The 71,302-nt window shown below is 40.3% G+C and overlaps 5 protein-coding genes and 1 non-coding gene across 8 annotated transcripts; 2 read left to right on the top strand and 4 right to left on the bottom strand.

Moving 5' to 3' along the window:
* The first annotated feature begins 22,698 nt into the window (after positions 1 to 22,698).
* LOC131026333 (protein CHUP1, chloroplastic-like) lies at positions 22,699 to 26,172 on the top strand. Its single transcript, XM_057956185.1, has 7 exons — positions 22,699 to 23,836; positions 24,077 to 25,018; positions 25,099 to 25,230; positions 25,300 to 25,481; positions 25,556 to 25,667; positions 25,746 to 25,889; positions 25,973 to 26,172. Exons 1-7 carry the CDS (start codon positions 23,054 to 23,056, stop codon positions 26,057 to 26,059), a joined length of 2,382 nt encoding a protein of 793 aa, XP_057812168.1. The 5' UTR covers positions 22,699 to 23,053; the 3' UTR covers positions 26,060 to 26,172.
* Positions 26,173 to 35,243: 9,071 nt separating this feature from the next.
* LOC130987280 (U6 spliceosomal RNA) lies at positions 35,244 to 35,350 on the bottom strand. Its single transcript, XR_009089670.1, has one exon. It is a non-coding gene; the product is annotated as a U6 spliceosomal RNA (small nuclear RNA).
* Positions 35,351 to 36,018: 668 nt separating this feature from the next.
* Positions 36,019 to 39,454, bottom strand: LOC131026332 (pentatricopeptide repeat-containing protein At4g21300). 2 transcript variants are annotated; one of them, XM_057956184.1, is made up of 2 exons: positions 39,101 to 39,454; positions 36,019 to 38,938 (listed from the first exon to the last, which is right to left on the bottom strand). In XM_057956184.1, the coding sequence occupies exon 2, from the start codon at positions 38,645 to 38,647 to the stop codon at positions 36,128 to 36,130; it is 2,520 nt and encodes an 839-aa protein (XP_057812167.1). In that variant the 5' UTR covers positions 38,648 to 38,938; positions 39,101 to 39,454; the 3' UTR covers positions 36,019 to 36,127. The 2 variants fall into 2 exon arrangements, with proteins under 2 accessions (XP_057812167.1, XP_057812166.1); XM_057956183.1 differs by having other exon boundaries at positions 36,019 to 38,935.
* Positions 39,455 to 49,078: 9,624 nt separating this feature from the next.
* Positions 49,079 to 49,678, top strand: LOC131025760 (uncharacterized). The gene has a single exon (XM_057955546.1). It carries the CDS (start codon positions 49,079 to 49,081, stop codon positions 49,676 to 49,678), a length of 600 nt encoding a protein of 199 aa, XP_057811529.1.
* A 1,444-nt stretch (positions 49,679 to 51,122) lies between these two features.
* Positions 51,123 to 52,999, bottom strand: LOC131025759 (uncharacterized). Its single transcript, XM_057955545.1, has 3 exons — positions 52,464 to 52,999; positions 52,301 to 52,370; positions 51,123 to 51,566 (listed from the first exon to the last, which is right to left on the bottom strand). The coding sequence occupies exons 1-3, from the start codon at positions 52,997 to 52,999 to the stop codon at positions 51,123 to 51,125; spliced, it is 1,050 nt and encodes a 349-aa protein (XP_057811528.1).
* Positions 53,000 to 53,620: 621 nt separating this feature from the next.
* On the bottom strand, positions 53,621 to 57,376 carry LOC131026331 (AP2-like ethylene-responsive transcription factor At2g41710). 2 transcript variants are annotated; one of them, XM_057956181.1, is made up of 9 exons: positions 56,891 to 57,376; positions 56,525 to 56,607; positions 56,381 to 56,389; positions 56,214 to 56,302; positions 55,990 to 56,063; positions 55,869 to 55,919; positions 55,613 to 55,677; positions 54,864 to 55,477; positions 53,621 to 54,191 (listed from the first exon to the last, which is right to left on the bottom strand). In XM_057956181.1, the coding sequence occupies exons 1-9, from the start codon at positions 57,100 to 57,102 to the stop codon at positions 54,138 to 54,140; spliced, it is 1,251 nt and encodes a 416-aa protein (XP_057812164.1). In that variant the 5' UTR covers positions 57,103 to 57,376; the 3' UTR covers positions 53,621 to 54,137. The 2 variants fall into 2 exon arrangements, with proteins under 2 accessions (XP_057812164.1, XP_057812165.1); XM_057956182.1 differs by having other exon boundaries at positions 55,613 to 55,674.
* Between the last annotated feature and the right edge of the window lie 13,926 nt (positions 57,377 to 71,302).

Genomic DNA, 71,302 nt, shown 5'->3' with positions numbered 1-71,302 from the left:
TGTGCGCGCGCTGGAGGCGCGCTGGAGGCGTACTGGAGGCGCCAGGCCGACCTGCTGCTGTTGCCGGGTGCTGGCTGCTGCTGGAGGTGTTGCGCGCGCCGGGCCGCGGCGACATCGCCGGGCCGCTGCTGCGCGCCGAGAGGCGGCTGGCATGGGAGGCGGCGGCAGCTAGGGTTTCCAAACCCTAGCTGCGTTTTCTCAAACCCTAGGGGGCCCAAACCCTAATTCCAACGACGGGCTTGAAGTTTTCGGGGCGTTTCAGTTTTTGGGCTTGTTTTTCTATTTTATTTTGTAATAGAATAGATGTTGGGTTTCCACGAATGGATCACGAAGAATTTTAATTCTTTAATTATGTTTCTTTGCATGTCGTGGTTGTTAATCCCTTATGCTCTTTACCTGCTTTTGCACGTCTTTGCTTGTTAATATTTGTTTATTAATTGCGCTTAGACGAGCATGCTAGTAGGTTTGCCGTTTTCTTAAGCATGTTTTAGAATTCTGCGAGCATGATTTACATGTTGCGTTCTAGAGAAGCATGTTTAGGTTTATGTGCTTGAGCATGAACAAACCTTTTGAAAGAAAAATGACTAAGCTGTTTAATAATTTTTATAGTGATTAAAAATTATTTTAGACCTCCACATGCGGTCTTTAGACAAAGTGATTGGCGGTATGGGTAAACGTCCACCCGCGTGGCTTACTTCATATTTGTTTCTCATAAGTTTGTCAGAAGAGGTTTCTATAAAAATATTTAAATTCATTGAAGTAGTGGGAGTTATACAGTAAACGTCCACCCGCGTGGCTTGCTTGTATGTTTTTCACAAGTACTTTGGAGAATGATTTTAAATAAGATAACCAAAGTAATTAAATCGAAAGTGACATGGTCCGAGTGAGTATGTCAATTTTGAGAATTTAATTATTAAGGTTAAATTGTGGTCATTGCTTAGATATCATATCAAGTACAATGTACAACTCCCCGCGGAGTCCCTTCTTGATTATGATATGGTCTAGTTAAGGTCCAACTATTAATTTCTTTTGTCAAAAGGTTAAGTTGACATGGATAGAAATTAAACGACTAGGTAAATAGTCTGGTTAAGGAGTCCGTGTGTAAACGTCCACCCGCGTGGCTTGCATATGGATTCTTTGAGCAGTTGGAGGTTTCACTAATATTGTTTTATCAAAAGGTTACAATATTATTGTTACGAACTATATGTGTTTCATGTTCTTACATGTTTATTTGTTTACTTTCAGATATGTCTATGTCTCCGATTATTAACATTCTAGCAAACAATCCTCTCACCGGTCCAAATTACACCGAATGGAAACGCCATATTATGTATATTCTTGACGCTGATGAGCACAGTTTTGTGCTTACCACTCCACGTCCCGCGGCCTTAACTGATGAGTCGACTGATGCGGAACGTGAGGCGCATAAAAGGTGGCACAAGTCGAATAATATGGCCAAGTGCTATATTATGATGACTATGTCGCAAAATTTGCAACTCCAGCATCAGGTCATGGATGACGCAGCGACCATCATGTTAAACCTCAGCGAGGTTTATGGGGAGTCCGAGAGGTCTGCTCGTTTTAACTTGATGAGAGAAATCTTATCTTGTAAAATGAGCGACGGCAGCTCGGTGCACGATCATGTCATGCATATGACAAATCTGTTTGACAGGCTTGATCTGCTAGGAGGGGGTATCGAAGGCGAAGCCAAGGTCGATATCATCCTCAATACTCTCCCCAAAACTTTTGAGCACTTCCGTCTCAATGTCGTTATGAGCAAGGCCAACTATACTCTCAATGAGTTATTGAATGCTCTAGTTTCGGCAGAGGGAGTCATGGGCACGCGCAATGGGAAAGAGGTCCTTGTTGCTGCCAAGGGATCTGCTTCTTCGTCGAAAGGCGGGAAAAAGAAGTGGAAAGGTCCAAAGGGCAAGCATGACCATGAGGCTAGTGGGAGCGGTAAAGCCAAAGTTGATGGCCCTAGCGGCGGCGTGAACAAGCCGACAGCCAAGGGAAAGTGCTTCAAGTGCGGCAAGGTTGGGCATTGGAAGAAAGATTGTCCAGTGCTCAAGGCAAAGGGACAAGGTACGTCACAAGTTTTAGTAACAGAAACATGTTTAGCTTCGTTTTCTACTCATTCGTGGGTAGTGGATACGGGGGCAACTGACCATGTTTGTTACACCTTGCAGGGGTTCAACCCAACAAGGGAGCTGGCAAGTGATGAGATCACCATCTCCATGGGCAATGCGTCGAAGGTCGCAGCTGTTGCTATTGGAGATTTATCTTTATGTTTTGGTGATGACATTTTAGTTTTGAGAGATATTTTATATGTGCCGGATTTTCGGCGGAACATAATTTCTGTTTCAAAGTTGTTTTTGAATGGATATTCTGTTACTTTTGATGGGGGTGTCTCTATCATGAGAGATAACAAGATTATTTGTTCTGGAATTTTGAACAACTCTCTCTATACTATTACATGTCCAATGAATAACTCTGTCCATGTTGCATCTACATCACAAATTCTTCCAAATCCAAATAAGAGGAAATATTACTCTCATGAACAATATACACATACGTGGCACCTAAGGTTAGGCCACATCAATCTAAATAGGATCCAAAGGCTCGTTTCAAATGGAGTCTTGAAAGACTTTCAAGCTGTTCCATTTAGAACCTGCGAATCCTGTATAGAGGGAAAGATGACGGCAAGGCCTTTTAAGGCCAAGGGGAATAGGGCCTCGCATGTGTTAGAATTGATTCACTCTGACTTGTGTGGACCGATGTCCACTAGAGCTCGTGGAGGGTATGAGTACTTCGTCACTTTCATTGACGATTACTCAAGATATGGGTATATTTACCTACTTCAACGCAAGTCTGAATGCTTTGAGAAATTCAAAGAATTCAAGGCGGAAGTGGAGAAGAGATTGGGTAAATCTATCAAGTCATTGCGGTCTGATCGCGGTGGCGAATACCTCGGGAACGAGTTCTTGCAATACTTGTCAGATTCAGGGATTACATCCCAATTGACTGCACCGGGTACTCCCCAACAGAATGGTGTAGCAGAGAGAAGAAATAGAACACTTTTGGAAATGGTAAGATCAATGATGAGTTATGCATCATTGCCTATTTCGTTTTGGGGATATGCCTTGGAAACAGCGGTATACTTGCTGAATCTAGTGCCTTCCAAATCGGTTCCTAAAACTCCTGTCGAGTTATGGTATGGGTACCAGCCCAGTCTAAACCATATAAAGATATGGGGTTGTCCTGCATACGTGCTAGACAAGGAAGCGAGGAAGTTGGAACCTAGATGTGAAGTAATGCTGTTTATAGGATATCCTAAAGGAACGAAAGGTGGTTATTTTTATAATCCTAAGGATCAGAAAGTGGTTGTTAGCACCAACGCACGATTCTTGGAACATGATTATATAGATAAACACAAGTCTAGGTCCGAGATTGTCCTTCAAGAAATCGAAGGCAATGGACAGGCGAATCCATCACCCCAGCCAAGTGTGCAAGTGAATGCACCACAGGACACTGCACAAACCATTGTCACAACTGTACCACCACCGCTTCGTCGTAGTGGGAGGGTTGTAGTTCAACCCGATCGATTTATGTTCTTGGGAGAATCTTCGGATCTACTCCCTGTTGATGAACAAAAGGATGTCGACCCTGATAACTATAGACAAGCGATGAAAGATCAAGATGCAGATTCTTGGTACGAGGCCATGGTTTCTGAGATAGAATCCATGGGTGCTATGGATGTATACGAGAAGACCGAACTACCAGATGGCTTTGTAGCTATAGGTAGTAGGTGGGTATACAAGAGAAAGAGAGATTCGGATGGCGAAGTCGCAGCTTTTAAAGCTAGACTGGTGGCGAAAGGTTATACCCAGGAACAGGGTATAGATTATGATGAGACCTTCTCGCCGGTTGCCATGCTCAAGTCTATCCGAATACTCCTTGCCATAGCAGCCCACATGAACCTTGAGATTTGGCAAATGGATGTCAAGACCGCTTTCTTAAACGGTTTCCTTGAAGAAGGAAGGGACATCTATATGCAGCAACCTGAAGGGTTTGTGAAGAAGGGTGAAGAGCATCTTGTGTGGAAGCTTAAGAAGTCCATTTATGGACTTAAGCAAGCTTCGAGGTCATGGAACAAACGTTTTGACGAGGTCATTAAATCCTATGGATTTACTCGTTGTGAGAACGAAAGTTGCGTGTACCGTTTAGATGCCAATGGTGACGTGGTTTTCCTTGCACTTTATGTAGATGATATCCTCCTCATTGGCAACAATGTTGAGCTATTATCGGACATAAAGAAGTGGTTATCCGAACAGTTTCAAATGAAAGACTTAGGAGATGCAGCGTACATCCTGGGGATCAAGGTCGTTCGTGATCGCCAGAAAAGGATGTTGAGCTTATCTCAAGCGTCTTACATTGATACTGTGATTGCTCGTTTTAGCATGCAAAATGCCAAGAAAGGCTTGCTACCTTTTAGACATGGCATTCCTCTGTCTAAGGACATGTGTCCTAAGACGCCTAGTGAGGTTGAGGAGATGAGGAAGATACCCTATGCTTCCGCCGTAGGTAGCCTCATGTATGCGATGCTATGCACGAGACCTGATATTTGCTATGTCGTTGGCATAGTTGCAAGATATCAGTCAAACCCTGGACCAGGACACTGGACTGCGGTAAAGCATATTCTCAAGTACCTGAAACGGACTCGAGATTATAGGCTAGTTTACCAGTCAGACAGTCTATTTCCTTTGGGTTACACCGATTCAGATTTCCAGGCTGACCGGGATGAGAAGAGATCTACCTCTGGTTATGTGTTTACCTTGGGAGGTGGAGCCGTATCGTGGCGGAGTGCAAAGCAGAAGTGCATTGCAGACTCCACCATGGAAGCCGAGTATGTAGCTGCTTCGGAAGTTGCTAAAGAGGCTGTATGGTTCCGGAACTACCTCTTGGATCTAGGAGTGGTCCCTAATTTGCCTAAGAGTATCATAATTTATTGTGATAACTCGGGTGCAGTGGCAAATTCTAAGGAACCCAGGAGCCACAAGGCGTCAAAGCACATAGAGAGAAAGTACCACATCATACGAGAAATCGTAAACAGAGGAGATGTGCTAGTAGAAAAGATTGACACATTGGAGAACCTAGCTGATCCTTTCATGAAAAGCTTACCGCAAAAGACCTATGAGAAGCATGCTCGAGGGATGGGATTACGGTTGATGCCACCCACTTAGAGAAAAACTTTCAGTATAAGTGGGAGAGATGAAGTGAAGTTTTTGTAATAGCTAGTATTTAGACACATTGTATACTAAAAGTTTTGCTTTAGTATAAGTGGGAGATTGTTGGATTTGTATACTGAAAGCAAGAACTTTATGCTTGTATACAATGATTCCTGTTTTCACTATTCTTATCTCCTGTCTGATTGTGTTCATGATTGCATATGTATGTTCTTTATCTCTGTATAAGTAGATTATATGGTGTGTTGTAGATCACAGAAGACCATATAATTGGAATAACCTTAAGAGATATAATATGATCACAGCCGAAATAACTCTAGGACAAGTTATTGGTTTAGGCTGCAGTATAGATGGAAGTAGTTTGTCTTGGCTACTTGTCTATACTGGTACGTCTTTACGTATTGATAGGACCACAGTTTGAGATGTATTCTTCTATCTGACTTAAGTGAAGAATCAAGATCTCGGTGACTTATAAATCTTAATACTAATAAGTATTCAAATATATATGTTAACTCGTATATCACTTTGACTTACTATGGGTGAAAGTTATATACTAACTCGAGTACTCTGTATCTTGGGTGATAGCGGTTAATATATGATATTTGATTATCTGTATTAGTACCCGTATCCGGTATAGGATAATGACATCCCCTTAAGGAGCTCAATAAGGTTTATTACGCTAAACCCTGCAGGTTGATTAAGTTCAGGCGTAATAATAAAGTTTGAGTGGTACTGCTTAAGGAATTATTAAGAGATTAATTAATTTAAGCTGTCAGAGCTCTAATTAATTAATGGATGTCGGATATTTTAAATACGGAGATTTAATAAGTCTAAATACAAGCCCCGACTCATCACCGGCAATAAAGGGGTAAGTCAGTATCGGTTCTCTAGTGGAATGAACTGATATTTATAAATTAATTATGGTCTGGGCTGACCATGGATAAATTAATTTATTTGAGGCCCATCTTTATTCCTTGTATCTGGTCCCTGGGCTGGCCCAATGTCTCCAAGCCCTAGAAGACAGTAATTTTCGGCCCTCTCACTAATGTGGCGCCTCCTCCCTCTTTTCTGTATTTTTAAATACAGCTGTCAGCTCTCAGGAAAACACACTGATCAAAAATTAGGGTTTTGAGAGCAGAGAGGGGGCGCAGAACGTGATTGGCTTTTCTGTCTTGGGAGTTCTCATAGTTCGTTGTCCATCCAACGTTGGGAATTGAGCGGGATACAGTCGAGAAGATCAGAGCTGGAGTCTGAATCATTCGACGCGATCATCAATCATCTGTGCATCCGATTCTCAAGTAAGTTTTTTCTAACACCTGTGTGCAGCTGTTAAATTCATAGGAGCATGTTAGGAATTAATCGTTGTATGATGAATTAATAATAATCCAAGAAACGATCATCGGGCAATCGAGTATTAATTCAATTTAATATTCCTTCACATGCTCCAGCTCATTCCCATATCTCAAATAAGAGCTTCATTGTGCCCATTCCAGCTTCATCATGCCCCGCCTCATCAGTTTCTACACAAAAAAATGACTCGATTTAGACCTAGACACAACACAAAAAAGAGCACAAAAATTGGGCTCGTCAATACATAATATGAAGAATTTGATCTCATAAAATAGATTTCTTATTGACATTAAATCTTGAAACCGATTCATCATGAATTCATGATACCACCCCACTGATCTTTGAGCTTCTTGACAATTAGTAAAATATCGAGCAAAGCATAATAAGATGAAAATTTTACATAAGAAAATGAATTAATATATACATGAGCTTGTAACAATAAAAAGAACTCATAATTTAAAAGATTACCAAAATTGAGGAGTAAACAGCATATCTGAAATCTTCCAACCCTGCAAGTGGATAGAATTTAAAAGTTGTGTCAATCAGCCAAGAAGGTAGAGGTGATGAAATCTTACCATTGTTCTAGTGTCAAACCGGCTGAAATCAGCCTCAGATCTTCCTCATTCCTACAAGTTAAGGCTGAATTAAAATATGGTATTGATCAAAATAATATGAGTTACTTACTAGAAACCAAAGTTAAAGCAACTTAATTTTCTATAGAAATTTATAACATGAAGTATCAAAAATACAAATCTATGATAGATGTAGCATTTTAGTAACTAATAAGCTCATTTTGCCACTATATTAAATGTTTCTAACTTGAACAAAGTACTGAGCTACGATAGATGTAGCATATTTCCCATCCTAATGAGTAAAAAGTTTCTATAAGATGTATGTAACTAATATACTAACTAGGGCTGTCAAAATGGGCCGAAAATGGCCCGGCCCGCCCGTAGTTTTGGTCGGGCTGGGCTAGGATTTTCAAGGCCCAAAAAAAATCGGGCCTCCCTGGCCCGGCCCATGCGGCCCGTCGGGTCACCCGGCCCGCGGGCCAAAATGCCCGCCGGGCTTTCGGGCCTAAATCGGCCCGTCAATATAGAAGGTGAAAATTTCAAAAATTTATATCTCCTCCCAAATTCCAATGGACCCAACCCCAATCTAAGTCCATTTTTTCAATTGATGACAATGACGAGTCGAAGTCTAACTTAGGATTTAAATTAGCAATCAACAATAAATTATTTTTACTTAATTATTTTTACTTGAAAGATTTATTTATTTTTTGTGGTTGTTATTTGATTCCAGTTGATTTGATTACTGTATTAATTAATTTGTGAATAAATCGTTTTCAGTTTTTATTGTTTTTGCAATTAGTTTTTATTTTTTACTTGTATTCATATTGTTTACATTTAGTTTAAGTCTTATTTGTTTACATTTAATTTTAGTCAATTACGTAATTTAGATGTAGATTGTTTAAGGCTCTTTTTGTTTCATCGAATTTGTCTTCAATTTTTTTCTTTAAATTTGATTTAATTTATTAATTTTTCTAACTATATATATATATATATATATATATATATATATATATATATAGGGAGAGGTTCAAGAAAGAACCATAAATAAAAGAAGACCGGAGAACCATTTTCAGCCATTCGATCATCAAGATCTACGGTGGATGCATTATCTTGTTGGATGAATGCAGCCCGTAGTTTTGGCCGGGCTGGGCTAGGATTTTCAAGGCCCAAAAAAAATCGGGCCTCCCTGGCCCGGCCCATGCGGCCCGTCGGGTCACCCGGCCCGCGGGCCAAAATGCCCGCCGGGCTTTCGGGCCTAAATCGGCCCGTCAATATAGCAGGTGAAAATTTTGAAAATTTATATCTCCTCCCAAATTCCAATGGACCCAACCCAATCTAAGTCCATTTTTTCAATTGACGACAATGACGGGTCGAAGTCTAACTTAGGATTTAAATTAGCAATCAACAATGAATATTAAATTATTTTTACTTAATTATTTTTACTTGAAAGATTTATTTATTTTTTGTGGTTGTTATTTGATTCCAGTTGATTTGATTACTGTATTAATTAATTTGTGAATAAACCGTTTTCAGTTTTTATTGTTTTTGCAATTAGTTTTTATTTTTTACTTGTATTCATATTGTTTACATTTAGTTTAAGTCTTATTTGTTTACATTTAATTTTAGTCAATTACGTAATTTAGATGTAGATTGTTTAAGGCTCTTTTTGTTTCATCGAATTTGTCTTCAATTTTTTTCTTTAAATTTGATTTAATTTATTAATTTTTCTAACTATATATATATATATATATATATATATATATATATATATATATATAGGGAGAGGTTCAAGAAAGAACCATAAATAAAAGAAGACCGGAGAACCATTTTCAGCCATTCGATCATCAAGATCTACGGTGGATACATTATCTTGTTGGATGAATGCAGATCCTGAGTTCGAATCCTGAAGGGAGCATTTTTTTTTTAATTTTTTTAGTGCATTAATTTTAACAGCGAATGCATTAATTTTTACAGTGGATGCATTAGATTTGATGATTCTCCCGTTCTCACAAATAATGTAGTTCTCTCTAGAACCACACCCTATATATATATATATATATATATATATATTAATTTATCAATTTTTGGCCCGTTTTGGCCCGGCCCGCCCGGCGGCCCATATAGGGCCGGGCTGGGCTTCAATATTCAAGGCCCGCTGAAATTTTGGGCTGGCCCGACCCGGCCCAAAAAATTACCTAGGTCCGCTGGGTTGGCCCGAGCCGGCCCGACCCGCTAGGTTTGACAGCTCTAATACTAACACTACATTGCAGAAGATGTTCAAGTCAAAAAAATGCTCAAAGTGAAAATCACATCTCAAGTTCTCAACTTATGCTATCAAAAGTGACTACTACTATGTTTAGTTGTTTACCAAGAATTAAAAGGCAATAGGTCTCAAAATTAACTCCCAACTGATAGCATCCTAGCCATAATTAATTCCAATCTTTCACCCATTTAAAAACATTCAAATGAATATATTAATATACACCGTTGATGCGGTATATTGGTATGTCGGTATACACCAATATACTATATCAAAATTTATATTTTATAATATATAATAGGGTTAAGGTACAATTGCCCCCCTAAACAAGACACCCCTAAAGTGTATCTCTCATCATTCTCGATGTTGGCCTAAATAAATCCCCAGAGTCAATAAAAAGGGTGCATTTAAACCCAGCAAGTTAACGGCAGTCTAACGTCGTTATTTAAATTTTTTATATTTTTTTTAATTTTCTCGTGGGGCCCACCTTTTAAGCAGTGGCCGCCGCCTTCTTCCGATTCCCGTCGCCGTTGTGTTCAGTGCCACGCCGGAGAAAGATTGTGACGTTTCCAGACATCACGTTTCCTCGCCGGTCGTTTTCCGTTCACGGACACTCCGTCTCCCAACGTCGGTGCGGTGGGACGAGAAAAATGAAGGAGGACCATCCTCTTCGCCACTGCTCACAGCGGTGTTGTCGCCGCCACACAAAGGTCTGTCCACGCGAGACCTCTGCTGGTAGTTGATCCCGCTCCGACATCCAAGCCCACCGCCAAAAACACGCGAATCATATGCCCTGACTCCAAGCCCGAGTCGGTGGGAATGTCACCGAGAAACAGAGGCGTCTTTGATCTGAGGCACGACGCAGACGGCGGAAAGCGGTCGAGCGCGGCACACCGACGAGCCCTGAGCCGCCTGTCGTCGCCTCGTCTGTCACTCACGTCCTCTACATCGGCTTAGGTCGATGGTAGTCGCAGAAATCGGCGAAGAAGGTTCAACACAACCCTCCAAGAAGAACAATCAATTTCAAAATCAGATTTCCAATTTCATCCTCTGCCCGTCGGGAACCAGCTTTCCGAGCTTCTGCGTCTTCACCGAGAGAGTTGAGATTATCCAAATCCAAGGGAAGTCCACTGGCATAAGTGAGGTCATCGCAGAGAAGAAAAAAAAGGGGCGATGCCGGAGTATTTTGCGGAGAGGGTGAAGGGGTATACCTCCAATTCTCGACCTTGGCCTAAATACACCCCCAGAGTCTATAAAAAAAAGGTACATTTAAACCCAGCAAGTTAACGGCGAGAAACGACTGTTAACTTGCTGGGTTTAAATGCACCTTTTTTGTTGACTCTAGGGGTTTATTTGAGCTAACATCGAGAATGAGGAGGGATACGCTCTAGGGGTGTTCTATTTAGGGGGTATTTATACTTTAACCCTATATAATACTCCCTCTGTCCTAATAAAAGTGACCACATTTCCATTTTGGTTTGTCCCACTAAAAGTGGCCACTTTCTCAAAATAGAAATGTTTATTAGTTGATTAATTCCAATTAGTTAATTTAATTAAAAGTTCTAATTAGAACCTTATTCTGTTTGGGGGAAGAGAGAGAGAGAGATGAGGGGGACGAATTTAATTCCAATTAGTTAATTTAATTAAAAGTTCTAATTAGAACCTATTTCTGTTTGGGGCAAGAGAGAGAGAGTGAGAGAGAAAGATGAGGGGGACGAATTCAGAAAGGGAGAGAGGGAGGAGCAGAGGCAGCGACGACCATTGGCGCTGTATGCGCCGCCGCGAACAGAGCATAAAGAGGGAATAAATTGAGAAAAAGAGAGATAGTTAGAGGGAGAACAGAGAGGATCGATCCTGAGATAGAGGGCAGCAGCGTGACGGTCAGGTGGCGGCGGTGGCAGAACCCTACGTAGTTACTAATGTTGAGGATTTGGGGGAAAATTAGAAACCCTAGATAGATCTAATCTTGATTTGGGGGAAAGAGAATAAAGAAAGGAAAATGGGGAGAAGAAGAGGCGTCAGAGGCAGCGAGAACCTATGCCGCTCGCCGAAGAAGGGGAAAAGAGAGAGACGGTAGAGAGCAGGGAGGTTGTTTTAATTAATTCATTAATTTTAATTGGTGGAACACATTTAATTAGAACATAACAATCCCCTTCTTAATCTCCATGCTAAAAAAATGGCTGCTTTTAATGGCACAAAGGAAGTATATATTTTTAAGTGTATAATTTTAAAAGTATTGATTAATATTATAGCTAGAATAATGTATATAGTCTATATTAATATTATTATTAGTATATAAAAGAAAGAGTTAGTATATAATTATAGTTATGATTTTTTTTTGAAAAGTATAGTTATGATTATAATTATAAAATAAATTGCACCTAAGTTATAGTAACAATTCATAATGACATAAAATTAATTTTAACTTTCAGTAGATATTTGAAAATAAATAAATAAATAGGGTAAATAATATCAAATTATACTTAATTATATATTATATAGTCTACATTATTAGAATATATACAATTTAATACTCCTTCCGTCCTTAGTATCTGTAATTCCATTTTTGGATGTCCTACATTTTTGTATTCATTTTCATTTTTAATAAAAGTAGGAGACCCTTACTTCACTTAAATTATTTTAACACTCACATAAAATGTGAGAATCTTATTCCACTCACAATACACTCAACCACTTTATTAAAATTCGTGTCAATCTCAATTGGATACTTAAAGTTGGGACAGAGAGAGTTTAATTGAATTACAGTATTGTATATATCAAAGTTATAATATAATAGTCACCTTGTGTGAGTTACGTAGTTATATTGTATAATATAACTACGATTATTGTTCTAAAATAAATTATATCTAACTTATAACATCAATACCGTTTATTATATAATATACGATTATATATAATTAAATAATACTTCATGCGTCCCAATAATGAAGACACACTTTCCTTATTGGGTTGTCCCAATAACAAAGGCACACTTTTAAATGAGGAAATAATTAGGGCTTAAGAGTTTTTAATTAACTACACCTTAATTATTGTATAAATTAGAAACAAAAAACCCTAATTGAGGGCAACCACACGTCTGCCTCCTCATTTCAGCCCCATCTCTCTCTCTCTCTCTAATGTTCTACTTCTCTCGACCATTTCTTCTCCGATCTGCCATCCTCCAATACGCAGCCCCCTTCTTCGATCTATACTTCATACTTATCCGCTACGCCGCCCTTGTTCTCCGATTTTCCTGTGTTTTTTCCTCCTTTGCGCTGCTCTTACCCCGAATCCGCCTCCATCTGTAAAAGCCACCTCCGTAATCGTGGCCATGGCCGATAAAATGGGTTGGTCGACCTATTTGAACTCCGAATTCATCCCTGATTCAAAGGACGAAGAATTCTTTGATTTCTTACCTTCGTTGTCGCCGCCGCCGTCTGATTATTTTTATGAGATGAGCGGCGGATTCCAGGGTTCCAAGGAGTCCGCCGGTGGTGCTTTCGATGAGGGTTTGACGGTTGTTGAGTGCGGTCTTCCATCAGTTCAGTTATCGGTCTGTCGCCCCTCTACCGCGATGAAGGTGGAAGAGTCAGATCTAGTCCTCTTCCTATGCACAGAGAACTGGGACGACATCGTGCGTGAGCGGGAAGAGCTTGTCGGTGGCGAGTGGTGGCTCCGGTGCTTCCCTGCTTTGTGAAGGATGGTCGAGACCATGTTTCCGGCTCTAAAAGGGTGAGATTGTTCTTATTGATCTTTCACTGGGAGATCTATGTTTTTGCCCTCATATGTGATACATGTGTTCCTCTGTTTATTGCATGAGTACATTGTGGTAGATGGAATTTCCTATGCTGAAATGATGAATAAATGCTCGTTTGTTCAATTTGCATGCCTTGTCCAAAACATCTAATGATTATTTGTGCTACTTCATGAGATTGTGGGTTGTGTCCCTTACATTTTGATTGATGGTTGTGAATTGGTTCTTTCTTTTGACTAATTGTGTTTGATTGAATGTGGTGTGTGCCCTGGTTCTTTCTTGTGACTAAATCTGTAACTCTTTATGTTGGTATGAGGGGTGTGTCCCTCTGTGCTCATGTGTGTTGTGACTCTTTATGTTGGTATGAGGGGTGTGTCCCTCTGTGACTCGTTTATTTTTTTAAGCTTTGAAATTTCTAGGTTGTGTTCCTTTCTAAATAAGGAGCTTTCAAATCCACAAAAACTGATCTTTGCATTAGAACTTTACAAAATGTGAGGCATTTACAAAAAATGTAGCACCTTTGCACAAAATGCTTTCAGTTGGTGTCTCCAACTAAAACAAAAAGTGATTTTTAAAGCATTCATTTCTATCCTAACTGGAGCAGCCTCAATCAACATTAGTTGATTGAAGGCAGCCTTCATTACACCAAATGCATTAGGCTGTATTTCCAACTGCACTTTCAGTTGGTCTATGCCCTTCACCACTCATTTTTCAAGCAAATATCCAATGCACTCTTCCACAAGGTCTTTTGACACTTCCAATGTCATTGGAAGTGCATCTTGTCTTGCAAGCATTTTATTCTTCATGTGTGGGAGCTTGTAACAATTATGCCCTCTCACTTTCAAGATTTCAGTTAAACATCCCTGTAGGCTTAAGAAAACAGAATTTAGGGTACTAGTACTGAGCTTCTCAAATGAATTATGAACTGCCCTTTACTAGCTCTCCCACGTTTGTGCAAACTGATTGTACTTGCAAGTTTTGAATAGCCCTAAACCAACCCAAGTCATTGATGTTGGTGTCTGGGGTATTTGGAGGTTGATGAACAATCTTGATATCAAACTCATCTGCTGTTGTTGCAGCCCTGAAATCTGGAGCACTGTTTTTAATATGCGGCTTAGCATTATCTTGTTGTATAAAGATTGTTTTGCATGCAAATTGGGGCCATTTCGCCTTAACTGCTGGAATTGTCTGTATGTATAGGCAAGAAACTGAAAATAAATTTCCTTACATGTAAAATTAAGATACATATGAATTCAAGAGATGAAAACCAACTAAATTAGAAGTACATTGCATACATTTGGCTGGTGTTTTCCATACCTTGTATATTATACAGTTCTTTATCACTTGTTTAGTGATGGACTGAATTGACTTATCCTCTAGTGTTCGAGCCAATCTGTTCTTGCTTGTTCTTTTAGCTGGTACCATCTCAGTGAAAGGGAAAATCCCTATCTTGCCATCAAATAACACACTCCCATCTTAATTGAACAAAGGTCTACACATTACACACATGAACATAACTTTAGTAATGAACTTCTTACTCTTGCATGTGCAATGTGGTTCAGTTTCTGCTTGAGTCAAGTAAAATCTGTGGTTGGTTTTGGTGATGTAGATACACTTCTCATCAATATGCACTACATTGTGCATATTCTTGAACTTTAGGACACTGCATATTCTATCATACTCAATTTGTTTAAGAGAGAACCTAAACCACAGTAACTTGTTGGGGGCTATCAAATCAGGTCGGATAGCACTAGAATGAGATCTGATCAGCCCTTTGAGATACATCTACCCACTGTACTCTTTGAGCAGTTGATACCGGTTGCTAATCTTCGAATGGTCCTCATTTTGTGCAATTTCAGACTTGATATGAGTTCTAAATCGATTTAAACTTTTTTTTCTTCTAACTCTGTTGATTTTCTTACTTTGAGCAGTTACTAACCCAGCTTGTGCTTGTTCTTCTTTTGTAGCTTTCCATAAACGGGCGATGGAGCTCTTACAATAGCCCTATCTCGCCATGGCAGTCGTATGCGTCCTATAGTTGAGCTTCCCATGAGTTGAATTTTGAAGAAGAAACACAGCGATGGCTTGTCTTTCTTCACTTGTTAAATCTTTTCTTCTAGTCATCCTTTCTTTTTTTTTTGTGGGAATTTTGTTAGAAAGAATTTGAGGGAAGATGGTGTATTATGGTAGATTCTGAAATGTCTTTATAAGGCTGTACATTTCGAATTTTTGGTGGGAAATTTCAATCCTCCAAATTTTCGGTGGAAATGAATTTGGAATAGAATCGCCTTTTTCTTTTCAGATTTTCATGTTGTTCCATCTCTTTAATTTTCAGTTTTTAATTTGAGAATCACTTTAAGTTTGAATTGCAATTGTTAACAATGGAATAAAAAAAAAGAGAGAATAACAGTAAATTAAAAAAACTATTTTTATTTAATTAATTAAATAATTCAAAATTTATTAAATTTAAAATTAATATCCAGAAAGCACTTAAAATGAAACTAAATAAAGTCCCTAATCAACTCTTTAATCAAATACACTAATAAAGTGGGGCACACTACTTTATTCCCTAATCTACCTCACCTTAATCTTCGTGCCCAAATGAAGTGTGCCTTCATTATTGGGACGGAAGGCGTATTAAATAATATATTTAAATTATATATTGTACAGTTTACTGATGAGAATGGTACTAGGGATCATTTTGTTGTATAGGGTCCATGTTGGATACAGGTTACTTGATAACATAATATATACTCCATCCGTCCACGATATCTTTTCCACTTTTGATATTTTGGTCCTTTCACGATATCATTTCACTTTCATTTATAGCAGTAGGGTCCACAAACTCCATTCACAATAATAATATTAAGACTTAAACTCCACTCACAACAAACTCACTATTATCCACCATTTTCTTAAAACTCGGGCCATCCACAAAGTGGAAAGAATATCGTGGACGGATGGAGTATAATATAGAGATAATATCAAATTCTAGCATTTCTCATCTAGCAAAAGGAAATTATAGCCATGTAGATAAAAAAAAAAATATGAAAATAATAGTCAATCTTTCTTAATTTTCGACGTTTCCAATGAAAATTGTTGTCGTTGCTGTGTTTTCGTCACAACCGAATCCAACTGATTATTACACACTTTTGCGAAAAATTGTGTAAAGTATGTAACAGTTTATTTTACATTGTTACACACGATAAAATTATTTTAGTAAATGTTACTCCCTCCGTCCCACGAATCTTGACACGTTTGGTTTCGACACGAGAATTAAAGAATTGTAGATTAGTGTTTTAAGTGTGTAGTTAATAAAGTATAAAAGTGATAAAGTATGAGAGATAATATAATAAAAGTGATAAAGTAGGAGAGAGAAAGTAATAAAAGTGATAAAGTAGGAGAGAAAATGTAATAATTATTACCTTATTTGGAAATGTGTCAAGATTCGTGGGACGGCTCAAAAAGGAAAACATGTCAAGATTCGTGGGACGGGGGGAGTATTATTTTCACAATTTAATTTGTATGGCTAGAATTTCTTTTTACTATATGATTTTGGCTAAAATAGGGTGCTACATCTTTGTAAATATTGAGGGTGAATGAAGTTTAAAATATAAGGGGTAGTTTCCAAAAAATGAAAGACTACAATTTTTATGGACGGACAAAACAATAATAATAAGACTACAATTTTCGTGGACGAATGGAATAATTGATAACAATGTTCAAGGATCAGTTTACTCGATTCTAAGTTTATAGATATACAATGAGTACAACCTATAATCTGGTGGAAAATAATTATAGAGTTTTAAGTGATAACTTGTATCAAAGCTTGAATCGCCTTAGTCGTTGAGTAATAACACTCACTTTTATATGATTTTCAATGTTCCTATAATATCAATTTTATAGGGAATTGAGTGTTTGATACTAGTTATTTTGTACTTATATTGCTTTATCTTGTGAAATATAATACTTGCTCGAATTTGGATGGATTTTACATAAATATGAAAGCTGAATATGGAAGCATGGTCCCATGAAAGTTGTAGATCATCTCGATACGAGTTAGTGGGTGCAAACGGATCGCAAATCGAAATTCGGACGAGGGACATATGGTCGAAACAAGAAAGTCGCGTACAATAGTGAAGAAACAGCGACCGAGAAACGGTGATCGCCGATCCTGAGTTCCCTTCTAGTTACTAACACTAGGTATTGAAAGATGTTGCTTGAGAGTTTTGTTCGTAGCGTTTTCGGTAACCTTGAAGTGTTAAGTTCTTCACGTAGTTATAGGAAGGAGAATAAATAGTACCGTTGGAGGGAACACCATTATCTTGAAAAACTTCCTGTTTGACTTATGATACATCATTTTTAGCGCTTGTAACATCGTACTCTAACGCTCTGAAAAACTTGTACTTTGTTTTGCATGTGTCAAGATCTTCTGCAGATAGTACGCTGTCAGGCTTCGCTTAAACTCAAATAAGCCTTAGGTTGGCTTCATGAAATAGTACTCATCGAAGAAGAAATAGTACTCATATCCAGCCAACCTATCGAGCATCTGATCAATGAATGACAATCAAAAGTGATCTTTGCGTGTGGCCTTCTTCCTCAGGCACGAAGCTACACTGCAACGGCAGGTCGGCACTGTCTTCCCTCTCTGCTCCAGTCCGTCCCCCTCCTTCATAGGCCTTCTCCAGCCTCCTCCAAGACATCCACAACGCGTTGCCTCCTTGACACCGACATCAACAACTTTTCACCTATATCAGTAGGCTGGATTGCTACTATTCTTTGTTGTATTTAATTCAGGTTTCGTGGTGCTACTGTTCACGCTTAGTCATAATAAAATTTTCATAATGATTACTTTAAAAATTTCAAAAATGCTGCGAAAATTTTAGGGGTGGTTTGTGTAACGCCGGGGGACGAAGTGTGGAGTGATAGCCAGTGCAAAGAGGCACGGACAAGGAGCAGCTCCGATTAAAACTTCCAAGCAGAGGGGCGCAGGGATGAGCCGGAACACACCCAAACGAGAGAGATTCTGAGAATATGCAGGTATGAAACTGCATATTCGAGGAGAGTTTAAATGATTTGATAGGTGCTACTCATATCAACAAGGTGCATCTTCTTTTCTGGTGCCCACATGGAAGAAACTCCAATGTTAAGCGTGTTTGGCTTGGAGCAATTTCAGGATGGGTGACCCCTGGAAAGTTTCTCGAGGAGCGTACGAGTGAGGACAAAACACACTAGAAAATACTCGTGTTGGTCTGTAGGGACAGCCGTCAAGTCTAGAGTCAGGTTGTTACAGTTTGTTTCAGTAACTGACCGAAATGATCGATTTTTACCGATTCGATTTTGATTGATTTTATATTTTTAATCGTCCGGTTCGATTTGTAAATTTGAACCGAGGGTTCAGCTTTGATTTAGGGAAATTGGGTCGGTTCGGTTCGAGTATAAACCGATGCACAACCTATGCAGTGGAGACCATTACCCACACAAAGATAGCAAAACTAATCACATGCAAGCGGGATTGAACCCAAGACCTCTCACGAAGATGAGTTATTGGGTGCCTTAACTTTTGTAACTTGAGTTAAGTCTCATTGGCTTTTTTTTAAAAAAACTTAATCGTGCATTTCTTAATAACTTGAACAAACCATGTACATGTAATTTAGTGATATTCCCATAAAATACATGAACTTTCAGCAAATTCTGATTTTTCCCATAACCTTCAAAATTTGAAAAAAAAAATACACCATCTTTCGATTTTTTTTATTTTTCCCACAGGTATAAAATACCCCCAAATAGAAGTTGATTTTAAGGTTTTTGACTTAGATTTTTTGATACTACACGTGACGGATAATAAATGTGGCATAATAAAGTCGATGCATTGACTTAGGTATCAACAAATGTAAGTCAAAAGCCCTAAAATCAGCTTCTATTTGGGGGTATTTCATGCCGATGGAAAAAATAAGAGAAAATCGAAAGGTGATATTTTTTTTTTTCAAAGTTTAAAGGTCATGGGAAAGATCAGAATTTGCTGAAAGTTCGTATATTTTACGGCAAATATCCCTTTTAATAAAATGATATGATGTATTGTGAGTGGAATAAAGGTCTCACCTTTTATGTAAGTGTTAAAATAATTAAAGTGGAAGAATAATCCACCTACTTTTACTCAAAATAGGAATAAATATCAAAATGTGGGACGACCAAACAAGAAAAGTTGAATATTAAAAGTTGGGACGGAGGGAATTGTAAATAATGAAGTACATATCCATGAATAACACGAGTACAATGCAACTTATTATTTACTCCCCCCGTCCATACACAAAATTTTTCGACACGAGAATTACGGACAATATGTAAATTGGTTAAAAGTGATAGGATCTATAATTTTTTAAGGATTCTATTTATGAAAATATGTCACTTATAGTGAAACGACCCAAAATGAAATACATAACACGGATGAAATATTATTTATTAAAATAATGAAAGATCCATATCAAATGTTTGTTTTTATCCAAATCACCGGTCTCAATTTCGTAATATGAGTATCTTCAAAAAAAAAAAATGGTGATATGAGTAACACGACTCAAGACCATAATTCATATAGTTTTTGGTCCCGATGAGTTGGTTTTGACTTACTCCAAAATTTGTGTCATCAATGAGTATTTAGATGTCTAATTTGAATTATATTTAGTACTCTCTCATCCCGGTCCAATAGTCCCATTTCATTTGAACATGAAGATTAAAAAATTTACTTTTTGAGTGTAAAAGTAAGTAAAGGTGTGTGGAACCACATTGTTTATAGTATAAAATCATTACCAAAAATAAAAATGAAATTATTGGAGTGGGACGTCTCAAAAAAGAAAATGAGACTATTGGAGTGAGATGGAGGAACTATTATGTAATCTATACATATATAAAAGCTGGTCCATCTAGCAAAAAAAAATTCTCGCACTTTTACTCAATCTATTTTTGGAAAGTTGATTTATATTTAGAAAGTTCACTAATTCATAGGATGATATATATAAGTTGCGGGGCCCACTTGCTACAATCTATACATTGCTCTTTTATATAATGCAATTTATAGTTTTGTGAAAAATATCCTTTATTTTTGTGAATTTATATTTTTTTAGGTAAATTTATATAAATATCCAATATTTAAAATTTAAAGTCACCAATATTTTTCAGTGTGAATTTATATAAATTTTGAAATATATATATATATATATATATATATATATTGTGAATTTACCCGTGTGAATTTAAATATCCAATATTTAAAATTTAAAATCACCAATAGTAAATTTATGAATTTATACTTAGAATTTATATTTTTTGAAAAATATCCTTTTCTTGTGAATTTATATATTTTTAGATAAATTTATATTGAAATATCCAATATAAATTTATAGTTTTGTGAAAATTTATCAATTTCAATTAAATCTTTTGTGAAAAACATCTAATATTTAAAATTCATAATATAAATACATATAAATTGCATGGGATCTTGTAGTCATTTGCAAAAGTGAATATTATTTTTCATTTACAAGCAATTTTTGACTATAGATTGTTTTTCAATTCAAGAGAATAAAAACTTATTTACGAACTCTAGCAATATCTCATATTAATTTTTACTGATTTACACGCTAAACAAAGGGATTGGTATGCATGATCAATGGGATTTTTTGTATGATCTTCACAGCTAGACGATGAAGAAGCCTTATTTCAAGGTATGCATGGCGTCAAATTTGTGGGAGAGAGAGAGAGAGAGGGTGATAGAGTGAAATGTGTAATTTGACAACATTCCTTATATATCTCCAAAAATGCAGCAACTTTTTATTATATCAAACCAAAATCAACTCCATTGTCAAAGCATCTCATTTAATATAATATATTAAATATATAAGTTTCATATATATCTCCCATGAAATGTGCATCCCCATGGCCTATATAAACTAACTTTTCGTGTTAAAATTTTACTTACACTCCCTTCTCATTTTGATATTCATCATTTCTCTAATCACAAGCATGCCGACCATGTGGTCTTTAGTAAAACACTTGCAACCAAATAATGTTAGATCTATAATTAAAATGAGACTTGTGCGTGCATACAACCGCTCATCTCAAAGCACCAACAATGTTATCAGCTATGAGTGTATTTTTCATGATCGTGAGGTAACAATTCTCTATTCACTAAACTATTACGTATTTAAGCATTTTTGCAACATTATTATGTTTTTCTAATTTAGTTGTTTTTTTTTAATATAGGGTGACCACATCCATGCTACACTTGATCGCACGTTGATCCCCAAGTTCAAACATATCTTGAAAGAAGACAGTGTTTATGCCATAAATTTTTTTTTGGTGATGCATGATTCCAACAAAAAGTATAGAACAACGACAAATGTCTACTATATTAAATTTATTAATAGTAGTCATATAGTTGAAATTTATGAAGAAGGTTTTCCACGCCAACTATTTAACTTTGAAAGTTTTAAAGAAGTGGCCTCCATTGCAATGACAATATGCTATTTGGTAATGTGTTTATTTCATTATTTCCTTATACATGCATATTCAATTGATAAACTCAAAATTCATATTTTTATAAACTCAACATTTTGATATATCTACATTATTGGTATGCATTTATATATGTAGATGTAATTGGTGTGGTTTATCACAAAGTAGTTAAACTGTACTTTGCAATGATGGAAGACAAGTTGAAGGGGTCTGAAATCTTGATATATAATGAAGACAAAGTAGAATGTTCGTCTACTACAAATGTTGTATATAAAGAAATTTTCCAAAATTTATAATAATAAGATGAGAAGTTTCCAATTGTCTTTTCATGTATTATAATTTTTACATTGATTTTTATGTAATTAAAAATGATAGTCTTAAATATATTTTAGTAGTAATATAATTGGTATAACAATTGTATAATAAAATATTTTTAAAACTCATTTATTTTAGAGATTATACAAAAATGTCTTCGAGAATATGTTACAATAAAATTTTAACAACATATGTAATCCCGTGCATCGCACGGGTAAAACACTAGCAAGTGTATAAAAAGGAAAAATATCAGCATCAAGTCAACCCTATTATTGTCACTTACTTACAATTCCAGAAAAAGGAAAAAAAAAAGTGTAAAACGAGAATCAAACAATAAAAATTTAATCAATATTATTTTATTTTTTTGAGGGAAAAGAATTAGTGGCTCTTTTGTTATTCTTATCCTTTTCATAATTATAACCCAAACGGACTTATATATATATAAAAAAAGTGAATAAAAAAAGTTGGTGCTTTAGTGGATAAACATAGCTTTTCCGTATATACTCAAATGAAAAGAGAAAAAAAAAAAAACACCTGATGATCAATCACATTTGAAAAACAAAAAGATAAAAGAGAAAAAAAGAAAAAGAGGGGGCTCAAAATTCGACCGTTGGCGTGGTCACACTTGGATGGAGCGCGAAGTTGAAGCCGGTGTCTGGTGTTAGACACGTGGCTTTCTTGCAATGCAACATTTCAAAATTTGAAATTTCAAAGTGGCAAAGGATAGGGAAAAAGCAGTGAGACGAAAGCTGCGACATTGTGCCACTTTTTGCTCTTTCGAGTTTCAGTATATCACAACAGAACAGAAACCTCGATGTAACCTTTTCCTCCCTGCCCATTAAATTACTCTGATTTAATTAATAAGATATCATTCAAGAATTCTGCGCAGCATTCCTCTGCTGCTATATGTATATATATTAAAGCCCTCCCGCTTTCTTTATTCCTAAACTTGATTTGAATCTCCATTGGGCTAAGTCTGTCGGGGGTATAAAGAATCCATTTTTTTAGGATTCTTGCAATCCATTTTTTTTTTCCACAGCTGTTGGAGATGAAAGAAGAAATCCCATCCGAGAACAGAGCGAAAGCATCAAGATTCGCTGATCAAAACGAAGTTCTGAAAGATCAAAACCGCAGCAATGTGAAAGGAAACAGCAATTTTTCGAGGATGAAATCTTCGTGGGGCTCTCACATAGTGAAGGGATTCTCAGCCGCGGACAAGAAGACTAAAACACGAGTGCTGCAGACCACAGCTCAGGTGAAGAAGCCTCCCCTCAACGCCTCCGACACCACCAAGAATCATGCCGCGGTTCCCAATTCAAGAATCAAGAGATCGCTCATTGCTGACCTCACCTGCTCGATCAATGCCACACAAGTTCATCCACAAGCTCTTCACAGCCACACCAAGACCAAGTCAATTGGGTCGTCCGAGGATTTGTTCCATGAGATCGATCATTTGAGGACTCTGCTGCAAGAATCCAAGGATAGGGAGCTGAGCCTGCAAGCTGACTTATCTGAGTTCAAGAGGAATTCAAAGGAGCTTGAGTCCAAGAAGATTGAAATGGACGGCCTTTTGAAGAGAGTGGAGTTGCTCGAGAAGGAAAAGGCCAACCTTTCTGGACAGTTGGTGTCTTTAGCTTCTGTGATGGGGAAGCAAGATGAGGTGGCTGTAGGTGTAGCTGTAAGCCAAGAGCATGATACTGCTACTTCAGTCGAGCTCGAGGTTGTTGAGTTGAGGCGCTTGAACATGGAGCTGCAGCTTCAGAAGAGAAATCTTTCAGGCCGGATTTCCTCATTGGAGGCTCAGTTAACCACCAATACCAAAGTCTCTGAGGTATTTGTCAATTTCTTCACTTTTAGGCTGCATTGTAATTTGATTTGGCCGGATTTCCTCATTGCAATGACTGTGTGTCTTTAGATATATTAGTTACTCTTGTGTTGGAAATGTTACTTAATTTTGTTTCCTCAATTCATGAAGTTGCATTTCCCTAGGATTTCTATGTAGTGGCCCTTGAAAATTTGATTTGGCTGCTCTATCTCTGTTGCTCTCATTTCATGATTGATTCCTCTGCAGGGCGACGTTCTTGAGAAGATTAAAGCCGAGGCCTCTGTGCTGCGGCATGCGAATGAGGACCTCTGCAAGCAAGTGGAAGGTCTTCAAATAAGCCGGTTGAATGAAGTGGAAGAGCTAGCTTACCTTCGATGGGTGAATTCGTGTTTAAGAGATGAACTGCGCAGTTGTTCTGGCACAACTTCGGATAAGCCATCAAGTCCGAGTTCTGTTGATAAGAGGAGGGAATCTATATGCTTTTCGCCTTTCAAGATTGATGAGGATTCTGATGAGATTGCCACAAAGAGGTTGTATCTTGTGAAGAAGTTCAAGAAATGGCCTATTACAGATGAAGACTTGCAACAGATGAAATACAAGGACAATCTTGTTGCTTGTAGTTGGGATGATCAGCAAACCTCCGGTAGAAGGCACTCTATCAGTGGGGTAAATTGTTCCCAAGAAGACGTTGTTCTGAACAAGAAACGCCAATCTGATAGTTTTATGTGTTCCAAGGAATCGGATAAGAGGGCCGAGGAACTAGTATCTCAAAAATATGATTTGGAAGTTAGCAATAGGCCTCATGTATTCAACAGTTGTCAGGAAATTTGTAGAGTGACAGCTTCATTGGATGTCGAAAAAAGGGCCTTAAGAATCCCTAATCCCCCTCCAAGGCCTTCCTGCAGTGGGTTAACTGGACCAAAAGAAGAAAATTCTAGTCTGAGTGTTGCTCCTGCAGTCCCTCCACCACCCCCTCCCCCTCCCCCTCCACCTCCAAAATCAATGGCTAGGGCCTCAACGGGGATGGTGCAACGAGCTCCACAAGTAGTCGAGTTCTATCACTCACTCATGAAGAGGGAGTCTAGGAAAGAGTGCTTGAATTCAGGGAGTGCAGATGCATCTGATGTTGCAAATGTTCGTAGCAGCATGATTGGTGAGATTGAGAATCGATCATATCATTTGCTTGCGGTGAGTGCTTGCATTTCAACTGTTTTCTAGTACTATATTAGATAGGATCCTATTTATCTCAATAATCATTCTGTGAGCAGATAAAAGCGGATGTGGAGACTCAAGGCGAATTTGTGAACTCCCTCATACGAGAGGTGAATAATGCGGTTTTCCAAAACATTGAAGACGTGGTTGCATTTGTGAAATGGCTTGATGATGAACTCTGCTTTCTTGTAAGTCCCTTTACTTTAGTTGCATGAGACAGTAGTAATGTTGAGTAGTAATGGTATTCTCTTTTACAGGTGGATGAAAGGGCAGTTCTAAAGCATTTTGAGTGGCCAGAAAAGAGGGCCGACACATTGAGAGAGGCAGCATTTGGATACAGAGATCTGAAGAAACTGGAGCACGAAATTTCAACATACAAGGATGAAGCTGGTTTGCCATGTGAAATCGCATTGAAGAAAATGGCAGCTTTGTCCGAGAGGTCTCTTAGCTTCCTTCTTCAACATTCCTGTTTTAGTTTCCTTTAACATAAACGAGACGACTTTCCTTTTTTAGGATGGAGCGCAGCGTGCATAACATTCTCCGAACAAGAGACTCATTGATGAGAAACTGCAAGGACTTCCAAATTCCCACAGACTGGATGCTGGATATGGGAATTCTAAGCAAGGTTTGATTTCTAATTCACATTTAACCATCAACTAAATAAAAGTTGGCCATTTAGGATTCATGTGTTATTGTTTTTCAGATAAAGTTTGGGTCTGTAAAACTTGCAAAAATGTACATGAAGAGAGTGGCGATGGAACTTCAGTTCAAAGGGACGTGGGAGAAAGATTCATCACTGGATTATATGGTGCTGCAAGGAGTCAGATTTGCTTTCAGAATTCATCAGGTTTGTTAAAGGGATTCTTTAATCAATAATTCTACAAATGCATGTGGAAGTGGTAAAACAAATGAATGAATGTATATATGCAGTTTGCTGGAGGATTTGATGCGGAAACCATGCATGCATTCGAGGAGCTTCGAGATCTTGCTGTTGTTTTGACCAAAAGTGGAGACTGATAACAGATTCACTGTAATTTCTCTTGGCTTACCACCTCAGTAAGCATAAAAAAAATACTAAAGAATATTGTTTTTGTAGAATTTAGAGTGGAATGGAAGAAATCATTTTTCAAGGGTTGGCTTTGGGTTTCAATTTGCATTTTAAACTGCACTCGTGCTATGCATATTCAAGATTCTTGCAATAACCATAGCTTTTAAAAGAAGAGTGAGAGTGAGAGTGAGAGTGAGATGCAGTGCTCCATAGAATCTCAAATTAGTGACAGAGTTGTAAAGGAGCTTAACACGTAAGGAGGAGAAAGAATTGAAGCTCCAAGAAGATATCAAATTGCTTTTGCATGTCGACAAAGCTCAGTAAATGGATTCTGCCTTCACCAACAGCTGCAATTATTGTGCTGAAATTATCATCAACAAAAACAGAAAGAAAAATGCATCAACTTATTTGGATCAATGTTTCAACATAGGGCAGTATACAGCATCTCATTGTAACACATATGGTCCAGAAGTTATTTCATTCTTTTCTCAACCATAACCTGAGAGTATAATAAACTCAAGCAGTATTATATATACTAGTACACCTCCCATGCGATGCACGGGGAATATTGTATGTGTTATAAATTTAATATTTTATTAATAAATACAAAGATATTCAAATCTATATACTTTTTTGGAGCTTTATGATAGACCGTGGCATCTGTTTTCTCTTTTTCTTTTTAAGTGAGTCAGTTATTTATTCTTAGTTCTTCTTGTCAAATAGTTTGGGCTAAAGGCCTATAACGTGTGCATGGGCTTTTAGGGTTAGGGTTTCCTTTTTACCTATTTAATAGGCTTATCATAGTTAGAGTCGTTTATGTGGAATTATAGTATTGTTTAGGACAGCTATTGTTGTAGGTCTCGGTGAGGAGTTTCTTTTAGTTTCTATCATTTATTTATAATATTATCAGTTGGTTCTCGTTCCCTCTCCTCTGCTCTATCAATTGGTCCGATCTGCCATGGTTGCTACGACACGCAGCACCGAGTCTCGACTGGATTATTTAGAGAAGGTGGTGTTAGAGTTGCAGACATCGCTGACCTCCCTCACCAAAGCAGTCGACGCTAATCGTTCTGCCATGGAAACTCAACTTGCAGCCATCTTGGCCGCCGTGTCTTCCACTGGAAAACAACCCTTCGTTCCAGATGATCCCGACGACTCTTCCACTGGGAAATAGTCGTTCGTTCCCGACAACACCAACCCCACCACTATTCCGATTCAAAAATCTGACTTACCCGGGTTCGATGGATCTGATCCCGTGGGCTGGATTGCTCGAGCTAACCAATATTTTCTCGTACATCGCATTCCCCCGGCCATGAAGCTGCAGCTTGCTATTATCGGCATGTCTGGTGCAGCTATTTCCTGGTTACAACTACTCCTGCGTCGTAACCCCAACCCAGCATGGCCACAATTCACCCAAGCCTTATTGGCGCGTTTCGGCGATGCCTCCACGCTCAACACCTACGAGGCCTTGTTTCTATTACATCAAACAGGATCTCTGGAGGATTACATCGCTGCTTTCGAAAGCCGCGTGGCCCAGCTGCCTCTCCTTTCGAATGACCAGTGCTTAGGATATTTCCTCGGTGGTCTCCAGCGTTCTGTGCGAGAGCAGATACAGGACAACGCTCTCACTGACTACACCTCTGCGGTCAGCGCAGCGCGCCATGCTGCCCGTCCTAATACCCTTACCGTGTTTTCCCACCGTGTTACCCCTTTCACAGCCGGCCAACCAACAGCCACAGCTACCTACTCTTCCGACTCCACGGTTTCTACCGCCTCACTACCTTTAAGCAAGGCCAAAAACTTTCGCCAACTACCACAATCAGAGATTCAAAAACATCTTGCCGCTGGTACCTGCTTCCGTTGCGGTCTGACTTTCGGACCCCTTCACCGCTGCCCGCCTAAGACGTTGAACGTCCTTGTGTGTGATGAATTGGGGGAGCCCGAGTTCGATGCACTACACCAGCATGCGCCTGTTGAGGCATCCAATTACCGGTCCCTACTTCAGCCTTGAGGACAAGGCTGTTGTGCCGGGGGAGGCTATTGATAGACCGTGGCATCTGTTTTCTTCTCTTTTTCTTTTTAAGTGAGTCAGTTATTTATTCTTAGTTCTTCTTGTCAAATAGTTTGGGCTAAAGGCCTATAACGTGTGCATGGACTTTTAGGGTTAGGGTTTCCTTTTTACCTATTTAATAGGCTTATCATAGTTAGAGTCGTTTATGTGGAATTATAGTATTGTTTAGGACAGCTATTGCTGTAGGCCTCGGTGAGGAGTTTCTTTTAGTTTCTATCATTTATTTATAATATTATCAGTTGGCTCTCGTTCCCTCTCCTCTGCTCTATCACTTTATACTTATTTTTGGTAAATTTCCAGTAAGTGATAACTATATGGTTAGATTAAACTCACGCCCACGCTGGGCTCGACCCTCTCCACCCCCTCCCCATATTTACCTTTTCCGCCCTAGTCAATCGGATAAAGTTTCGTTTTTATTATTAAAAGTGTCATTTGCATATATTAAAATAATCATTTGTAATGTATCATTATTTTGTACATAAAGTATCATTTGCTTTTACAAAAAAAAGAATCTTTTGCATTCAAGAAAAAAGTATCATTTTTTGTTATTAAAAATATCATTTGCATGCATTAAATGTAACTTTTGTTTTTATACAAAGTATCATTTACTTTTATAAACAATTACACAAGGGTTATAACAAATTAAATGATTAATGAACTCCCCAAAAATGGATACAATATTATTATTATTATTTAAATAACTTTTACTAACATCCTTTTTCTAATGTGGTCATTTTGTAATTTCATTCATAAAATAAATTATAATGTATAATTTTTATTATATGCTATGTTATTTTGTTCTATAAACTATTATACTTTCTTTTGATAGTAATGCTATTATATTATATTAATAATTTCTATACATAGGATAAAATAAGAAAGAAAGAAAAAAAACATAAAGAAAAATTTGAACATGCCTATCTTTAGAATAAATATGTAAATAAAAATATAAGATTGTTTATTTGGTTGATATAACTATGATTTATTTATATATCAAATTAAACGACTTTTCATGATCTTTCATTTAAGATGCATATAATTATGCAAGATGAAACCAAATAAAAATAGTAGTGTTCAAGATGAAACCAAATAAAAATAGTAAAATTATGTGTGTGTATAAAATAAATAAAATAGAAATTAGAATATTACACACTCTTTGTGTTTTTTTTTAAATACATCCCTCATATTACATAGTAATTGCTTGTACTTATTTTTTTAAAATAATAGTATATATTAGTATATATCCTAATGAGAAAGTATATGTACATATCTTTTTAAATATAAAATTAGAAGGATTAAATAATAATCAATTAATTGGACGATAATTTGAGAAAGTATGTATACATATAATTGAAATTTACAATTTTAATAATAATTTAATATTCAATTAATTAAATGAGATTATTGCATTAGTGTTTCTTAAAATAAATTATAATATATATTATATCATTTTATGATAATTACATAATGTCATAATAATAATATTTTGAATGAAATACATAAAATTACATAATTTGACATATTTTTTTAAAAGATGATACATTTTCTAATTGCAATTAAAATATAATTTTGAAGGAAGATATCATTATTTATATGTATAAATTATTTTATGTATTATAATTTTAAATTATCATAACTTTCTCATTTTAAACATATTTTTTATATATTATATATCGAATTAAAGATCATTTCATAATCTTTTGTTCAAGATGCGTATTATATACTCCATTTGACATAATATGAAATTACTTAAAAATTGAAAAAAAAAAATACATGCTCTATCAATTAAATAAGAAAATAAAGAAATAAAAAATTTAAATAATGCATTGCACAACAATTTGATGGTTTGCTATTTTCTAGGTTAACGTCAACCGGCAGTTTTTTCTTTTCAAAAATAAAGTGTAGTTAATATACTAAAGGGTTAAAGAGTCTTTACCCTATTTGAAAGACAAAAATAAAAATATACCCACTATAAAAGAAATGTATAAAATGTACTGGTGAAGCCTAACATTCAAACCTATCTAAACAAGCCGGAAAAGGAGATCGGAGTAACCTGTATCGCAGTATGAAAGGGAGCTTGCTTGAAAACTTGCAGATGAGAATTCTTAGAGTAAAATTGCCTATTCTATATAATGAGTTACAAGGTATATTTATAGGATTACATTAGGGCGAAGGGTAAAAGGGTCTTTACACGTCGTTCACGTACTCCACATGCGGCGTACGTGAACGATTCTCTTTCCTCTAACAAACTCTCTAACTACTTTGCAGCTTTTCGTTGAACACGTGCTTTTTCCAAGCTTTCACTGTTGGTTGTTTCCATTCCTTTTCTGCGCTGAATCTTCCGGGCTTGTTTCTTTCCCTGGGTCTTCTCCGGATGTTGCTTTTTAATGTTGCACTGTCTTTTCTAGTCTGCGCAGACATTAGTCAGCGCCGCTATCTTTATTTTGTATGATATGACCTTGCTTCTTTCGAGCCAAGTGGGTCTGGAGTTTAAACCAGCTTCTTTCTTAGTCTGCGCCGACATTAGCCGGCGCCGCTATATTATTTCGACGATCGTGTGGTGTATCCATGCTTCTTAAGTCGCGTATGTTCAAGGCCCTAAGTCGGCGCCGCTGTCTTTGCTTAGGATAGGATGATTGATGGGATCTTCACTCCTCATCAGCTACTCCCCCCCTAGTCTACGAAAAGAGAGCTTTGAATTTTCGTAGCTGTGTTTAGAATCAGGTTTCCTCTAGTCTAGTCTGCGCCGACTTGTATCGGTGCTGTTACTTTACTTTGATCGTTGTGTGACACGACTCTGCTCTTCCGAGTCAAGTGTGCTTAGAGTTTGGGCCAGTTTCTTTCTCAGTCTGTGATGCCTTAGATCTGCACCGCTTACTTGTCAGGTATGCTTTCTGAGCCGAGTGTGTTAAGGGCCCTGTGTCGGCGCCGCCGATCCGTAAGATGGCTGATGGAATCCTAGTTCCTCATCATGTACTCATTTTGGAGTTGAAATGATACTCTTAAGACAAAAAGAAAATACCAAATAAATCCCTTTGCTCGCCATGCTCGATATCTCCGCCTTGCTCGACAGTTCTTAGTTTCTCGACACGCGATGCTCGAGGTGTCGAGCAATAGTTCAATTGAACTATTGCTCGCCTTGCTCGACAGTTCGACGCTTGACGCCTCCGCCTTGCTCGACAGTTCTCAATTGCTCGACATGCGATGCTCGACAGTTCAATGCTCAACGCTCGACACTTGAGTGCTCGACGCTTCAGTGTCGAGCAATGCGCGAATTACAAATAAGGGTAAAAATGTTCTAAGTGGGTAGATTTTATTCTTTTGAAAAAAGTGGGTATATTTTATGTTTTATCTTTCAAAAAGGGTATATCTCATTTTATCTCTAAATTAAATTTGATTTTTAATCATTTACTTTTTTCAATTCCAATTATATCCTTGAAATTGAATTTAATTTACTTCGACGAATTTTGGTAACTACATTTTGTAGGGTTTATTGTGCTTTGTCTTTCTGTATTTCATATCCACTTGTTGTTCGTCAAAATACTCCATGGATCAAAAGGAAGAAGAAGGTAATTTTTTGCCTTAATTGTTAAATGAAAAATTTTACGATTTTTTTTTTTGGTGTTGTGATATTTTGGCTTCATCGTCATATGTTGTTTGGCAATCAATTCAATATTCGGTGGAAAACTTCATGGATCAATCTAAAGAAGAAGGTAATTTTTTGATTTAATTCTTAAATGACAAATGTTGCTCGCCGAGTGATTTTTCTGTCGTCGTTTCGCGATGGTGTTAGGCCATGGAGGCTCTCGGCTTAGCCGTCTGTGTGCGTGGAAGAATGGACTACACGATGATGGTTTCTTGACTCTCTGTTACAGTAGGGAGAGAGAGAAACAGAGGCCGTAAATCGGTCGGTTGCTACATCGGGAATACGACGTTGGTTTCCAAAGGATGTTGCGGCCGTTGGTTGGGGAGATGGAGAAAGTATTTCGGCTTTTCGATTCGTGACAGTGGTAGCCTGAAAATGAAGGAATGGCTACGTGTTGACAGCTCACGGCCTAGTGGCTGGTTGGCGCAGAAATGAGCCGACGAAGGGAGCCCACTTAAGCTCCTATTCGATTACTCATTACACTATAAAATAAGTTGAATAAAAACCAATTAAAGTTCATTACAGTAATGGATAAGTTCAACAAAATATGAACCAAGTTCGACGAGACTGGAATATAAATACTCCCTTCGTCCCTGAAATAAGTTCCTCTTTGGGGACGGCACGGATTTTAAGGAAAAGTTGTAAAGTGTATTGATAGTAGAGAAAAATGTGTTATAATTAGTATTGAAATTGGTAAAAAGGTGAAAAGGTGTTATAATTAGTATTGAGAGTGGTGAAAAACTGAAAAGTAAGAATAAATAAAGTATTATTAGTGGTGAGATAGTTGTCCAAAAATGGAAAGAAAGAAAGAGGAGCTTATTTGAGGAACGTCCCAAAAAGGAAAAAAAGATGAATTTATTTCAGGGACGGAGGGAGTAGTTATTTTGAATATCCAAGTTTTATATTGGTGACGTAAAAACTTAATATTTTGCAGGTGAATGTGAAGTGCTAGCTGAACTTACACGATACTCCCTTCGTCCCACTTCAATTGGTACTTTTGAGTTGGGCACGGAGATTAAGAATAAAGGGTTAAGAGTGTAAAGTAGGCAGGGTCCACTTATTTTATGTGAGTAGAGAAAGTAGGGACCACGTACTATTTTAGGAGGTGCCAATTAAAGTGGGACAAACAAAAAAGGTAAGTGTGCCAATTGAAGTGGGACGGAGGAAGTATTATAATGAACATCTTCAAAATTGTAATGAACTTACACTACATATTCTAATGAACATCTTCAAAATTATAATGAACTTACACACAACGTATTCTAATGAAATTGTAATGAACTTACACAAACAAGCAGCAGAATAATAAAAAACCAATACTGACTGTCGATTTAATATTATTAGAACAAAAAATAAAATAGAACACCGTAAGATAATATTGATATATATGAAAATCTGCCATAAATTGAGAGATTTGATATCCGTTAATTATAGCAAGAATTGGTTAGCGTGTATATGAGTTTTACAATTGTATCCTTATAATATAATTCACACGCATAAATCTGGGCTGCTTATAGCCATCAAATTTTCGAAAATAAACGACTTGGATGATTTTTCACTTCTCAAATTATTTGTACTTCTCAATAGAACTCTTCCATATATATATATATATATAGGGGGCCGCTCCAATGAGACCCCCTAATTTTAGTGAGATCTAGGGCACGATCTGGGGTGTTTATTTTATCAATCCTATGGCTGATATTGTATCTGGAGGGTGATTTTTTTAGCAGGGTTCGAATCCTGGAGGGAGCAGAATATTTTAAATTTTGTTATTCATCAGTATATACTGCATTGTTCATCAGTATATACGGCCCTGTTCATTAGTATATATGTCTTATTCATTACGAATTTTTTAAATTTTATTTTTCATCAGTATATACATCTTGTTCATTAGATATACGTTTTGTTCATTAGTATTATATTCCCTCCGTCCCAAATGAAATGTTCTATTTCTTTTCGGCACGGAGATTAAGAAATGTGTATAAAGTAGATAAAGTGGGTTGGTGAAAATTATTTAAATATTAAGTATAGAGAGAGAGTGTATTGCCAAAAAAGGAAACAAGATATTTCGTTTGGGACAGCCCAAAAAGGAAAACATGACATTTCGTTTGGGACGGAGGGAGTATGTCTTATTCATTGTACTCATGTTACACGAAAAATAGAGGGTCTCACTGGAGCGCGCCCCTATATATATATATATATATATATATATATATATATATATAGAGAGAGAGAGAGAGAGAGAGATATGAACGTATGAATCTGAAGTTACTTTTCCAATTAGTAACAAGGGGATCAATAATGCTACCAAAGTAACTCAGAAACATTCACAAAATGAAAAATCTATATATAATATAAAAGAGGAGTCTATTACCTTCAATTTTTCTCTATCCTCGTATTTTTTCCCTCCAAATTTTCTATCTTCCTTTTTCTTTTTTATATTTTAATTATTTTGAAAAATCATTAATTTTGATTCATGAAAAAAATATTTAATATAAATGTTAAATTAAAGATTATGAAAATATCTTTAATTTGATGTAAAAAAATATAAAAATAAATTTAAAATAAATAAGTTATGATAGTTTAAAGTGTCAAAATTAATTTTTATTCGCTCTCATTTATCTTTAATGTTGAATCCCATACTCTTTTTTCATTTCGTTTTTGTTTATTGGTGAAAAAAATATGTAGATGTCATTTTTTTCCTTTCAAAATAATTTATATGATTGTTTAATTATAATTTTTTTAAATTTAAATATTTTTATATTACAATAGTTTTATTGCAGTTAAGGAGAAGGAAATTTGTATTAATTTTAATATGAATTTGTAAATAAAAAGTTAGTTATGTATCTTAATACTAGAATTAAAATATTATATAGATTTAGTTAATTATGTGTACAAATTATTTATTTATTTACATAAACGTATTTTTTGTTATATTTTCTTTTTTATATCATTCGTATTTTTTCCTAATTTTTTAATTAATTTTGAACTATTTAAATACGAACTTTTAATAATAATACAGTTTAGACTTTTAAGAGTCCAAAATTACTATATTAAATGACGACGATTAATTTTATACTCCCTCCGTCCACTAATTCAAGGCCTAGGAGGCAAAACACGGGTTTTAAGAAAAAATGTATTTTTATTAGTTGAGTGGAGAAAGGGACCCACAAAATGTATTGTTTATTAGTTGAGTGGAGAATAAGTATATTGTTTATTGGGACCCACCAATTAAAAAATAAATAAAAAGTTACTAAAAATAGATAGGCCTTGAGTTGATGGACGGACTAAAAAGGCAAGTAGGCCTTGAATTAATGGACGGATGGAGTAATATTGATGGTTTAGTGTTATTTGTTTGATAAATGAGATTGACTTAAATTATTTGCTTTGCAATCTATAAATTTAATAATTAATATACGTATTCAATTGGTATAAAATACTCATTGACCATTTCTCGATTTATATATGCGTGTCATCCTTAAGCAGGGACCATGCTAATCTTCTCTGTATTGTTCCAATTATACTCATTAAGTTGGTAATATTGTTATTAATATTTAAATTAACATAATTTTTTTGTTACCAATTAATCTAACTCATAAATAATGAAAATTTTACATTATTACATAATTTAAAATTATAAAAATAAATAAATATATCGTGGCCCGTGGAGAACGTACTAGTTATAATAAATGTTTGGTGATTGTGTTATGGATTGAGAAAGAAACTATTTTTATCGTATTGTTATGTTACTTAATTGGATGATTAGTTCTTTAATTATCATGTGTTAAATTCAAATATTTAAAATGGAATTTTATTAATTCTTGAGTAAAAGAATAATAAAAATAAATTCCATAGAATTCGAAATCAATACAGAATCTGCAAACCGTTGGAAATCAATACATAAACGAGATGTCATGTTTATTGGAGGGAAAATTTACACCAAAAACTTGCTAATTTCACACCAAAAAGACAGAAAATTTGAACCTAATACACAACAAAAGGAGAGTTGATTCACTACAAAGACAAAGCAATAAATTACTGGCCTTGAAGATGACTGCCATTTGTCAATGCTGGTGATAAGTAAGTTGCAAAAGTCATGAAGGCCACAACTGTTGATCCGCTGGTTTCCAAAACAATCTCCAGTTTGATGAGTATATATAAGAAACATGAGTTTAGTTTCTTGTATATGACACAAACTAGGAGAGGAGACGTTTTAAAATTGTTGTTGTGGAACAAGTATTGCCAATTGAGAACAAAAAACATGAGTGCAGCTGCAGATCAATAAAAACTTCTTCAGCTTAACTCATGATCAAACAATCTTTACAATTCAAACTTCAAAAATGGAACAAAATATCCTTCATCCTGGAGCTCCACTAGAAGATGATCGAGTAAGCAATAAATCTGACTAGCATGTGGGTGATTCTTATCTGCAGCTGCAAACACATGGTTGAAGTTGTTGACTTGAATCCAGCTGTAACCTGGTATTTTCTGCACTCCTCTTTCTTTCATGATGCCGCGAATCTCATCAACCCTGCCCCATGTTCCCGAATCCGCATGTAAATTCGACAGCAGCATGTAGTAGCCGGAGTTCTGTGGGTCCAGCCGGAAAAGATGCTCCGAGGCCACTTCTGCCAGCTCAACTTCGCCATGGATTCTGCAGGCACCGAGTAGTGCTCCCCACACGCCCGCGTCTGGACTAAAAGGCATGGCTCCCATCACTTTCAAGGCTTCCCCCACACGGCCTGCACGGCCCAACATATCAATCAAGCATGCGTAATGCTCCCTCCTTGCCGGGATTTCGTATTCTTGGATCATCAAGTTGAAGTAGCGCTTGCCTTGTTCAACTTCCCCTGTGTGGCCACAAGCAGACATTATTGCAAGAAACGTCACTGAATCAGGCTCGTACCCCTCGCCTTCCATTGCATTGAACAGGGCCAAGCATTGGTGTAGATGGCCGTGATTGCCATAAGCAGCGATGATGCTGTTCCAAGACACCTCATTTCTCGACTCCATCACATCAAAAACACGCTGCGCCAACTCCAAGTTGCCACATTTAGCATACACATCTATCAACGCACTACTAGCAAAGAGATCCAAGTCAAATCCACCTCTCACCATGAAACCATGCAGCTCTTTCCCATGGCGCAGAGACGACAAACTTGCACAAGCAGAGAGCGCTGCTGATATGCTGACACAGTCGTAACTGGCTCCTTCCAATCCCATGTCGCGGAAAATCTCCATGGCCACTTCCGGTTTCCCATTCTGGCTGCAGTTCATGATAATCGAGTTCCAACAGACAGAATCGCGTTCTTGGGTCCTAACAAACACTCGATGCCCAAGATCTAGCCTTCCACATTTAGCATACATGTCAGTTAACGCGCTTCCAATGTAACACCTTCCTTCGAGCCCTCTCCTAATAATGTTACCGTGCAGCTCTTTACCTAATGCCAAGGCTGTCAAGCCTGCACAAGCCGGTAGAGTGCTTGCAAACGTGACAGCATTGGGCGCCATCTTCTTACTAACCAAGCATCGGAAAATTTCCAAAGCATCACCGTTCATCCCATTGAGAGCAAGCCCTGAGATCATTGCAGTGCAGATGACAATGTCCATAGCGGAGCTCTGTTCAAAGACCTTGCGCGCCATATCCGCATCTTTGCACTTGAAATACATATCTATAAGAGCATTCGTCAAGAACAAATCAACACAGACCGCGTTTCTGACAATGTAGCAGTGAATTTCCTTCCCCAGATTCAGATGGTTTAATTCAGGAACCAAAGGGAGCAAGCTTGCAAAAGTTACTGAGTCTGGTTTGACATCTGAGCACATCAATCCTCGAAACAAATCCAGAGCCTCGTTCATGAAGCCGTTCTGAACAAACCCACCAATCATAGTGTTCCAGGTGACAAGATTAGCTTGCTCAACGAGCTCAAACAGCTTCCGCGCATCAGAAAGGCAACAGCACTTTGCATACAACGCGACCAAGGTGTTGGCTACTGAAGGCTGCATATCCAAGCCACACCTCATGACCAAACCATGAACCTGAGCTCCCAACTTCAACATTGATTTCAAGCCACATAGTTTGAGAATACAAGTATAAGTCACAGCATTGGGCTCCACTTCACCTTTCCTCATTTGCTCAAACAAGCCAATCAAATTACCTTCAAGACCTTCGAATTTCAAATAACCATTAAGCATCCCATTCCACAACACAACATCCCTTTGAGGCAATTTATCAAACACGTTCCGCGCATTATCCAAACAATCATTCTCAGTATAGAAGTTGACCAAAGCACTACCCACATAGACATCCAGCTCAAATCCCAAATCTTTTATCATCCCATGAACATATTTCACTAAATCAACAGCACGCAGACCACCGCAAGCTTTAATCAGATAAGGGAAAGTGTATTTATCAGGATTGGTACCGTAACTGAGCATCTTGAAATAAAACAATACCCCATAATCATAACGACCCATCTGCGTAAACCCTCTAATCATCCAATTCCAAGGGGACGCATAGCGCAGATTAAGCTGCCAAAATAGTTTCTTAGCATCGAAATAATTGTTGCACGTGATGTACACGCCCAGAATCCTCGTCCCCAGAATACCCTTGTTGAGGAGCCCATTAACTGTAAATTGGGCGTGTATTTGCTGCGTTAGTTGAAGAGAATGAGAGGAATTCTTATGTTCTAGAAGCGGCGCGATATGGGACGCCAAGACCTCCTCCGTATAATGAAAATCATACGATTGTTTGGCTGAATAGAGAAACCGGCTATGAGACCATGAATCTTGCGATAAGATTGATGAAAATCCTATTCGACAATGATGCGTTAATCGCATTACGTACTATCGGTTTGTTAATTTTTCCCCATTCGAACAATGAACAGAATTCTTCGACTATTTTCCCTTGGGTTTTGCTGTGTGGAGAATAGGCATATGCATCTGTTCAAAACCGAATCGATCGACACTAATTTAAGAAAACCGAAACCGAAACCGAACCGATAGAAACAGGCACCGAACCAACTGAATCAAACTGAAAAACCAACCTAAACCGAACCGGCCAAAACCGATCGGTTTCGGTCGGTTCCTTTTTCTTTTTCCAAAATTCAATCAGTGAGGGATCGACTGCTTCTGTGACAAAAATTCAAAAACACACCATAAATCACCGATAGACAATTGGGATTTACACACATATGCTTTGTTGTATACCATAGATTTATAGGCAGGTTCATAAGATAAGATGAAGATTAATAGATTAAAGATATGCACTAATAGATTCATAAGCAGACTAACCGTATATACAAAAATCAGAAAATGCTTGATGAGTAAGCGAACTATTAAGCAATAGGGGTGGCGGGGTGGCGTTGCGGCGACGAGGGGAGGCCGAGGCGCAGCGCAGTCGGCGGGCGATGCCGCTGGCGGCGAAGGGGAAGAAGGGAGAGAGGAGGCGGTGCGTTTTGTGTGGCTGCGCCTGTGAAGCAGGAGCTGTCGAGGACGGAGGGGAAGCAGCCGCGCCGGCGCTGCTGTGTGGGGCAGGGGGAGGAAGGAACCGATGAAGACTGTCGCTGCGCTGTTCTCTAGAGAAAAAGGGAAAGCGGCAGGTATTGGGTAGTTCAAGTTCGGAAATCAGAATAGATTTCGGCCCAGTTTGATAGCCTACTTAGCTTGTTAACTAGGCTCGTTTGGTAAAAAATTGAACCAATTGGAATGGGACGGAGGGATTACAACTTATATTTATCCATTAAAATTAATAATAGTAATTGTATTATATCTTTAATTAATTCTGTTTGTAATAAAAAAATAATTAATATATTTATTATTTTGAATCAAATAATTTATTTCAAAAGAAAATAATCAATATTTTGAATATAAATATAAATTTAGAAAGTTCGTATAGGCTCGATTAAGCTCGTGAGCCTCAAAGTATTCGGTAAATAAAATTCGAATTTCGATTCGCTACTAAACAAATCAAAGAAAGATTTTTGAGGGAGAAATGATGTAAATATACTTCAGAAAAACTGAGATTCCTCCATTTGGCTTAAAGATAAGTTTAATATTATCGTGATTAGAATTAAATTTAGAATTAAGGTGTAAAATGAATGATTTAGTAAAATAGGAACAAAAATATTTAAAAGTGCTACGTAGAATTGTGGATGGATGAGGTAGTGAGAATATGTATTGCCACATGGAGTATAATAATTAGTAAAAGATAAATTTATTTGTTTTAGGGTTGAATGTTCAAAAATATTTTAGCATTTACTGGGTGTATTCAATTAGGATTCTACAGGATTTTGACAGACTTTTTAAAATTCATGGATTCTTATGGATTTTACTAATTCCATGAATTCTATGTAGAGTCTAGCAAATTCTATTAGATTGTTTTCATAGACTTTTTCACTAGAAATTGTAATGGCAAAGCTAAACATCACCAAATAAGTCACTAACAAAGCACATCTGTGTCTTTTCGGGTTCTTGTCAATGGTTGTCAATGGTTTTCCAGGTGAAACCTTTGAACCAAGCCGTGGATTGAGGCAAGGCGATCCCCTGTCTCCTTTTTTATTCCTCTTCTGTGCTGAGGCGTTGTCAGGTTTGCTCCGTCGTGCTGAAACACAAAACTTGCTACATGGTGCTCGCTTATGCCGTTCGGCTCCAAGGGTGAGCCACCTTCTCTTCGCAGACGACTGCAATATTTTTGGGCGGAGTACAGTTAGAGAGGTGGAGGTTGTGGGGGAGACTTTACGCAGGTATGAGTCTGTCTCGGGTCAGAAGGTTAATCTTGACAAATCCACCATATCTTTCAGTAGCGGCGTTCCTGAAATATTGCAGATTGAGTTGGCTGATCTTATGGGGGTGAGCCGTAGTGGACAGAGATCCACTTACTTGGGGATCCCAAGTACTGTGGGGAGGTCAAAGTGCGAGATTTTCCAAATGTTGGTGGATAGAGTGAGGAAGAAAGCGAAGGATTGGAAGAGAAGATTTCTCTCTGGAGCAGGGAAGATGGTGCTAATTAAATCAGTTCTTCAATCGATACCTTCCTACCTTATGAGTTGTTTCGCTATTCCGGACCAAATTTGTCAGCGTCTCAATAGTGTGGCGGCAAACTTTTTTTGGGGGCAGAAGCATGATGAGAGGCGCATTCATTGGAAGAGCTGGAAAAAGTTATGCATGGCAAAGGGGGATGGAGGTTTAGGCTTCAGAGATATAAGTCTTTTTAATCAAGCAATGCTTGCGAAACAAGCATGGAGGCTTCTAACCAATGAGAATTCGCTGATTGCTCGCTCTTTTAAGGCCCGGTACTACCCACGTAATGATTTGCTCCTTGCTAGAAATGCTCATAATCCATCTTTTGTTTGGAAAAGCATTCTAGTGGGCAGAAAATTACTTGAAGTTGGAGTGGCTTGGAAGTTGGGTAATGGAGAACGCATTCGAATTGGCAAGGATCCATGGTTACCAAAATGGAATGGTGGTTTTGAGGTGGCGAAGGTGGCTGATGAGGCGAAGCTCATATCTGTTGCGCAGCTGCTAGAGAATGATGGACGCTTGTGGGATATGGGAAAACTGGAGGAGACGTTGGTTGGAGAGGATCGGTGGAGAGTGATGGCCCAACTTCGTGGTAACCCCTGTAGTGGATAAAATCCGACTGACCAGATGAGTCAGCAAAATCCTCGCCAGAGGAGTCAGCGAAATCCTCGCCAGAGGAATCAGCGAAGTCCTCGCCAGAGGAGTCAGCGAAATCCTCGCCAGAGGAATCAGCGAAGTCCTCGCCAGAGGAATCAGCGAAACCCTCGCCAGAGGAATCAGCGAAATCCTTGCCAGAGGAGTCAGCGAAATCCTCAAATGGGCAACCCTGACTCTGCCCAGCGCGATCCCTCCGCTCTGGCAGCGACATGATCCCTCTGCTCTGGCAGATGCGCGATCCCTTTGCTCTGGCAGCGACATGATCCCTCTGCTCTGGCAGAGGCGCGATCCCTCTGCTCTGGCAGCGACATGATCCCTCTGCTCTGGCAGAGGCGCGATCCCTCTGCTTTGGCAGTAGCATGATCTCTCTGCTCCTGCAGAGGCGCGACCCCTCTGCTCTAGCAGCAGCGCCATAGTAAACATTTCAACACGAAAGTATACAAACTGGATTATAAGCTTACGAAAACCTAGTCAACGTGGCTGACTAGGTCAAACGAAGGTTACGGCAAGTGAACTCCGAAGAAGTCGGAACCGTTAGGGTTTCAAGGAACATTCTTATACTTACGATCTCTCAACCTGGAGCTCGCCCGTTCTCCCGTTCTGCCTCCACGCTTTCAACTTTCTAGGGTTCCGATCGCTCGACTAGCCCCGCTAGCCCGGACGTTCGTCGCCTCATCAACTTTAATTCAACTTCCGGGGTCACCGATCTTCCGGATATTTCATTTACTGTCGTTTTCTCCTTTATCATTTATTCATTTCAGTTACGTTATTTACGTTGAATACTTATATCCGTTCACTGAGTTGAGCGTCGGAGGCCCTTCCATCGACACCCCCACCGGTGCTCTTCGGAGGGCTCTAACGTTATTTGGGGTCTCAGGTTGCTAGTGCCCGTCGATCCAGACGTGACCGACGTCGCTTCCGTAATTGTCGGATTCACCCCCCACAATTTGGCGCCCACCGTGGGGCCCTAGCAATCAAGCGAATCAACGCACTTTCCTTAGATCTCTACGAGCATCAATCATGTCTGACGGTTGTGACGAATCTGAAACTCCTGATGCACCCCATGTGGCTACTCAGGCTGACCTAGCCGCCCAGATCGCCACCCGGAACTACATCACTCTTGATCCCGTCAAATGGCGTAGGCAACTCTACGGAGCACAATCTGGCCCAAAAACTACATTTGGTTTGATCCTCGCCAGATGTAGGTAGGAAACTCTCCGGAGTGCTGCCACCAACCTCAAATCGACGTGTCTCAGCCTGTCCCGCGACGTTAGCACCTTGCTAGATACAAGTCGCCAATGATGACTCCTCTACACGGACAAGATCAACCTGTATCACTAAGGAAAGAAACATCATCACAACATGAAATTCAAGACCATTGGTCTCTAGTCATCCAGTTGAACGAACCACCCAGCTTGGAGCAATCAACGAGATAGTCAAAAAGTTTGTAAATATTTATCTTTTTTAAAGCTAGAATTAGCCACTTGTTCAAATGTCCACATGGTACTAGCCACAGTTGGTCGAAGTCAGTACGACCAAAATATAATGAATTCCAGTTTGCTTCAATTTCAAATACTTGACTTGGACAATTTAGAGCCAACAACTCTACGATTTCATATTTTGCTTCAAAAAATAATTCCAAGTTAGCATGCTACATGAAAGCATTAAATCAGCTAACACACCAAGATGGGACACAATTCGCCCAAGTCAAAATCACAAGTTGGCCAACGTCAGCCGATTCCAACTTGGATAACCAAATAAAATCAAAATCCAGCCTGGCCTTGCTCAAATCCAATAAATTCTCCAACATCGGGTCCAGGCTAGCGCAACGAAATAAAGATATAAGGATAAGTTACGTCTATTCATCTCTTCGACATATTATTGTTTTTTCAAATATACAATCTGCAATATGTTGCACCAATCCACACGATACTGAAGTCGTGATTTGAATAAGGTTTTTTACTTCATCGAATGAGATATTCAAACGTATGAACACATATGCTTTCAACAAATTCGTATGCAAATATGGTGAGACAAGATATAAGGAAACCACATCAATTCATAGAATAAGCCAAACCTCACAAATAGTTAGCGATGTTGACTCCCCAAGAGTTCACAAATAATAATAAGAGAGACAGCTTGAACCGACCCAATAATCTAAAGTTCAAGCTGGAGGCATACCAATACGAGCAGTCAGTCAAGTAGTCAAGTCTCAAACAGGCAATACAAGAAAAATTACAAGATGTCTCTTCCCCGCATCAAGGAGTCACTCCCCCGCCTAAGGATGGTCGTCTCCAGTGGTCATCCCAGCAAAGTTGCTAGCAAGCTGCGTCTCCTGCTCCTCCTTGCCAGCCTTCCACTCATTGAACTCATCAACGTACTGCTGGACATCCCAAGTCTTGGGAGGCTGATTTTTGAGATACGCCAAGGCCATCTCGCCCCGAACTTGAACCTCCAACTTATAGCTTGTAATGAGGATTTGTCGCTCCAACGCAATAACTTTGGCTTCGAGTTCCTTGCAGTCCGCTGCAGCTCGCTCCAACCGACGAGCATCCTCCAATTTGGCAGACTCCAATTTCTTGACGTTTCTATCGGCCTTATCATGTGCCTTATTGACGGCTGTCATCTTGTCTTGCTAATTAGCTTGTTCAGCCCTCAACTAATCAAGCTCTGCCACCATAGCAAGAGTTCTCTCCATGAGGAAGGCAGCTTTCTGCACACTCTACAACAAACACAAAATTGCAACAAGTTGAAAATTAAAAAATTCATGTCAACAAATCTACACTTGAACATACTTACCAAAAAAGTTGATCGAAGAGATCACTAGCAACGTCTCCATCACCCTTCTTTTTCAAGTAATCCCTATCACTTGGGAGTAATAACTGTTTGGCTACCCCACGGACAGATCCAGGCTGGGAATGTGCAGACACGTTTGAAAATGACAAGTTGATGAAATCGTCCGTCTGATCAGATAAGGTAAGATCGACTTCAGCAAACCTCCTCTTGCAAGCTGGGGCACGAGATGAGTGCGGAACACACATTGTAGCAACATCATCCGTAACCACGCCACCCGAGCTGGCAGCCTTCTTCCTACTCTTGCGGATCACCTCCATGGCAGCGCTCTTTCTAAGCAATAGAGGAACATACAGCTTCGACATCCTGTGATCTACATCAAAATGAAAACACTTAGTTATATTGACGACAAGTTGGAATAAGGTAGAATTATTGAATAAGCAATACCTGGAGGAACGCGGCTCCACAAAGAGCTAGCTCGTAAGTTCGCGTCGGTCAAAATATTACAGCAATGACGCTCATCTTCGCTAAAACATAAAACCAATTGGGCCTTTCCGAATCAGATGGAGCGTAGCCAGATTGGCGCAAGAAGGAATAACATAAGCAGCACGAATTTCATCCAACTTGTCAAATGTGATAACAAATTTCGGACTCCTATCTCCCAGCTTGTACGCGTGAATACTACCTTCAAGCGGTCCGGAACGATTTTCACCAATTCCAGATTAAAAAATAACCATACCACGCCAATCATGAATCGTGTTCCTCATCACACCATCTACACAGCTTGTGTCATCGGCCGACGATCTATAATTTTCACTACTCGACCCATTCAACATAAAAGAGGCAGACATGTCCAGAAGCACCTAAACAAATAAAGTGCTAAGTAATAAACAATGCAGCGAAGCGGAATGACTCTTGTTTTTGTCACCTCCCCCTCCACACCCAGGGGGAAAAACTTTAAATGTAAAAGGCGCAAGCCCGTATCGCCCCAAACACCTTGAATTTAGCCTTAAGTTTATCAACTAAGTCTAAATGGGGAGGATAAAATTTTTATGTCAAAGGCTCACGCCCATCTCACCCCGAACTTCTTGAATTTAGACTTAGTTTAAACAACTAAGTCTAAATGGGGGGAAGAAAACTTCATTTAAAAGACGCAAGCCTGTCCCACCCCGAACGTCCTGAATTTAGACTTAAGTTTCAACAACTAAGTCTAAATGGGGGGAAGAACTTACATATACAAGGCACAAGCCCATTTTACGCAAAACCTGAAATAAAGACCCGTCGTGTCCATCAGCGCAAAGCGCGCCCTTCCCAAACTGAAAATTTTTTCGCTTCGCCAGAGAAATGGCTCGTGCCAGAGAAATGGCCTTCGCCATAGAAATGGCTCTTGCCAGAGAAATCACATTCGCCAGACAAATGGCCCTTGCCAGAGAAATGGCTCTCGCCAGAGAAATAGCTCTTGCTAGAGAAATCACACTCGCCAGAGGAATGGCTCGTGTCAGAGAAATGGCCTTCGCCAGAGAAATGGCCTTCGCCATAGAAATGGCTCTTGCCAGAGAAATCACATTCGCCAGAGAAATGGCCTTCGCCAGAGAAATGGCTCTTGTCAGAGAAATCGCACTCGCCAGAGGAATGGCTCGTGTCAGAGAAACGGCCTTCGCCGAAAAGATCACCAAAAGAGCGGGGAAATCTCCCGCCTAGGGGCAAATTTACTCTTATGCCCCCGACCACGCGAGGCGCGTGTTTTAGCAACGAATTTACTATTTTACCCCCAGTATGGGTTTATAAATAGCCATGTACACGTAATCTGAAACCTACGCTATCTTAGCTTGCAACACTACAGCAATTTACTCTTGTGCTCTCAACTAGGGGTGTCAATCCGGGAAGCGGGTAGCGGATATACCCGACCCGACCCGTCACCCGAGCGGGTATTGGGTACCCGTTACCCGATAAAATCGGGAATGCGGGACGGGATCGGGTATTAAGTTAGTGAAAATATCGGGTATCGGGTATACCCGTCGGGTATGCGGGTATACCCGAATACCCGATTTTTTAAATAATTTATTAATTTAATATTATATATATATATATACACATTTTTAATATTGTAATTAAATTATCATCCATTTTTATCTCAATTTGAGAGTCTGAGACGTCTGAATCCCCAACTCCCATTTTCCTTTCTCAAAATTCTAAGTTTTGAGTCTTGACTCTCAATCCCTATTCCTTATCTGCCGTCGCCGAGTCCCGTCACCTCGACACCCGGCGCCACCCCACCAGTCGCCTAGCCCCAGCCCCAGCCCCGTGGCTCCACCCTGAGTCCCCGACGCCCTGTCCACACAGCGCGGCGTCAGCCTCTCCAGTCCAATTGCCGACAACAATTAGTTTTGGTAGGAAGATAAATAATAGCTTTGTTGTTGACTTGTTTCTGAATCTCTAATATTTTGAGCAAGCTTACTGCTTGTTAATCGGTGGTTTTTAAATTTGATTTCTTAGTCAATATGATTTGTGTTTTAGTTTGTCAAATTGTCATAAATTGTGTTTTTATATTTTTTTAATATTTTGAGTAAGTTTCTACAATTTCTTTTGCATTGATTCGATCATGGAGTTTGGGAAGAATTTCTGATAGGAAGAAACCTAAACAAGATTCTGCAATTTGTTGTGTTCGGGTATGCGGGTACCCTAATACCCGCAACGGGTACCCGCGTCGGGTATTAGGGTACCCGACTACAGCCAGCGGGTCGGGGTCGGGTGCTTCATTGGCAGGAAAATCGGGGTCGGGTACCCGTAAAATTCGGGTAGGGTACCCGCTCCGACCTGAATAGACACCCCTACTCTCAACAATCCAATTACCCTTTTTCACCTTTCCAATCAAACACTAGGTACAATTCGCGGTTCAACAACAATTCGCCGATTGATTCTATATCTATTCATTTATGATTCATTACCACCGTAACGTCCAACGCCATTAGATACATCTCGGGCCTTTGAAAGTGCCACAGGTCTAGGATGCCTAGTGTTATGTCACCCCGACCATTTAATTCCACATTTTTCCAGCTCACCTATTTCACGCGAACTGCCGGGAATCAAAGAAAAGGGCAACGCCCTGCTCTCTATGCGCACCCTATACAAGTTAAATTGCACTCCCTAGTTGAAAAAATTCCAACTATGGAGTGGGGGACCAACTGTAGTGGATAAAATCCGACTGACCAGAGGAGTCAGCGAAATCCTCGCCAGAGGAATCAGCGAAATCCTCGCCAGAGGAATCAGCGATGTCCTCGCCAGAGGAGTCAGCGAAATCCTCGCCAGATGAATCAGCGAAGTCCTCGCCAGAGGAATCAGCGAAACCCTCGCCAGAGGAATCAGCGAAATCCTTGCCAGAGGAGTCAGCGAAATCCTCAAATGGGCAACCCTGACTCTGCCCAGCGCGATCCCTCCGCTCTGGCAGCGACATGATCCCTCTGCTCTGGCAGAGGCGCGATCCCTCTGCTCTGGCAGCGACATGATCCCTCTGCTCTGGCAGAGGCGCGATCCCTCTTCTCTGGCAGCGACATGATCCCTCTGCTCTGGCAGAGGCGCGATCCCTCTGCTCTGGCAGTGACATGATCCCTCTGCTCTGGCAGAGGCGCGATCCCTCTGCTTTGGCAGCAGCATGATCTCTCTGCTCCTGCAGAGGCGCGATCCCTCTGCTCTAGCAGCAGCGCCATAGTAAACATTTCAACACGAAAGTATACAAACTGGATTATAAGCTTACGAAAACCTAGTCAACGTGGCTGACTAGGTCAAACGAAGGTTACGGCAAGTGAACTCCGAAGAAGTCGGAACCGTTAGGGTTTCAAGGAACATTCCAACAAACCCTAACCCTAATCATCCCTCCGCAGGCCCATAACCTATATATACTACCTCACAAACACAATCGAAGGAGGCCGTCATTGACATTCATTCTTATACTTACGATCTCTCAACCTGGAGCTCGCCCGTTCTCCCGTTCTGCCTCCACGCTTTCAACTTTCTAGGGTTCTGATCGCTCGACTAGCCCCGCTAGCCCGGACGTTCGTCGCCCCTTGTTCAACATCGCTCATCAACTTTAATTCAACTTCCGGGGTCACCGATCTTCTGGATATTTCATTTACTGTCATTTTCTCCTTTATCATTTATTCATTTCAGTTACATTATTTACGTTGAATACTTATATCCGTTCACTAACTTGAGCGTCAGAGGCCCTTCCATCGACACCCCCACCGGTGCTCTTCGGAGGGCTCTAACGTTATTTGTGGTCTCAGGTTGCTAGTGCCCGTCGATCCAGACGTGACCGACGTCGCTTCCGTAATTGTCGGATTCACCCCCCACAACCCCCAAGAGAATGACAAGCCTTTCTGGCCGGACGGAAAACTCAATAATTATTCTGTTAAGGGGAGGTTACAAATTGGCTTTGGAAATTAAAATGAGAATGGAGGCCTCGTCGTCCTACTCTTATGGGGGATTATGGAACTGGATCTGGAAACTTGAGGTTATTCCGAAAGTGAAATTATTTATGTGGAAATGTCTCGCTTAAGCACTCCCAACAGCAAAAGCTCTTCGAAGCCGGAATATTGATGTGGATATTTGGTGTCGTAGATGTGGCCTACATGAGGAAACGTTGGAGCATGCTCTTAGGGATTGCGATTGGGTGGAGGCCTTGTGGTCGGTTTCTCCCGTACGACTCCCACCCATGTCCGGTGAATGCTTGATTATTGATTGGTTTGAGAAGATCCGAAGTTGTCCAGATCATCAGGTTCATGCACACTTTGCATCGCTTGCATGGAGTATTTGGTACTCGAGAAATATGCTCATTTTTCAGCAAAAGGAAATCTCCCACCTGGAGTGTTTGGTGATTGCAAATCAAGCGGTTGGAAGCCCCCTCTGCGTGCTAGTACCCAACATCCACAAGCGGTCACTGTTACTTGTGATAGAGAAGGACAGCGGAAGATTTCGTGTGATGTGGCGTGGAATGGAGGGAATGGGATTGGGATAGGTGTGGTGATGACAACGGAGGATGGTGGTGTGGTGGGATGCAGGTACGGCTTCATTCATGGGAATTTCTCGATGCTGGAAGGGGAAGCTTTGGCACTTCTTGAAGGCATGCATCTAGGTCGGGAAAACGGAGTTGAAGACGTTATCTTCGAAACTGACAGCCAATCCCTTTATTGGTTGTTATTTAAGCGTGAGGAAGACCTTTCCTACCTGGGAAACATGCTGCGAGATATCAACAGGGAGATGGACTCTTTTAGCCACGCCATGCTCAGCTGGACGCCCCGAGAAGGAAACATTGCTGCTGACAAGCTTGCTTCTTTTGCCTTGTGTAATTTTTCTTCTCTTTCGTCTGCTTTGGTTCTATCTTTTGATGTAAACATTCTTTGAGCTTTATTGAATGTTTCTGTTTGGTCTAAAAAAAAAAGCACAACATGAAAAAAAGAAAAGAAAATATGCAAGGCGTCACAAATTCGAAAAATCAAAATGGTCCAAAACAAGCAAATTGCCAATGTTTCAAAAAAATTGGTGTTAGTATGCAGTGAGGCTGAACTCCCCACCGGGTCACCCATGTATTTCCACAAGGTATGATTGTCATCCAATCACCTGCATATTCAAAGCATAAAGACGCCAATTTTTCAAATATCAGAATACGCATTCAAGAATTATGGAATCCAATGATGATGACCTAAGCAGGATGTAGCTCAATTATCATAAAACGTCAGTTCTTTAAAATTTAAAAAAGATTAGAAAATAAGCTTCAAACTTTAGCGGGTATGCATCAGTTTTATTAATCTGTAGCAACGACACTTCACAAGTTTCTGTACAATTTCAAAATTAATTATGTTCTTGCAGCTTCACTATATTGTATGTATAAAAAATTCATGCCAAAATTTCCGTCTTCCCATCATTCAATTGAGGATAAATTAGTGGCACTGACTGTTTGCGTGCTTGATGATAGACTGTGTTTAGAATTAGCAGAGTATAATCTCGAAAGAAAGGCTAACCATGATAATTCAAACTAGATCTTACCCTCCAAAAATTGGTGGCCGGTGGTGTAATTGGAGCCTCGATCTAATAAGAGGTCGGGGTGAAATTGGCGTGGTCAGTTAAAATCTTGTGGGGAGAGAAGAGATTTCTGGATGGATTTTTTATTTATACTAGGGCATTTAAAATCCTAAGAAGTCTATCAATAATTAGAATCCTTAGAAGTCAATGAAATTTTCAATATCATTAAATTTGGATGGAATCTTAAAAGTCCTAATTGAATACCACAAGATTTTTAAGGATTTCTAAGAAACTGGATTAAATACCTCTATATGTCTAAAATACAAAAAAATCTTGTAGAATCCTAATTGAATACACCCCCTTAGTGGCATTTCATTATATTTTAATGGTACATGGCCGCCTGGTGCCTCATATATGTTGATGTATTGGGTTTATATGGCTCAAGGCCGCCTGGTGCCTTCATATGTGTTGTTGTATTAGGTGCATAAAGGTTTAAGGCCGTCTGGTGCCTTCATATGTGTTGATGTATTGGGTGTTTCATTGATTTAGAAGGCTGCACATATGGTTTCTACTAAAAAACAGCTTCATTTTGGGTGATTCACATGCATTCTTTACAAAAACAAATTTGCCCTTTATGTATGGGCATAATCTCAAAAATTCACTTGCATTTCTTTACAAAAAACAGATTTTGGAATCTACATTCCTAACTCTGAAAACTGATTCACCAGCCCTTCTTGATGTGGATAACCCATCTTAGCCATCATTCCTTCAACTAGATGCATTGGTGCATTCTCATTCAAATAGGCAAAGCACTCTTCCACTACCTCTAGTGGAACATGTGTAAGTCATTTGGAAGTGCATTTGCCCTCGTAAGTGCATCTTTTTTCAAATGAGGGATCTTGTATGCATTGTGACCCTTTTGCTTCATGATTTCCACCATACATGCTTGTAAACTCAAAAAAACCTTGTTGAGTGTGTGAGGAGACAGTTGTGCGTATGATTCCCCCACTGCCTTGATCAATTGGTCAACATTGTAGCAGGCAGATTCTGTTTGGATACTTTGAATAACTCGAAACCACCCCAAGTCATTCACATTTGTGTCGCGTGAATTTGGTGGTTGATGAACTATTCGTATGTCAAACCCCTCTGCAGTGGCAGCAGCCCTAAAATCAGGGTCTGTGTCCTGGATATGAGGTTTGACATTATCCTGCTGAATGTATATGACCTTTGATGCATTTCTGGGCCACTTAGCTCTTATAGCCGGTAGAAGCTGTGTTGCATTTGATTTTCACAAAAATAAAATACAATTAATTGCATTTAGATTGCATAGGAGCCCTACAATTGATACAAACTCTAAGATCAGCCCATACCTTGTTAATGAAACTGTCTTTCATGACTTCTTTTGTCACGGATAGGGATGGCAACGGGCCGGATCTGGACCGGGTCTGACCAATACCAGATCCAGATCCGTTTTCATATACTAGATCCAGATTCGTGGATCTGAAAATTTTGGATCCAGATCCAGATCTGTCAGATCCGCGAGTCCACGGGTCCAGATCCATGGATCTACTATTTTTAAATTAAATTAAAAAAAATTCACAAAATCAACAACATCTAATTTCCATCATGAAAAATATAACACAAAATACTTTTATCTAATTACTTTTAATTTTTATTCTTTTGAATATAATTTATTTATTATTTTTAATTTAGTTAATATTATTAGTAAACTAAATATAAAATATAAAAAATATATATATAATAAAACGGATCCACGGGTCGGATCTGGGCCGGATCCGGATCTAAAATTTCAAGATCCAGATCCAAATCCGTTTTCAAAACTGAGATCCAGATCCATATCCGTCGGGTCCAAAAAATTGAGATCCAGATCCGTACGGATCTGGACCGGGTCCAAGATCCACTGCCATCCCTAGTCACGGACTGAATTGACTTCGTCTCTAAAGTCCCCGCTGCCCTGTTTTTATTGTTTCTTTGAGCTGGTACCTTTTGTATGAATGGGAAGATACCAATCTTCCCATCAAAAAGAACTTCACCATCATCTGAAAAATGTGTCCTGCAAACAACACACAAAAACATAACATTTTCAATGAAGCTCTTACTCTTGCATGTGCGGTGAGGATCTCCTTCACTGGGTGTTAGGTAAAACTTGTGTGCAGCCTTTGTTATGTAGAACCATTTCTCGTCAATGTGCACTGTGTTGTTCATTGCCTTAAACTTTAAAGCCATCATGATTCGATCAAACTCCAATGCTTCTAGTGAAAACTGTAGTCGAAGCAATTTATTAGGTGTTGTCAAAGCAGGCTTAATAGCGCTTGTGTGGGCTCTGATCAGCACTTGATTCACCCAACGCCAAACTGTGCTTTTGCTGCGATTAATTCCCACTGCCAGCCTGCGAATTGTCGAACGTTTGTGTAGCTCTAAGCTTTGAATAAGATCTATGTCTACGTGAACTCTTTTCCTTCTAGGAGCATTAGGTTTTGCACTTGTTAAATAAATTTGCTCACCTTTCTCCTTTTTTTTCTTGGCTGCAGCCCAAAGCCGAGTCACCGTACGTTGCAAAGAATTGAAGATGGTGACAGCCACCTTCATGGCTCCTTTCCTTGGTTTGCCGTTTTTCAGATTTTGAAGACGATATTGCACAATTTGGTTCCTCTCTGCATTGGACAGATTTTTGTTCACCATTGTTGGTGATTTTTAGTTTTTGAAGGGTCTAGAAGTTGTGTAGCAGCCCCCCTCATTTATAGATGAGATTAGAGGGAATTTGAAAATATATTTTGATGTTTCCCTCTACTGTAAAAACTGGCGCCCAAACTCCAGATTTCATTTCAATGAAAATTTTTCATTATGCCGCCATTTTGTATCTGTTCAGTTTTTTTGTTTAAATATTTCCAGATTTCTATTTTTTGTTTAAGTATTTTCAGATTTTATGTGTGCCGCCATAATAATTCCAGATTTCTTGAAGTGTATCGAAAATTTAATGGTTCCAGATTGTGATGCCCACAATTTTAATTTAAAATTCCATATTTAAGTAAATTAAATTTAAAATCTCAATTTTAAAATTAAAATAAAGTTAGAAATATAAAAAGATGGAAAAGGTTGTAAAAAAGGTAGTTGTAATTAATTCACTAATAAAGTCATTAAAAAGGTGGGCCACACATGATTTAAGCTTAACTCTCACTTCCTTAATCTCCGTGCCGAAAAGAAAGTGGCCACATTTATTGGGGCGGAGGGAGCAGCTCAAACCATATACGACGTCATCTTGCCGCTGAAACCACGTGTAACACTAAAATAAGCACAAGAGAATTAGAAGAAACAATGGGACGGCGCCCATTAATGATTAATGTGAGATGGTACATTGAATGATTCTCTACCATTCAAAAAAAGTAACTATACAACCAAGTAATGAACACAATATATCGATGTACGCAGTAGATCGCTACGACGTTTACACAACAAGTCGGGAAGAACCAAGAAATGTGCAAAATTGCACTCTAATAAAAGGAAAATTGAGCAGGCCTGCATAACTCTCTGCCTACGTTTGTATACATGCCAAGAAAAATCGCCTATTTACACTGTATGTCCTCAAATAGGCGAAACGTGTAAGGATAAAACCAAGTAATTTACACCTCCAAAATATGCACAACTCCATCATATACTGATCTAAATTTCTGATTCTCAACAGGTAACGCGAGAAGGGGCTTGTATGCCACATGCACGTACGACTCCAGATGCGTACAGGTCCAAAAACGTCGCTTCATTTGCCACCAGACCTTAGAGGGATCGGATTCTACCTTGAGTTTGGATGACACGAGAATTGTTGTTACTCTCCTTGCTGGAAGAAGGTATAACCCGAGCTAGATTCGTTTTTTGTTACCTGCGTGACATGTTATACCTTCAGTGGTGTGTAGCACAACTATTGATACAAGCTCAGTAACCGGTTCCACAAGTATAAAGGCACGATCAAATGGTATTACCATGTAAAATTTATATGGCAACGGAATTATCAGCCTTTCCGGATACTCTCTACCTGATTGTTTATTGTGATCTAAGTTGATATTCTCTGAAGAAAACATATACTACATCATATGTACCTGAGCAATTTGTAGCACATGAAAATGCATCTTAAACTTCTGATAGAAAAAAACTAAGGTATATAGTCTAGAACATGGTTCTTAAGCGCATATATATATAGTCTAGAAGGAGGTTCAAATAAGAACCCTTATCTAAAATGAGACGAAGAACCATTCTTAGCCCTTCGATCGTGAAGATCTACAATGGATGCATCATCTTGATAGATGTATACACCACCTAGGTTCGAGTCCTGAAGGGAGCGAAAAATTCATTTTTCTTCGAGTGCGTTAAATTATTTAACAGCGAATGCATTAATTTTATAAAAAAGTGCATTGTTCTCACGTTCTTACAAAAAATGTAGTTCTCACTGATATCATTGGAATATCCATGGCATTGCAAATCAAGATTGTCAAGTTACTAAAATTCCCAAGGAGAATATATATATATATGAGAGGCTCAGAAAAGAAAAGCACACCTCATTCATACGTGATGAACCCGTAGGAAGAACTGGGACGAGAGAGCTCCAAAGAAGGGGGTCAGTTAATGGGTCGATACTGTTATAGTTGGTAAGAAGGGGAGCAGATAGAAGAGGGGCCAGTTGATATCTGTGAATAGGTAATCCTCCGTTTATCCCATATGCAACATCACGTCTCTCACTTGCACCATCATGGCATGATTTCTCAACAGTCTTCCCGAGTTCAATTTTATCAATATTGCTTTTGTTTTCATTCTCATCATTCTCATCCTTCCCTTGCTTTTTTGTGATTCTCTCCTGAAGGCTTTTGTACGCTGCCGACTTCAACAAGGTACTCATTGCAGATATCTTTTTATGGTTCAATCTTTCCGGAGAGACACCAAGTCGTGGCATTTCATAGGGTTCTGTGGGCTGGATTGACCGTTCCAGGGCTTTCAGTTCACTAGCAACATCATCGGAACCCCCAGGATTTGTCTCATCTACTACTGCCTTTGACTGGAAATCGGTCAGACTAGATTTACTTGTACCCCACCACTTGATGTAATTTGACAAATCAATCTTCCTCTCAACATTATAAACACCTGCATTTTCACTTCCTGTGGCCGCTTCATCACCTGCACTTTTAATAGCAGCACACTTAGGCCAACACACATTTTATTTGGAAATTAAGAAATAAAACCTCTTAAGGCATAAACTCAGATTTATATTCAGCAGTAGGACAATTGTATCCTATTCAAAGTCAGTCTCACCATAAAGTGCATTGTTGTTGTAGTCGGTTCCAGGAGTACGGCCAAATTGTGAATCCCAGCGACTACTGAGAAAAGAATTTACAGAAAGAAAGAAAAAAATCATAAAACCTCGAGCTTCTGTTTTTCACCCATTCGGGCACTAAATAATGTATCCAACACTTGCTCTCCTATAAGACAGAGCTTAAACTTAAAGGATGGCAGATGGACCCAATTAGAGCAAAAACCAGCTAATCTTGTCAAAAATGTGCAAATGTACCTGGAAAGCGGACGATATTTGGAGATACCCCTGGAGAAACCACTACTCTTCCTGCAAAAGACATGGCATGTGAGAACCTAAACTCATTTAAGAACGGAAACAACAAAAATCAGATATTGACCTCCTAAGTGATGCTAGATAATCCTCTCTAGAGACGTTTTGCATTTCCTCAAGGTCCCTTGCATAATCTGTGACCTGTCCAGCCACATTTGTTTGTAAAGATAAGTAAAATGCAATTGCCACAAAGTAAGTAGTTCATCTACCCGTCTACAATGTTAATAAACGTAAACAAAACCAGATACTCGATCACCATACCCAATTATATCTGAGTCAGAAACTTCATACCGGGAAATTAATAAGCGTTCCAGGGCCCCAGTATTTCAGAGCAGCTAAATCATAAGCTCTTGCTGCAGCTTCCTCATCATCATATGCACCTAGTGATTCCGTATGGAAAATATCAACACAGTTCTAAGTCCTTTTTCTGCTTCACCAAAAATGACCAGAGTACTTACCCAAGTAAACTGCACAATCAACCATGCACCAGCATCCAGTATCCCAGCAATGAAAGAAAAGAGCACAGAGCAATAACAGATAGATAAGATCATTGTTTCACAAAACTGAAACATCAATTAGCGCATGTGCACGCATTCATTCACCTTGTTTTCCTTTCTTATTTTGGTTCTGATTCCAGGTACTTTTATCCCATAGATGTGCTTCATAACGACCAGTCCAACGATGCCTAGTCTCATAACAATAAAATCCGAATTAAAAGCAAAATCAACGACATATAATGATTAAAAATGAAAAGAACTAACGCTTCTAAGCAGGAAAACGCAGTAGCCAACAGTGCATCAGCTTCAAAACCTGTACCTCGCTCTTACAACAATCATTTACAACTCCTACTCCCCGAATTTAAATCAGTGCACCAAATTAATTCAATCCACCACAACAATATGCAACACGAGTACTCGGTACATTCAACGAAGCTAAGCGCACACCACATGTTCGACGAATTTGAATACCTGGTGACCCCTCGATAAATGGAGCTGCGTTTGCCGGCCGTGCAAGGAGGCATTCTGCTGATTCGCTCTTTCGCCGTGCAACCTCTCTCCTTCTTTGCTTTCTTCAGACCTCTGTAGAGCAGAAGCTGATCAGGCGGCGGGCGCGCTTCCGAGCTTTCTCCGCCGCCGGTCTCCTCGGGCTTGGCGGCGTGCTCCGACGAGGAGGAAGCCATGCTCACCGCGATCCTCGATGCGGAGGGAGAGAGAAAATCACAAGTAATCGTTGGAGTAGAGAGAGAGAGACTGGACGAGTGTGGAGAGTGAAGAGAGAGAGGTCTCTGATATCTTTGCACCGAATGAGGAATTCTACAGAGGAAGGCGGAGTGCTGTGGAATGACCGAAATGCCCTAAGGTAATTTTTGGCGACTGTTGCAATGGATAGGATTGAGGAAGGGCTTTTTGGAGATCTTCGAAATTGTAACGGCTACGAGCAAACACCTCACACCTGTCATGCTGGTCTGCTTCAAAATCATCATGTTTTTGGAACAGATTGACGAACGGGCCGAAAGAAATGGGCTTTTTCTCAGCCCGTTCAGGCACGACAATATTAAGCCCGAATACACCAACGCATCTAGTCGAGATTTTTTTTTAAGGAAATAAGTCGAGATATTGATAATGATAATAATAGCTACACATCAGATATTGTGAAAAAACATTCGATAATTAATTGGGCTGCGTTCTCTTTGTGGGAAAAGGATGAAAAACAAATATTTTTTCTCATTTTTCGACTTTTTCATGTTTTCTGTTTGTTAGCAAATTTTCTCCGGACAGGAGGAAAAATTTTCCGGGGCAGCCCCTTTTTCCTACATTTTCATCCCAAATCATGATAATATTATCATGACCTGCAGGTGTGATAAAATTTTCCCATAAGGTATATTTTTTTTATCTTCTAATTTTGCCCTTAACACTAAGAATGTCAGTGAATGAGTCTTATTCGGATCGAAACCATTAATTTTTTTTCTTTAATTTTACTCCCCACCCCATCCCACCCCACGCCCCCGCCCCCACCCACCCCCCCCCCCCCCCAACCCCAAAAAAAATATTTTTTTAAAATTTTTCTTGCCACCTCCACCCACCCTCCCCTACCCCACGCCCCCACCCACCCCCTCCCCACCACGCCCCAGCCCCAATTTTTTTTTTTTTTTTAAATTTTTCTCGCCACCACCACTCACTCTCTCTTACCCCACGCCCCCACCTACCCCCTCCCCCCACCCCCAATTTTTTTTCTTTTTTTAAAATTTTTCTCGCCACCTCCACCCACTCTCCCTCCCCTACCCTACGCCCCCACCCACACCCCCACACCCAAAAAAAAATTTAATTTTTCTCGCCACCTCCACCCACCCTCCCCTACGGCCCACCCCCCCACCCCCCACCCCCCAAAAAAAATTTAATTTTTCTCACCACCTCCACCCACCCTCCCCTACCCCAAGCCCAACTCGAAAATCATGATCTAAAACACCATCTTGACTAAAACGCTTATACATCCACTACGATTATGACTCATTTTCTTCCGACTCCTAAGAAGTAATTCATAACTAGTCAAATTGCAAGAAATTGGTAATAAATTAAGTCATGTAACCTAAATATCATTTAAGCAAATATGTCCAGGATGCAGAAGCCTGGACTCTTCACCAAACAATTAAGCAATAAATATCATTTAACAAATATAACACATATGTCCAGGATGCAGAAGCCTGGACTCTTCATCAACTAAATCATACAAATACTTAGGTAAGTGCATTTTATATTAAGTTACAGTAGTTGACCTGTTTAGTTGAAGATTAAGTTAGTTTCCTTTATTCAGAGGCTATATAATAAAGTAGAGGAAAGAAGTAAGTGGCAGCAAATGTTAATATAAGACAACTATGTGATGGAATTGATGAGGAGTAATATGTGCGGAGCAGAGGAATGACTTTACCAGTGGAAGCACGGGGAGCAACGAGATAGCTTTCGTCAGAGGAATCATCCTCGCCAGAGGAATCAAACTCGCCAGAGGAATCACACCCACCAGAGGAATCACACTCGCCAGAGGAACCACGCTCGCCAGAGGAATCACACTCGCCAGAGGAATCATGCTCGCCAGAGGAATCACGCTTGCCAGAGAAATCACCAGAAATGCGGGGAAATCTCCCGCGTGAAGGCGACTTTACCATTATGCTCCCGACCATGCAAGACGCGTGCTCCAGTGTTGATTTTACTATTTTACCCTCCATGTGTAATCTATAAATAACAGCCTACGTGCTCCATGTAATACTGACGCTATCTCTTATTTTCAATACAGCAACAGTCTTTCTCTCGTGTTCTAGCATTCCAATTACTTCTTTGTTCTTCTTCGGTCGATCAAACTAGGTATAGTCCGTGTTTCCTTAATGATCTACCGAAAAATCTCTACCCATCTTTCTATATCTCATCAAATGGCGCCGTCTGTGGGAAAAACTGAGCTAGGATGTGAGTCTTCGTTCGCCGGCGCATGCGGATCCGAAATTGTGGTCGGATTTGCACGCGCCGGCACCAATTGCGCCGATAATTCGGTCACCCAGTTGAATTTGAACCAATAACCACGTTTTCCGGGCTGATTTGTCTTTAAGCTTCTAAGATCCGCGTTTTTTTGTGTTTTTTAGTGCATGGGGAAAGGTGGTGAAAATTGTGAATCGGGGATCCGTGTGTATTTATGTGCGATTGCAATTTTTCTTCGTGGAATTGATGTTTTCTTTACAGATCTGACGTATTATATTGGGGAATTGTTGGTTGACACTCTGCGTTTGTTGTCGTGGGTGTTTTCCTTACGGATCTAGCGTTTGGCACCGGTGAATGGTTGATTGATACTTTGTTTTTGTTATCCTGGGTTTTTGCTGTTAATTTACGGGCGTTTTTCGTATAAGGGTGATAGTTATCGGTGTTTTCCTTGTTTTCTCGGTTAATCATCGTTTTATACCCTGTTTAACACGTTCTACTAATAATCTGGGTGATTGCTATGTTGATTCTGCTATTTGTGGGTTTCGTGGTTATTTTAAGGCGCGATCGGGGTGATTATGGGTAGTGATTTTCATGTTTCCTCGCATAATCTTTTTTTTTTTATCATGCCTAACGTATTTCGCTAACGAGTTTCTCGGTTGTTGCTCTGTTTATATCTATCCTTGGGTTTCTTACCTTGGCTCTCCTGACACTCTGTTTCTTCTGTTGGATCTCAGTACGGGTTCAAAGGGGAAACCTCTGTTATTCGTACTCTGTTATTTCAATCTATGCCCTGGGTTTATTTCCCAGTGTATAGAGTTATCTTGAGGGGGAATTTTTTAACGGCCTCCGCGCCGGTGTTCTGGATTTCTTATATCGGGAATTTCGATCATTACAGGAGGATCGACTCATTTGTCAACACCCAGAGATCTGCTCTGGTAACACCGGGTTCCGATCTGCCAAGCTTGGCCCCTACGTCTGGAGGGGGACCGCTCAATTTCGGGCTGGCAAAGCAAATGATGGCTCTACTCAACTACGCTACTATGCGTCAGGCGCTGGGCACTCCTATGCTGTCCACCATCCCCGCTGTAGTTCCACTGGTAGGAGCGGCCACGCTGCAGGGCACTGAGGCCCCACCTCCCGCTGCTCAGGAGACAAATAATCCGATAATCAATAAACAGGCTGTGGCACCGGGGAAAATACAGAAGCTACCCGCTGAGAGGGCACTGGAGAGAAGGCCAGAGGGGAGCCGAGTTAGGCTCAATAGCGTTGTCAGGAAGGAGGGGGTCGACGAATCTGATAGTCAATCCATCTCTCCCGTGTTCGAGGAGGAGAGGCCGAGGGAGAAAGCGCGGCTGAAAGACCAAGTGTCGCAATTGAAACACCAGCTCCAGGATCTAGAAGGATCACTGAGGGAGAACTCCCAGAGGGACGATAGAGGGCAGAGGTCAGAGAAATCAAACAGAGCAGCGAAGTCGTATCGGTTAGAGAGATCCCATCGTTCAGAGAAATCACGTTATATAGAAAGGTCAGAGGGATGGGAGCTGGAGTACCCCTCTGGCAGACCAGGGCACAAGGGTAACAAGCGCCACCACGTTCACGAGTCCTCGAAGGAAGGTCGTGAACATAGGAGACATAAGGAGGATAAAAGGGCCAAGACGTCAAGGTTCCACCCCATCAACAATCGCAGTCCGTTCTCCGACGACATTCTGGCGGATACTTTGCCCAGAAGCTACAAACCTATTTCGCTGGACTATGATGGTACCACTGATCCAGAGGTACACCTCAACCGATTCGAGGGACTGGTTACTCTACACATGTATACAGAGGGCATCAAATGCCGCATATTCTCCACCACGTTGACCGGCCCCGCTCAGCTGTGGTTTGGGACGCTTGCCCCAAATTCCATCCATTCGTTTGAGGACTTACGAGTACGTTTTCTGAGACAGTTCGCGAGCTCGCGAAGGGTTGGGAAATCAGCCATCTCGCTGATGGACATTAAACAAGATCAGAACGAAACTTTGCGGGAGTATACTGCCAGGTTCAATCTCGCTGCTCTGGAAGTGCCAGAGGCGAAATCCCAAATCAAGAATTGTGCCTATGTCAGAGGGCTAAAGCTAGGGCTCTTCTTTGATGAGCTGCAAATCAGACCGGCTAGGGACTTCGACGATATCATGTCTAGACTACCGGGATACTTACAGTTGGAGGATGCCAGGATGGCAAGGAAAGCTGAAAATGACAAACACAAGGCTAAAAAAGCCGAGGAAACACCAGAGAGGCAGCAACACCAGGATAGGGCCCCTTTCAGAGGATTACCCCCGAGGGTACCTCCCACCCAAGCAGAGGGACCACACCGCCAACAACGCACTGTGAATGAAGTTACTCGTTTCGACGAGTACACCCCTTTGAACAAGACATCGGATGAGATCTTCCATCTGATCAAGAATCAACCGTTTTTCAAGGCGCCTGGGACTTACTGAGATGGGCAGCCCCAACAGGGACCTAACAACAAACTATGCGAGTATCACAATGCCTATGGGCATTTTACCAAACATTGCGGGCATCTGAAGCATCAGTTGGAGCTTTTGGTGCGGACAGGTAACCTGGATCAATTTATAGTCCGAAGGAACGAAACCCAAGCACAGAGGCCAGAACAGAGGCATGTTACTTAGATGACACGACAATTTGTAGACCGAATACTCTTTTTTCCCCACAGGGGTTTTAACGAGGTTCGGGGCCATGATATCAATAAAATTGGATACATGGTTCTAGGGAATTCCCTGGTGTTGTCTAGTTCATTTTTTATTATCATTTTTTCAAATTGCATATTTCACTTAACATATTCATGCAGAGGCATTGCACATGTCACCAGAGGGGGGAGTAGGGTGTATACCCGTAGTCCCCAATTTACAAATTCAAAATTGTTTCTTAGCAAGTCAAGGGAAAAGCAGAGGAATCATTGCTATCGTAAGCCGCGAAAGTTGGTTGCACCCCCAGGGTCTTCCATGCTCCGCGCAGAGAAATGGAACGCGGAATTGCTTCTTAGAAAGTCAAAGGAAAAATAAACAACCAGGGGCACCGCTCGAACAAAGGGAAGAGCAAAGGAATCAGACTGCCACCAGAGCAGAGGGTTACACTTAACCGTAAGCCACGAAAGTTGGTTGCACCCCCCGGGTCTTCCATGCTCCGTGCAGGGTATTCTTTATGTTCAACCGTAAGCCACGAAAGTTGGTTGCACCCCCCGGGTCTTCCATGCTCCGTGCAGGGTATTATTTCTGTTCAACCGTAAGCCACGAAAGTTGGTTGCACCCCCCGGGTCTTCCATGCTCCGTGCAGGGTATTATTTCTGTTCAACCATAAGCCACGAAAGTTGGTTTCACCCCCGGGTCCTCCATGCTCCGTGCAGGGTATTATTTCTGTTCAACCGCTAAGCCATGAAAGTTGGTTGCACCCCCGGGTCCTCCATGCTCCGTGCAGGGTATTATTTCTGTTCAACCGTAAGCCACGAAAGTTGGTTGCACCCCCGGGTCTTCCATGCTCCGTGCAGGGTATTATTTCTGTTCAACCATAAGCCACGAAAGTTGGTTGCACCCCCCGGGTCTTCCATGCTCCGTGCAGGGTATTATTTCTGTTCAATCGTAAGTCGCGAAAGTTGGTTGCACCCCCCGGGTCCTCCATGCTCCGTGCAGAGGGTTACTATCTAATCGTAAGCCGCGAAAGTTGGTTGCACCCCCCCGGGTCCTCCATGCTCCGCGCAGAGTGTTCAAGCTTGGATGGGAAGCAGCAAAGGAATGCTTGGATAGGAAGCGGCAAAGGAATGCTCGGATGGGAAGCAGCAGCTAAATCCTCGCCAGAGGAGTCAGCGAAATCCTCGCCAGAGGAGCTAGCGAAATCCTCGCCAGAGGAGTCAGCGAAATCCTCGCCAGAGGATTCAGCGAAATCCTTGCCCGAAGAGTCAGCGAAATCCTCAAAGCATGAGTCAGAAAAATCCCAGAGAGGATGATCATAAGAACGATTGGAACAAGCACGGCGGGCCAAACCAAAGATGTTCCCAGCAAAAGAATCATAGAGACTTCCACAAAGAACAGAAATCATACCCTACTTTACAAAAACATACATCATAGTGGGGGATCCAGGAATGCAAGCTCAACATCAACAAGCAACAAAAATAACATCAAGCACGAAGGAAAGCATGATCAGCACAGAAAGTCTAAAGGCGAGACAAGTGGTGAAGAAATTTCATTCAGAAAATGCCAAGAAGGCAAGCTATACATCAAAAACCAGAAATAAGTACTAAGTTTTTACAAAAAATTACAAAAGTTCTCGTCAAATCGAAAGGGGAGATCAGGGCCATCAAGCGGGAGGAATGGAGGAGTCTTGAGCAGGAGTAGAGGAAACCGGGGCAGAGAGGACAGCTGCAGAGACATGGCCAGAAGAGGCTCACTCTGTAAACACCGGCAACGGGCCAGTATCCCTCACCTTAGGGAGACGGGCTTCTACATCCAGTAGTTTCACAGCTTCTTGTATATATGATGTTTCATCTCTGTACAGGACAAAGAGCTGATCCACCGCCGAGGAGGAGGAAGCAGAATCCTCGAAGGCTGAAGGTTTCATACCTGAGGGAAGGGGAGGCTCCATGCTGTACTAGGAAAACCCCCGGGTGTGGCTGGCAGCTGGACCTCGCAGCCGGTTCACGAAGTCCTTTAGGGAAGCACAGAAGGCAGGCATGAACATCGGAGCAGCAGGCAACGAGTCAGAACCGACCCCAAAGGCAAAATAGGGAACGGCCTTTTCCAAAACCGGGTACCACCACTCCGGCTTCCTCGGGGAATTCTCGGTGATCCCCATCAGCTGGTTCACATCCTCGTCCTTGATGTTCTCCATCAAGGCCGGCATGTCCAGGGCAGCAATTTGCTCTGGGGCCACCCCCGCCATCTCCAACGCCTTTGTTGCAGACTGTTTTATCACATAGGCGAAGAGGGACCCAAAGCCCTCCAAATAATCGGGAGTTTGCTTGAAGGCCACCAAGGTGCCCTCCAACATCATCCCCAGGAAGTGCTGGCCTTGTGGAGATAAGAAATACTCCAGACGCTGATCCCGAGCCCCCAGGACGTAACCACGGTTCTGAGCTTTTACACAGGTTTTCCTCCAGCCACGCCTGGCCTCCTGGTAGTCATCTTCATACCTCGCCTTGAATCTAGCAAGGCTCTCATGACTTTCTTTAGTCACCATCACCAGTTCAGAGGCTAGGGAGGCTTTCTCCACCTCTGCCTGCGCCAGCTTGGCCTTCAGCTCGGCAACCTCCGCCTCAGCTTTGCTAAGACGCTCCACTACGCCGGCAACATCATCATCGCGCTTGGCTATTTCCGCCTGCTCCTTTTCCATCTCCTTCTCCAATGCATCATAATCGTTAACGCACTGGATAGCTGCCCAGATCCGGGAATTCATCTGCAGAGAAATAAAGCGGGTAATGTCAGAACAGGGAAATAATTCTCGCCAGATAAACGGGTTTCGCCAGACAAATTAAGAGGTTAGTAATTTAATCTTTAAATTAAAGTATAAAGTGCAAGGTACCTGAAGAGCCAACTGGCCAAGCTGGCTGGTCAGAACCTCTCGTTTCAATTTCCCTGTCAACTCCTTGTCCTTGGGGTGAACGCGGGAAGACAGGGCCTCAACAAACTCCTACCCCGACAGACGTGCAATCGGGCCAGGAACAGCCACCGCCGACTCCTCGGCGGGAGAGGCCGAAACTTTGCCTTTGCCCTTTTGGGCAGCAGAAGAGAGAGCCCCCGAGCCACCAGCAGACTTCTTCGCGGGCTCCACGGACTTGCCGGCCTTCTTCAGGCCCTCTTGCTTTTCCTTCTCGCCCACAGAGATCAGAGAGCCCCTTTTTCTCTTTTTCGTGAACCCGGGAGTGGGGACCTCTGGGACCGAGTCGGGAGAGGGGACGTCGTCAGTAATGTCCACAACAAGGACATCTTCTTCACCAGCACCGGATACTTCACCGGTGCCAGAACGTCTGCGCCTATGAATAAGGCCACCGACATCAACCTCCGGGTCCTCCGGGCTGAATGTGCGCAGGACCCCCATGTTCTTCCCCTTACCAGGGCGAAAGCTTTGGGAAGGGGTGTCCATCCCAGGAGTCTCTGTCATCGGGTGAGAGGTGTCCACCTCGGGCCTGGTTGGTTGTTCTAAAGGGCCTGTACGGGAGTCAGAGCCTCCCGAGCCACGTCCCCCGCTGCGAGTGGGAGAAGCAGCGGTAGCCAGATCGAGCCCGCACTTGGCCCTCCAAGCCATGCCTGCAAATAAAAGATTCTACACTGTTAGAATCAGGGTAACAAAAGTCAATATATTTTCTAACACATATTTTTACCTATTGATGCCTGTGGATACAGGGGAAACAGACCATTGGCTGCCAATACCGAATTGTTTTCGGCAAGATATCTACAATCTAAGGGTCGGGCGCTGTTTATGGCATTGAGTCGGGTTATAACCCCCAGGTCAAAAGCGGAGGGGGCATCTGGCGAGGCTGGTTTATAGGTGGTCCGTGGGCTATGCCATTCCAGCGCCAGAGCACCATGATCGCGCCAGGAACCAATAAGGGTGCGCACGTAACAGTATTGGTATAAAAAATCTTTGTCAAAAGAATTTAGGGAAGAAAGGAAGGTGATGGGATATTTCTTAAGGCCAGCAAAACTGTACAGAGGGCTGCCTTGCATACGAAGAGACTGGGTCTGAAAGAATAATTTGGCGGTGTCTCCGACACCGTGGGCTCGGCACAGAATGTGGAAAGAATATAACCTCCGGATGGCGGAGGGGGTGACCTGATAAAAAGGAATGCTGTAATGGTTGCAGACTTCAACCAGGAGAGCAGGGGTAGGAAGCCTTAGGCCAGCGTCTATCTGGGCTTTCCAAATGACCACTGTTTTATGATCACGAAGTCTTTCTGGGGGCGACGAGGCTTTGGAGAAGGGTATGAATTTTAGGCCTTCGGGACAACGACACTTGTCCCTCATCTTCTCCATCACCGCGACACCAAGGCGAGACTCGGGAATAGGCTTAGGAGGTTGGGGTGTTTTCTTAGTCCTCTTTTTAGGCTGGGAAGGACTCAGGGTAGCCTGAGAATCGTGTGAGGCGGAGGGGGAAGAAAGGTTTACGAGATCCTGGGGCTGGGGGGAGGAAGACGAAGAATCTCGGGGAGAGGGAGAAGGCGACCGCGAGGGTTGGGGAACGGAAGTGGTGGCCATTGCCAGAATTTTTAAATCCTAGGGTTTCTAACACGCTCAATCAGAGCACCAACAATTATACCACTACGCTATAACTAATTACAGATACCAGGAAAGGGAGCACGCGATTTACCTAAGGTCGGGAGTTCTTTAAAGTCGACAGAAAGGGCTGGAACGGTAGGGTCGCAGAAAAATCGCCGGAACAGTAAGAAGAAAATCGCCGGAATTGAGAGAACAAACGAGTAAGTGCGGAAACATAATGAAGAAGATGAATGGATAAAAATTCAAAACCGACTAAGTAACGTACGCGGGCAACTACCACCATACGGGATGAACGACACGTGGCCCTAAAAAAGCAATCAAGGGTCGAGGATTTTTTGCGGGGAGGCGAAAGGACGCGAAGGCTGAAAAAGTAATCTTGGGATACGGAAAAGGCACTGTAGAAGGGACGGGCATTTAATGCTGATGACATCATCCACGCGGATGAACACTCTGACTAGGTTACTTTGTTCCAGAGCAAACTAGTCAGACCAGAGGGGGGAGTAGCAAAAATGCTAAAGAGAAATTTCAGCACTTTGGTTAAAGGGATAAACACGCCCTTTCACGAGGAAGGAAATCTAACTTGGAATTACAATTCCAAAGTCAAGGGGAAAAGGCTTATCTTTGCTTTCTTACAATATTAGAACTCTTATGTCTTCATGATTTGCAGGGATCAAGGAAAACAGTACAGCACTGGCTTTAACAATACTTCGCTGGTCGAACACGAAGAATACCCGGTTCAACCAGACTAGGGGGAGTAGCTAATGAGGAGTAATATGTGCGGAGCAGAGGAATGACTTTACCAGTGGAAGCACGGGGAGCAACGAGATAGCTTTCGTCAGAAGAATCATCCTCGCCAGAGGAATCAAACTCGCCAGAGGAATCACACCCACCAGAGGAATCACACTCGCCAGAGGAACCACGCTCGCCAGAGGAATCATGCTCGCCAGAGGAATCACGCTTGCCAGAGAAATCACCAGAAACGCGGGGAAATCTCCCGCGTGAAGGCGACTTTACCATTATGCCCCCGACCACGCAAGACGCGTGCTCCAGTGTTGATTTTACTATTTTACCCTCCATATGTAATCTATAAATAACAGCCTACGTGCTCCATGTAATACTGACGCTATCTCTTATTTTCAATACAGCAACAGTCTTTCTCTCGTGTTCTAGCATTCCAATTACTTCTTTGTTCTTCTTCGGTCGATCAAACTAGGTATAGTCCGTGTTTCCTTAATGATCTACCGAAAAATCTCTACCCATCTTTCTATATCTCATCAGGAATATATAATCTTGTGGTGATATTTTTTACATTACTGCCTGAAAATGCATGACATAATGACAAAAGTATAGGAAAGAAGTAAGTGGCAGCAGCCTTACCTGGTACTCGATTAGAGCATCACTAACGCATTACTCGAGTGCCTACTCGAGTAGAGTAGTGCACTCGAGTAGGGCGTTGCAAGTGAGTGCTACTCGAGTCTTCGAGTATGCACGAGTAATTTCATTTTTTTTTCTTTTTTTTAATTCTCTTCTCCTCTTTAAAAATTTCTCTCTCCTCTTTAAAAACTAAAAAAATCAAGTAGGCTATCAAGTAACCCCAATGCAGCACTACTTACTCAATAACATAACCACTATCAAGTAGACTATCAAGTAAGCCCATTGCAAATGCTCTTAACACATGCTGCGAGCCACTCTTTGACTATGCTTTAAGTCAACTTTTTCCTAAAAACACACGCGGGCAGATGTTAAATCCTGAGAGCACAAAATCTATTTAGAAAGCACAATGACAGAAGGAGTTAATGGAGAAAATGGGATAATATAAGTCGAGAAGCCGGTATAAGTACATGAACCGGCAAGAAAACAGCAACTGTATCTGCTAAAGCTCAAAATTTATACTCAAATCGCATAAAGAAAGTGGAATCACCAGACCAAGGTGCTCTAGAGTCATACCAATTCATGCCACTAAAAAACTGGAAAACTAGAAACTGGATAATATAGGTAAGCAAGCTAACATCGACTTCGCCAATTTAAACAAAAACCAATTTATCCAATTTAGTACTATCACAAGAGCATGAATAAAAAGATACTAGAAACAGTTTAAAACTATTAAAAATTGTACACTATCAGCACTTCTCCCATAACACAATTCACAATCAAGAACATAATAAAACAATAAAAGAACCATTACATCCAAATATAGCTACTAGTGTTGCCAACCATAACATGATGCAAGAGTTTAAAAGGCAATGTGAAGCCTTAAGAGAAACCTCTGCATTCATCTGAATTGATGTGAATTATGCAGAAATCAAGAAATTAGTTGGGCTAAACCAAATGAATTGCACTCCTCTAGGCCTTTTCTTTGCACCTAAATTCCATACCTACATTTTGACACCTAGAAACACTTGCTAATCCTATGTTAATTGAAACTATAGCCGATAATTTCCATCCCATCCACCACTAGCTTACATATCTCTCTTACTCTATAAATCAATCAAATTGAATTGGTATTGAATTTCTAATCAAGCATCACTGGAAAACTAGTTACATATAAACACTGGAAACTTTTAATTTATGCCACTAAAAAGGTTAAACGTCACAATATAATTATAGGATTCACATTCAATTCCATGAATGTGGATAAGATCAGTGCAGCCTCTATTGAATGGCAATGAGTTTATTTTAGGCAAAATCATGTTTACATTAATTTCCATAAATAATTTTCTAGCTATTGTCTCTAGATTCATATTTTGAAGATTCTACTACAAATGAGTTCTCGAGAATCTATGTGACAGTTTGATGGTAACACCAAAAACTTTTCAAGGTTCACTTAAGTATTCTACTTATAAGGTCCAAACCAACACGAAATTGAAGGCATGAGATACAATTCCATTTTCTACTTAATTACTACTTAGATGGTAGGATTTAGGATGACTTAAATACAAACCAACCTATGTTAAACTGTTGAGCAAACAAAACCATGAGATACAATTCCATTTGTTGGGATTAATTGAAGGATGAAGTATGAAGTATGATATCACCTCATTATATTGAGGGTCAATTTCGAGTAAGACAAAACTTCATATTAAACCATTTTCCCTCAAAGCAACGAAGGGTGTGAAGGTTTAGAAATGACGAAAAAACAGAAAGCACGTCAAATTCAACAATGACTCTACAACTCTTGAAAACATGCTTCACGAATCTTCAATCAACTTCACGGCGTACTCGTTGGAGTTTTATGAAACTTTATCCCAATTTTGACATTTGACATGTCATCAATAAATAATTAAAAATGCAAAAGTAAATAGATTGGTGTAAATTGCTTAATTTATATACTTATGATTAAATAATAATTAAGTTATTCAATCTTCGGTATTTTGGAGCAAATCATTAATATTATCATTAAATTTAGCACGTGAAATTAAAAAAATAAATAAAAATTTGATGCATTTAATATGTATATTTAATTTTCAAAATAAGATGGGCATCTTCAATTTCGTGCACGTTAATAAAATATGTAAACGAATTATATATTAAAGATAATATGTATTGATTTATTATAAAATAATATTTATAAATAAAATAAGATTAGTTTTGAGTAAAATTTTAAAGTAGCTAAAATGAAGCATAAAACATAATTTATGGCCACACATTGAAAAAACACAAATTTTGGCCATTTTTATTGATTTGGACGTTTTTACCCTTAATGAGGCGGACCGGGTAGGATCAGGCACGCGGGTCGCGTGCCGGGTCGGGTTAGGCACTTATGGCACTATTAGTGCCATAAGTGCCAAGATTTTACTTTGGTTTTATTTTGGATTTCCGATGGCACTTATGGCACTATTAGTGCCATAAGTGCCATCGGAAATCCAAAATAAAACCAAGTAAAATAGTCATCTTTGGCAACGGAAATTCAAAATAAAACCAAGTAAAATGATCATTTGGGCACTTATGGAACTAATAGTGCCATAAGTGCCATACGTGCATCATAAATACAGAAACAACATCATTTAAACCCTAAATGGAATATCTAAACCCTAAATGGATAATCTAAACCCTAAATGGAACATCTAAACCCAAATGGATAATCTAAACCCTAAATGGAATATCTAAACCCTAGGGGGAAGTGTGCACTTATGGCACTTATGGCACTTATGGCACTAATAGTGCCATAAGTGCCATACGTGCAGCACAGATCAGATCAGATCAGATCTGTCGATGGCTGAAATCGAAGGAGGTGAAGATCAGATCTGCCGATGGAGGAGGCGGCGCAACGATCAGATCAGATCCACCACCGCCGCCTCATCAGATCAGATCCACCGCCGCCTTATCAGTTCAGATCTGCCTTCGCCGCCACCTGATCGACCTCCTCCACACCGCCGATTTCAGAGGACCGGATCTCCTCCACCGCCGCCGCCTCATCCTCTACTCCGACGAAGTCTGCCCAAGCCGCGAGAGCTCCGACGAATTCTTCAAGCTCGGCGCCGCTGGAGAGAGAGAGAGGGAGATGAGAAAGAGAGAGGAGAGAGCGGCAGCTGAGATGAGAAAGAGAGAGGAGAGAGAGAGAAGGGTAGAATAGTCATGACATACAAAAAATGGCCAAAATTTATGTTTTTTCAAATGGTGGACAAAATTTGATGTTGTATGTTGAATAGGG

Source organism: Salvia miltiorrhiza, chromosome 5, assembly GCF_028751815.1.
Source record: "Salvia miltiorrhiza cultivar Shanhuang (shh) chromosome 5, IMPLAD_Smil_shh, whole genome shotgun sequence".
NCBI classification, from domain to species: Eukaryota; Viridiplantae; Streptophyta; class Magnoliopsida; order Lamiales; family Lamiaceae; genus Salvia; species Salvia miltiorrhiza.
This window is presented reverse-complemented; position numbering and strand designations above follow the sequence as displayed.

What these genes read in the sequence shown, in the direction of transcription:
- LOC131026333 (XM_057956185.1), top strand. Translation starts at nt 23,054, where the DNA reads ATGAAAGAAGAAATCCCATCCGAGAACAGAGCGAAAGCATCAAGATTC. An exon ending in CCAATACCAAAGTCTCTGAG is followed by an intron (nt 23,837 to 24,076) that starts GTATTTGTCAAT and finishes ATTCCTCTGCAG; the next exon opens with GGCGACGTTCTTGAGAAGAT. An exon ending in ATGATGAACTCTGCTTTCTT is followed by an intron (nt 25,231 to 25,299) that starts GTAAGTCCCTTT and finishes TCTCTTTTACAG; the next exon opens with GTGGATGAAAGGGCAGTTCT.
- LOC131026332 (XM_057956184.1), bottom strand. Translation starts at nt 38,647, where the DNA reads ATGCGATTAACGCATCATTGTCGAATAGGATTTTCATCAATCTTATCG.
- LOC131025760 (XM_057955546.1), top strand. Translation starts at nt 49,079, where the DNA reads ATGGAGTATTTGGTACTCGAGAAATATGCTCATTTTTCAGCAAAAGGA.
- LOC131025759 (XM_057955545.1), bottom strand. Translation starts at nt 52,999, where the DNA reads ATGGTGAACAAAAATCTGTCCAATGCAGAGAGGAACCAAATTGTGCAA. An exon ending in ATAACAAAGGCTGCACACAA is followed by an intron (nt 52,371 to 52,463) that starts GTTTTACCTAAC and finishes TGTTGTTTGCAG; the next exon opens with GACACATTTTTCAGATGATG. An exon ending in TCTTCCCATTCATACAAAAG is followed by an intron (nt 51,567 to 52,300) that starts GTACCAGCTCAA and finishes AATGCAACACAG; the next exon opens with CTTCTACCGGCTATAAGAGC.
- LOC131026331 (XM_057956181.1), bottom strand. Translation starts at nt 57,102, where the DNA reads ATGGCTTCCTCCTCGTCGGAGCACGCCGCCAAGCCCGAGGAGACCGGC. An exon ending in TATCTAGCATCACTTAGGAG is followed by an intron (nt 55,920 to 55,989) that starts GTCAATATCTGA and finishes TGTCTTTTGCAG; the next exon opens with GAAGAGTAGTGGTTTCTCCA. An exon ending in AAATATCGTCCGCTTTCCAG is followed by an intron (nt 55,678 to 55,868) that starts GTACATTTGCAC and finishes TTCTTTTCTCAG; the next exon opens with TAGTCGCTGGGATTCACAAT.